The sequence below is a fragment of the Nyctereutes procyonoides genome, unplaced genomic scaffold (genome assembly GCF_905146905.1).
Source record: "Nyctereutes procyonoides isolate TBG_1078 unplaced genomic scaffold, NYPRO_anot_genome, whole genome shotgun sequence".
NCBI lineage: Eukaryota > Metazoa > Chordata > Mammalia > Carnivora > Canidae > Nyctereutes > Nyctereutes procyonoides.
The window spans coordinates 13661306-13733394 of record NW_026575147.1 but is presented as its reverse complement, the minus strand read 5'-3'; the positions used below and the strand labels follow the sequence as shown (position 1 = coordinate 13733394).

The 72089-nt window shown below is 45.1% G+C and overlaps 1 protein-coding gene across 1 annotated transcript; it reads right to left on the bottom strand.

The window, feature by feature from the left end:
• Positions 1-28615: 28615 nt before the first annotated feature.
• MAB21L3 (mab-21 like 3) lies at positions 28616-49768 on the bottom strand. The gene is made up of 6 exons (XM_055312258.1): positions 49632-49768; positions 40730-40870; positions 37603-37894; positions 34894-35078; positions 34234-34428; positions 28616-29587 (listed from the first exon to the last, which is right to left on the bottom strand). Exons 1-6 carry the CDS (start codon positions 49677-49679, stop codon positions 29354-29356), a joined length of 1095 nt encoding a protein of 364 aa, XP_055168233.1. The 5' UTR covers positions 49680-49768; the 3' UTR covers positions 28616-29353.
• Between the last annotated feature and the right edge of the window lie 22321 nt (positions 49769-72089).

Genomic DNA, 72089 nt, shown 5'->3' with positions numbered 1-72089 from the left:
TGGTTTCTAAACCAGACATTCCGGGGGTGGGACCCAGTAATCTGTGTTTTGATAAGCCCTCCATATGATTCTGATGTGCACTAGCATTTGAGGAACACTGCTCTAGCACATTGAAATCATGTGGGGAGTTAAAAAAAAATCAAGATCTGGGTCCCCTCCCAGAGAATCTGAACATTTTCATTCTAGGGTAGACCAGGCATTGGGATATTCTAAAGGCATCCATGGAGATGCTAATGTGCAGTGTTGTGAACACTTGGTTTAGAACAGAAAGCTAATCCTGCTCAATAGGACAGTAAAGCATCTGAGTGAACCAGCACAGCCTGGTTGCAGCGCTGGATGTCTATGGGAAGAGTGTGCGCTCGGGCTGTCCAGGCTGACTGGGTGAGAGCGGGGGACGATGCAACACTCACCCTCATCCCTGGCTACTCTGGCTCCTTCTGCTCATGAAGTGCTCTGGCTGGAGCTATGCTGCTATACTGCCACCAAAAGTTTCAGCCACCCTTAAAGGCCCATATCAATCCAGGTCTTCAGAAATCCCTTCCTAAACCCCCTTGCTGGATGAGATTTCTCCTTTGGTAGATGTTCATGGCACCTTATTTGCAAGTCTTATTTTCTCTACCTTTCTTGACTCTTACCATCTGCTGAATTGTGAACTCCTGGACACCCAGAACTGCATAACCCTCAATTTTGCACCTCTTTTGCCACTGTTAAGTGCTGCACTGTGAAACTAGTAGGCACCCAGTCAGTATCTTCTGGAATCTGGGATCAGAACACCCATGGTTGAGGCTAGCCTTTGCAATCAGGCTTGAGAGTCAGGTGGCTAGATATCTTCTAGCCTTGCTTATCTGTAAAATCAGGAGGTTGAACTAGATTATCTTTAAGGCACCTCCCAATTCTTGGATTTGATGGTTCCTTATAGTCTATTATTATTCCTGGAAAAATAAGTCTGTGGATACTGGTTGTCATCGGACGCTGGGTCAGAGATGGACACAAGTTCTTTGGCCTTCTTCCCACAGAGCAATGAGGTCTATTTCCTCTCCCTGTGTCTCTGGGCCACATCATACCTTCACTGCAGTAGGAATCAAACTGTGACAATTTTGGGCACAGTAAATGAGAGGCAGGATTGGGGTGAGGTAAGGTGAAAGAAGGTGAGGAAGAAATTTAGAACATTGAGGCCCCAAAGAAGGCCTTCACCAGGCCCTGGCCATCTTGACTTTATGCACACTTGGTGTCAGACACCTGAACTATTATGAGAAATCCTGCTATCTTGCTATGTGGAGAGGCCTTCTGCCTCCATGGAGAGAGACATGACCCGACAGCCATCCCTGCCAAGGAGCTAGGGATGAGAGTAAAATGGTTTGGGACCCTCTAGATCAGCCTCACCACTAGCTGATGACCACTGAGTGATCCCAGCTGATGCCACCTGGAGCAAGAGAATCACCCAGCTGAGCCCTGTCTCATTCCTGATCTACAAAATCATGATACATAATAAAATGGTTGCCACTTAGGTCACCAAGTTTAGGGGAGTGTGTTATGTAGCAATAGGTAACCGGAACATCTTGTACATAGCATTACTCTTGTATGTGAAATTCTATGTAGTTTAGCAAGCAAATATTTGATAGATCTTGGAGAAAATATATACACATACATACATACATAGCATGGGCTTGTAAGAGTGTATGACACTTTGAGCTGTTCCCACTGACTTATATTTCTTGAGTCAATTACATGGCCCATGGATACATTTCTAGAGCAAAATGCACAACTCCTAACAAGAACCTCCTTGAGAGCCGTGCTCAAGGTCCATGATGTAGCACCAAGTGCAATGTCAGGACTTGTTAAATGGATATAGGAGGAGCCAGTGAATTGCCCTGAGGGCTCAGAAAGGTGGAGCCCTCACACAAAGAGGACTTTGTCTGCTCCCTGAACACAGTGGGACCATTTCCTTGGGGAAAATTTTCAGTCTGGGGAGAGATCTGCCATTGGAAAAGGGGGGAGGGGGAATATGATTTTCTCCTCTCCTGGACTAATTTAAACCTCCTCCGATCCCAAGGGAGATTTTTAGTGCAGTATAATAAGGACACCTTCAGAATCACAGCCTCTTTTTCTGAACGTGTTTCTTATGTAAATGCTGCATCAGAGAAATTTCCCTCTGCTTGACACTTTGATTCTGCTTTTAAAACCTGCAAAACAGAAACACAGAGAAAGACACCTTGGAAATACTTTGGGTTTCATCTATTTTCCATTTTTACCTCAAGCTCCCACATTTTTTTTTTCAAAATCCTTGTTCTTCAAGTGGAGCATATTTTAAAATCATCCTCTGTTGAACTGGGAAAGCAAAAAAAATAAAAAAAAGGATGATTCCTGTACAGTTAGGCTGCCCAAATCCACCAGAAATACAAGGCCTTCATAGTGATCTAATAATCCTCAGAATGCCGCAGTGAAGTCAGGTGGCCCGGGGTGGGGATGGGTGGGAGGGTGTGGTCAAGGGACATTGATAGAGGTGCCATCTGAGGCCTCTGTGTGCCCCTCCCCCATGCCACAGAGCTTCCAAAGGCAGCACAGGGGAGAGAAGAAAAAGGCCTGGTTCCATAGATCTGTTTTAAGACAATTTCCTTTTTTTCCCTGACTCCTTCCACTTTGCCACCACATGCCCCTCCCCCCACCCCTGTTGGTAGGACTACCTTCTATTTAGTGTCTGTGACCCACCCACAGCGCCCCATTGGGCTACTATCAGACTATCACACAACACCTTACTGTACCAATTCATTCCCATCTATTCGCTTGCTTGGGAACAGAAGCGGTGAGAGAAGAAGGATCGTATCTCTTCTCCATATCCCTGCACACAGCAAAATAATAAAAGTGCACTTAAGGAATGAACGGGTTTGAATTCCCACTCCGCTGACTCGCAGCACTTTCTTAGGCAAGTTATTAACTCTTGGAGACCCGGGTTTCCTTCTCTGTGAGATGGGAAGAGTAGCAACCAACCTCTCAGGTGGTGAGGAAGCGAGAGGGTGACATTTGTGAAGTGTGTGGCTGACCGTGCTAGGCTGCAGCAGGTTCTCAACTAAGGCTCCGTCACTCATCTTTCCCAGACCCACCTCCTAAGGCCAGGGCCACAGATGGAATGAGTCCTGCCTACCTCCTGCAGGGGTACCTGCAGAGCCAGCTGCCCCCCACCATACCGCTCCACATTCCTGGCTGTCACTTGGATCAATTCCTTTAAGAATCTGTCTTTAACCTGAGGCTTGGAGTCTACTTAAAAGGCAAATCTTGGGGAGGGAGGACAAGAAAAACACTCCAGGCTGTTACAGTCCGTGAAACCTCGGTGCGAACTAGTCTCTGATGCTTCTCAGAGAACACCTTATAATGCAGAAGTGAGGTAGAGAGGGCAGTGAGGCAGAGCTGGGGATGGGATAGAGACAGAGGGTGAGGAGGAAACTGCGGATGTTGGAACGCAAAAGGATCAAGGGGGGCTGCCTGGTGCACAGGAAAACGTGGCAAAGTCAGAGAGAGATCCGGGTTCAAATGTGAGCTTTTCCTGCTGCTGGCAGTGTGACTGGAGGCAAGTTACCTAACTTGTTTGAATTGTAGTTTTCTGATCTGTAAAATGGAGCTAATACTAGCTAATTTGGGGGTGCCTCTGGGGATGAAGTGAAGCAACATAACAAGTGTTTAGCAAGTGGCTGGTGTTCCCCCGTCGGGGGTGCCCAGTGGGGGCCTGAGAGACCTGGCCAGCGCCCCCCTGGGTCCACCACTTAGCAGCAGGCCCAGGAAGCGGCCCATCCGGGTTGTGGTTATTATCTCCCTTCCCACGGGCCGGATTTCCTGGGCTCTGCTCTGCCGGGGGCCAGCTGTGACCACGGTGACAGCCACCTACATTAATTAATTATGAGACAATGCATCTTCTCCATCCTCAAATCCCAGACCCGAGGCAGAGGCGAGAGAACACTAGTGTCTGGTTCTAGCGGAGACGCTCGGCCTCCAGCCCCGCAGCAGGAAGGAAAAGGGGACAGCATCCCCCCGCTCCACTGAACGCGGGCGCAAAACTCGAGGCGCTGGGAGGCCCCGGGAGGCCCCGGGGCGGCTCGGCGGGCGAGCCCGCGGCTGGAAGCGGCGGCGCAGGTGGGAGGGGCGCGCGGGCCCGGCCCCGCCCCGGCCCCGCCCCGGCCCCGCCTCTTCCCCACCTCCCGGGGGCCCCGGCGCGGGCTCCCGCCTCGCCGGTTTTCCCCTTCTGCCCCAGCCCCTGCCGCCGCCGCCCCTGCACCTGCTCTCCGGGTGCCCGAGCCGGGGACAGCGCGCGCCACCGGCCCCCGCGTGGTGGGGCCCAAGGAGCGCGGGGGTCGCCAGCTGGGCGCGCCTGTGTCGTTCCTCTCCTTGCCCCACCCCTGGCTCCTCCTCCTCCTCCTCCTCCTCCTTTTTCTCCCCACCCCCCACGCGCAATTCCCCCCACTTCCTCCCCGCCAGCTACCTTCTCCTGTCCCCACCTCTTCCAGCCCCCGGGTGTGGACCCCCCGCGGAAGGCCGGTGCCGTTGACAGCGACCCCAGCACCCGCCGACCCACTGTCGCTTTGCCTTGAGAAGGAGCTTGCGAGCCCAGCGCAGCAGCAGGCCCCGGGCAGGTCCCCGTCAGCCCGCCTACGCCGCTGAGCCCCGCGGCCGGGCCCGCCCTGTGCGCCCAGTCTGGGCTGGGCCCCGGCCTCCGTAAACTGGGCCGGCTCGCAGTCCCCCGACACCATCTCCGACAGCCACATGTTGGGGAAAAAGAAATGTAACTAAGACATCATCCCTGCCCGCCTCTGGGTACAGAAACATTCCAAAAAGCTCAGGTTTTCACTGGGCCCAGCTGGGGCAGTGGGGGGGGGGGGGCGGGGGTAGGAATGTGGGGTACTGTGATGGGTGGGGCTGGAGGGGGCCTCTCACACTGAGACTGCAGATCATTCTGGCAAGCCTGGGCCCCAGAGCAGAGTGGAGCCTTATCCAAATTCAGCCTGGCACTCTGGAAGCCTTTGACATTTCCTCTGCGGGAATAGGCTCCACTATAGGTCACATTGCTCTAGGAATGAAAAAAGAATCGTGATCTGAATTATTGTGGAAAGTGTTTACCTAAAATCTTATGAAGGTTTATTTTTAGAGCCTATGTCCCCTGGCCTTATCACCAGAGACAAATTATAGAGGGGTCTCTCTGTCCTACTGCCCGTTAAGGAAAGACAAAGATAAGAGGCAAGCAGGGAGAGGCAGCTTCTGTCCTTGGAGAACAGGTCTTGCTGTGCGGGCCGCCTTCACTTCACCTGCCTCGACAGGCTGCCTCCACCAAACATCCTGGATGCATTCAGTAATGCTGCGACACTGGGAGTCCTTTCAGGGGTGAAAGGCATTGCCCCTCCCTTCTTCCTCTGAGCCTAGACAAGTCTCCCTACCTACTCCCATCCCATCCCATCCCAGCACCACCCCACCCCTAGCAGACCTTGCAAAAAGACCAGATTGACCTTTGGGATGGTCTCATAATAACAATTAGTAAGTGCTTCTGACATGCCAGTACCCTTCTAAACACTTCACATACCGTAACTCATTTAATTCTTACCATAACCCTATCATTATCCCCATTTTACAGATTAAAAAACAGTCACAAGAGGGGTCAAAGCAATTTCTGTGAAGTCACGGAGCCTTCTGATTGTTCTCTTCACAGCAGAGTCCTCACTCGGAGGCCCACAGCCTAAGCCCTATGGGCCAGGGAACAGTCCCAAAGGTGGCCACAGCCTGGCAGGGCTGGCCACAGATGCTGAGGCAGGCATGGGGCACTGTGAGAGCCCCTGCAGAGGCATGGACTTTGCATCACACCCTGGAGCCCGGCCAAGAGCTGCCCTGCCTGCCAGGCTATAGAACCCATCTCTAGTCACAGGTTTTAATGGCCCCCAGTTCCCAGGTCCCCCCAGCTTTGCAGGGTGGTGTGTGGAGGCTACGAAGGAAATCTCTGGAGACCCAGAGGGGCAGCTGGAGGTGGCTCAGTGATGCCACTCACTCCCCACTGTGAACCAATCAGAATGACTGGGGAGGGCAGGGCACTCACCCAGGAGCTGTGCTCAGCTGGGTGGGAGGAGAGGCTCTGGTCAACAGATGGGGGATGAGACGCTGAAATTCATGCACATGGGCCTGCCATGGCTTAGAGGACTGCTTGGGCACTATCCTTTCTTTGGCTTAAAAGCTGCCCCGAACCACATGTTTGCCAGCTCCCTCTGATGTGGCCCGGGGCGGGGTGGGGGGCAGTCCAGAGCCCTGGCCAGAGCAGAGCAGGGTCAGTGGAAAGTACCATGGAAACAGGAGGGGTTGTTTCCTGGGGAAGCAAAATCAAGCCCACAAAGAACTAAGCTGCCTCCCTGTGCAAGGCAGGGCCTGGATCACCTTGGAACGTCGCTTTAGAGCAGCAAAGGGGGTGTGTCAAGGTGGCTATAGCCACAACTGCACCAAGAGCCACCAGGAGAGTGTGCCCCCCCACACACACACACAGGGATACACAGCTGTATACTTCCAGCCTCCCTTTCACACGCACGAACTTTAACACACTTTATGCTCATATCGGTACATACCCAGATTTAGACATAAGCCCTGACACAGGCATGTACTAGGGCAAAATAAAGACACAAACGTAGCAACCACTGAAGCACCCCCCTCCTCGTGAGATAGACATTTGTCTGCTGACACTGAGACCAGTCCAGACCCAACAGATACAGGCCTAGTAGATCCCAAGATGTATCACCATGGCCCGCTGCTGCCCACATCCACACAGCTGGCCCCGGTCCCCACAGCCAGCTGCTCAGCCCAAGGCTGCTCTGGGAAGAACTGCTCGGCAGGTGCTAGGCTTCCCAGAGGGATTTGAGACACTCAGACTCTGGGGTTACCTGAGAAGCTCCAGGAACATACTTAGAGAGAAAGGGAAGTTTTGTCTACTTTGGCCTAAAGCTTCCATGAAGTCAGTGCTGGTCAACAGCGCACCTCAGATTCACCGCCTCCAGGGGCTCGGATGCCAAGCTTCATGCCTCCCCCACTTTGTTCCATACGTAGATCCACACGGAAATAGCACCAGAGCTGGAGGCTGAATAGTGCGGGTTATTAGCTCAAATTATGGAGCCAGATGGCCGGGTTTGAATCTGGGCTCTGCCAGTTACTGTGTGACCCTGGGCAAGTGACTGAACCTCTCTAGGCTAGGTTTCCTCTACTGTGACATGACAGCAGTGGTAATCCCTACCTCCTAGGGCTGTTGTAAGAATCAAACGGACACATTTCAGTGAAGCTCTTAAACAGCACATAGCTCCCCAGAACCTGGGTAGTCAGGTGAGAGGGCCTGAGGCCCCAGGGGCAGGCACCAGGGTGGCTGAGGAGCAGAGGGGGTGGGCAGGGAGAGGCGAATAGTCTGGAAATGACCACAGGCCCGAGCCTCCGTGCTGTCCACTTTAATATTACGGAGGGAAAATGCATAAGACCATATTTCCTCATGGGGCACGGTGTGCTCAGCCAGAAAGCCGCAGAACACAGGAACATTTTCTCATTACTGTATAATAATATTGAAGATAATGTTCTCCTTTTCAAAGGAGCCGAGAGCACTTAGAGGTTGCATAGTCAGGGTCCAGCTTGCATGGGCCCTGGGCTAGGGTGGCCGAGGCGGCCCGCTGCCAGCACCAGCCTGCTCCTGCAGTGGGGATCCCAGAACCTGGGCCACGGGCATCTAGGGCAGTCCCCGCCCCACTCAGCGGCAGGACTGTGTCCTCATTGCCCCCCCCAGCAGGCTCACTGCCACATGGCGACCCTTAGAGAGAGAAGGCCACCACCAGCTTGGAAGCACAGAAGCCTCAGAGGGGGACACAAGGAAGGGCAGGAAGTGACTGCTCTTCTGTCCAGTGCAAGACCTCCCTGTGGTGTTTAGAGGCCAGGAACCCCACATGGGCACAGCTCATGAGTGACAGCCTTCCCGCCTCTAGGTGTTCAGCTCCAGATTGCAGGGAGAGGTGTTCTTCGTCGGAGGAGACAGAGACCCACTGAAGGATTGCATGAGCCCAAAGAAATTGCAGACACCCGATGACTTGAGAGGTTCGCTGAAGCAAAGAGAAGTCGTCGGGGATCAAGTGTGAGTTGAGTCCGGGGAAGGCTCACTACCTTTCTCCAGCTCTTAAGCCAGATTTGATATTTTCCTTTTAGGAGGAAGAGGGAAGCTCTGAACAATGACTCCCGAACTGAGTTCTTCATGCCCCTGTTCCACGGCGCTCCCGTGCAAACAGCCATGCTCAGAGTGGACGCCTGGGTGCGGTCAGCACAGAGGGGATGGACCACGACCTTTTCCTGAGCGCCAGCAACTGGCACCGGGGAACCCCGTAGTCCGAGCACCTCTTGCCTGGATTTCTGCAAGGTCCACGGTCTCGGACCGTAGCCACGGGACAAGTCAGACTGCTTGTACTCTGGCGCTTAAGGTAGAGATGGGCACACCACGGCAGGTGCTCACAGCTTCTCTCGCCCCGGCCCCCCGCAGCTACAATTACCCGCGTTTGCGGAGAGTGAATTCCCAGCCGCCAGGGTTCTGCGTGCTTTGTAGGTACTGTGTCATTCGGCATTCTCGGCTGAGACCGGTCTTCCCCTCTGCCACAGGTTACAGGTAGGGAAGCTGAGACCCAGGAAGGTTTGCCTAGGGCCACCCAACGACTAAGTGATGGGGCCAGCATTTGAAGCCGGGTAAAGTGCAAGCATCTATCTAGCTGTGAGACACAAGGGCCTTTGAGTGGCCCTGGGATCCTCTCCAGGGTTGGCTCCTAGCACTCTCTACCCTGTGCCCTGCTAACAGCCCCTGTGCCCACATCTCCCTCTCTCTGCCTCTGTCTCCCTGCCTGGGCTGTATTTTCTACCTTCCCCTCTCCACTTCTCCACATCCTTCTCCTGGCTAATACCCACTTCTCTTTCTAGGTTAATTTTACCTGTCACCTGTTCTTGGAAACCTCCCCTTATGTACACTCCCTAAGCCCCCACGGCTGAGCTAAGGGCCCCTCTTTGGTGCTTCCACAGCAGCATGTATGGGGCCCCATCTCTCTGCACACTGCACTTGCCGTGTGGTGCATTTATTTTCTCCCACACATGACTCTTGCCCCTCAGGGCAACAGTGAGGTCTTCTCCAGCATCGTACCACCAGCACCTGGCTGTACTTGGTCACTGCTTGTGAAATTGTGACCTTTACCCATAAAGGTCCAGAGAAGAGATACAGGCTTCCTCTCCTCCTCTTCCTCCCAACCCTTTTTTAAAAATATGAAAATCATTCTTAGCTTGAGAATCATACAAAACCAGGGTGTGCGCCAAAATGTACCTGGGGCTTGCAGTTTGCCAGCCCCACTGTCCCTAGGTAAGATATTTCTAAACAAAAATATTACTAGTCAAACTAATTCAGTGATTTTCATGTGAGAGCTATACTGACATTTCAAAATAGCACGTTAGCAATACTTAGTGCCCAGAAGGTGGGGATGGTAAGCATCTGGCAATGCTCAGGGCAGTCCCACAGAGCTACTCCCTGAGGAGCACAGGCTGGCCATTTGATGCTTCCCTCTCTCACTGCTTGCCGGTAGCAAATGAAACTGCCTCAAGAATCCACCGAAAGAAAAGACAGTAGAGGGATCTCTGGGTGGCTCAGTGGTTGAGAGTCTGCCTTCCGCTCAGGACGTGATCCTGGAGTCCTGGAATCGAGTCCCACATCAGGCTCCCTGCATAGAGCCTGCTTCTCCCTCTGCCTGTGTCTCTGCCTCTCTCTCTGTTTCTTATGAATAAATAAAAAATCTTAAGAAAAAAAAAAGGCCGGTAGAGAACCAAATCCTTCTCAGAGCCAATTATTTAGGTAGTAAGGACAGGAAAAGTGAGAATATAAGCCTTCAGGCAAGGACTCTCTCTGATTCTTCATGGGACTCCTGGCTTTGGGAGTCTTCATGCACAACACACCCGGGCCTCTGTGTCTGTTAACCTTGCCCATCCCTGCTGCTGAGGCTTGATGGAGGGCTGTGGTGCTTCAAGATCTGCTACAGCAGAAAAGATCTTCTGCAGTCTCCGCCCCAGAGCAGGGCTAGCCATGAAGAGCTGGAAGCTCACTCGAGGAGCCTGAATGGAGGCAGGGATCCCTTAAAATGGTTCAGAATCTGTCCTGAGCAGGCCACATCCATCTGCAAGCCTGTCCCCGGCTCTGTTTGTGCACGGGGGCATGAAACCGTGTGCTGTGGCAGCCTTCATTGAAAAGGTATCACCAAGCCACAGTCACCATGCAGGGGGAGGCTTGGTTAGTGGCCAAAGCCAGTTAAGCTCAGAGCAGCCTGTAGAGCTACCCACTTGACTCCCCCCTTTTCTCCTTCACTTCATCCCCATTATACATCTGGAGTTTATGCATACGTTGCTATTGAAATAACTTATGTAAAACCTCACACTCTCTCATCATGATAATGAATCAAATAGCAGTTTAAAACCATTACTCAAATACCTGTAGGTACTTTAGGAAAATGCACCGATTAGTACAAAAGGGTTCAAACTTCCTTTTGAATTGCTTTGACCATAGTATCCTAGGCCAAAGAGACCTTATTTAGAAATGGACACAGAAGGTTGAAACTGCTTCTAGTCCCTATAAGCCATGAATTTCTTCACTCTCTTGGAATGTTTACTGCCCCAGTTATAAGGCCAGAGTGATTGATCCCTGCCCAGCCTTTTTTCTGGGGGTGATTCTGGTAATCTGAAAGAGATGTGGCATGTTAAAGTCTTTTATGAGCTGCAAAGAGCCATGAAAAATAGAAAATCCCTTAGGATGCTTTGTTTTTGCATAAATCAGAATCTGGTTCTTCCTAAAGATTATTCTTCTATCTTAAAATTATTCCTCTTTAGAACAAACTAGTTATTTAAATGAGAAAAGAGGTCATACAGACGTTTCATCGTTTCATTTTGGGGCCAACTGGAAAGGTACCAAAATTAGTTCCAATTTCATAGCAGCGTTTAGAAATTCTGCAGTGGGATTTTGTAATGTCTTTCATTTCTTCATGCAGTCCATCTCCATACCGCGGTGTCTACATCTGCCCAGCTGTGCTAGGTGCTAAAAGTGCTGTCTTATCTTCCCCATATTGTGTGCCCCCCTAGAGAGTTTGTGTAACTTGCCCCCCAAAATTCAATGAGAAATCAACCATTTTCTTAAAAAATGTTTGTCTATAAAATTAAATCTAGTTATTTTCATCTTTGCTAGGAGACTTAAAACATATTTCCTTCTTGTTAAATCACCAACATATGCACAATCAGTCTTCAGTAAAAACCAAAATATGCAAGTGCAAAGTAAATTGACAGGAAAAATGCAAATTCCAAAATCTCAAGAAGCATCGCTTTTTGTCTGTTTTCTTGTGTGCTGAAAGCAGACCCTGGAAATCAGGTTGTGAAGAAAAATGAGAAAGAAGGAAGAATGAAGACGACATGGTTATGGATCCCCTGAATTCTTTCTCTGTGGTTGAGCTGTCCTGTGGCTCAAGAGGATGGGAGCTGTTTTTACCTCACATGTCCCCCTCTGTTCCTTGACACAGTGAGCCCAAACCCTCAGGACAGGGGCAAATATTTCTCTCCTACCACCTGCCATTCCACTCTCCTTTGGCTTCAATAACTCTAACATTCTCCTGGCCTCCATAGGCCTAAGAGGCCCAAATTCCAGAGCTGATTCTGGATACAGCAGCATGCTCCAGGGCCTGTCAGAGTCTGCCTTAACTTCCAAGTTCAGCTCAAGCTCTGACAAGGCAGAAGGACAGGCCACATCTGTGAGGTGGCAGGATATGAAGGAAGCAAAATACTCTTTTGATGTTAGCTTTATTTTTGTCACCCCGTCTTCCCTCTTGTTGGCCCAGAAAACACTACTTATTTCTCTACAGGCTGTAGGAGAAATTTCTCTCAATTTCTGGAAGAGTTCAGTCCAGTCAGATTAGTTCACTCCCCAAACTTATGTGAAATAAGCAGGCCCAGTGCGCCAAGTCGTAGCAGGCTCAGTGGGGTATTGTGGGAAAATCTACTGCCACAGCCAGGGAACATTCCCTCTTACCAACATGGTGCTACCCTAAGATCTTCACTATGGAAATCCTACCTATTCTCAAAGCCCAGTTGACACCCTTGACCTTGATCACCTAGGCCGGAAGAGACTGACCCCCATGGTAGCCCTTCTCTGCACCATGTAGAAGCTTTATCACTGACCACCATGCATCTCATTTGTTTTGCAAGAATGTCTTGGCTTTTCTCCTGAACAATCAGTTCTTCGAAGGAGGCTGGATCGAAATCTCATCGTATACTCCAGACAACACCCAGCCTAGTGCTTTGCACACATGAGGTGCTCAATAAATTATTTCATTTTTCTAAAACAATGGCTTCTTTAGATTTCTGCAGCTTCCCCAGGTCTAATGGTTATAAAAGCATATGTGGGGAAATCTCTAAACACTTGGAGACTAAACAAGACATTTAAAAATAATCCATTAGTCAGAAAGTCTCAAGGAAAATTAGAAAATATTTTCAACTCAATGAAAATAAAGGCATAACATATCAAAATTTATGGGATGTACCTAAAGCAGGGCTTAGAAGAAGACATTAACACTTATATTAGAAAAGAAAGGTGTCAGATTATTTGTCTAAACTTATGCCTTAAGAAACTTGAACAAGAAAAGCAAAATCAAGACAAAGCAAGCCAAAAAAAAAAAAAAAAAGAAAAGAAAAAGAAATCCAAACTGAAAAAAAAAAACAAGGGAAAAGTACAAGATATCAATGAAATGATAAACAGAATAGAGAAAATCAATGAAACCAAAAGATGGTTCTTTGAAAAGAGCAACAAAATTGATAAACATCTAATAAAAAGAGGAGAAAAACCATAAATCACTGATATTAGGAATGAGAGCCATCACCACAGGTGCTGTAGACATTAATGAGGTGTTAAGAGAATTACTGTGAACAAGTCTACACACACAAATCTGACAACATAGATGAAATGGACTAATTTCTCAGGAACCACCAATTACCAATTCAGTCATGATGCCAACGGTTATCTGAATAGTCTTATAATGATTAAAGACATTGAATTCATAGCTAAAAAACCTTTTAAAAGATAAATCTTCAGGCCCACATGGTCACACTAGTGAATGCTCACAAACATTTCAAGAAGTAAGAACAAATAAGGAGGACCACTCCCCAGCTTGTTTTAGCAGCCATCATTATCCTAAGACCAAAGCCACACAGTGACAACAGAAAATGTCAGATCCATACCCCTCATGAACATAGATACAAAAATCCTCAACAAAATATTAGTAAATTGAATCCAGCAATATATGAAAACAGTAATACTTCATGACTAAACGTCCTTCAATGAATGGATGAGGCAATGATGCTCTTCCATATTCTCACTGTGATGGCTACACAAATCTGTACATGTGTTACAATGTACAGAACTGTACACACACAGACACACACACACACACACACACACACACACACCAGGCAATTTTACTGTATGTCAATTTCTAAAATAAAGCTTAAAAATGGGTGTGTTTTGCGTGTGTGTTAGCTCTCTGGTGATTGTCACTAGCATTTGTAGTATACCTTGGCCAAAGTGCTTTCAGATACATTTCACGCAAAGTTCTCACCAACAATCACATGAGATGTGCGTTATTGGTGTCATCGGACAGATGGGGAAACTGAGTCTCAGAGGGGAGAATGTCTTCACACATACTAAGGAGCAAGCCAAGCCACAGGTGGAAAGTCCGTGTCAGCAGGGTTCCAGGGAGCTCTCCTCTGGCTCTCCAGATGGTTTCTTTTTCCTTTTGTGATTATCTTTTCTTCTGTAATCCCCGAAGGGCAAGGCATTCTGCCAAGAGCAGGTGCAGTGGAGGAGCAAGAATGAAGACTGCTAGAATGTTCCATTCCATTTTCTCCAATTTCCTCCAAGTGTAAGACAGATATCTGAGATACCCCTCTACTCCCCATCCCCGTTCAACCCCATGAAGCACATATGTGTTAAGAGAGGAGGAAAGAGCAGGAACTGGGGGAGATGCCCCCTGGGGCCCTAACCCATTGGAGTGGTCAAGAAGAGCGAGGGCTGTGCCAGGAACACACTCATGAGAAATGCGCAAATGACAGGTTGTTATCTACTTGTCTATCTCTCCCCTCCTTTCAATTCAGTTAATATTTACCAAGTGTCTGAAGGAGTGTGTGTCTCCACGTAATTGCTTATATCCTCTCTTCATCAGAGTAGATCTTGATGGTCGAGAGCCCTTTTTGGGGGGGGGCTTAATTTTTATTTATTTATTTTTAAAGATCTTATTTATTCATGAGAGACACACACACAGAGAGAGAGGCAGAGACACAGGTAGAGGGAGAAGCAGGCTCCATGCAGGGAGCCCGACGTGGGACTCAATCCCGGGTCTCCAGGATCAGGCCCTGGGCCAAAGGCAGGTGCTCAACCACTGAGCCACCCAGGCGTCCCCCAAGGGGCTTAATTTTTAAATGGAGGAACAGTTCAAGATGCTGCAGGAACTTTTGCCAAAACTCTGGAACCTACCAGGAAAATTTGGACGAGTAAGAGGAAAGTCTATCTCCCAGTGGTCATCAGTGCAGACCTTACCCGGCTGAATTTACATCTTTTTGGAGTGCAATTCTGCCTCAAAAGCTTGATTCTGGCTACAGCATCCTGAGGCTGAGTCATTCCCTACCATTCCAACCCCACTGGAGTAAGTCTGGCATGGGGGCTGCAGGGATGAGTGAAATTTGGAAGGCACAGAAGATGTAAAACCGAGTCTGAGTCTATGCTGGAAAGGAGCAGTGGGCCAAGGGAGAAGTCTGCAGGGCCTTTGCAATCTATGTTTGGTGAATAGAGACTGTAGGCAAGCCACATGTCACGTGCTGGCACTAGCAAATCATGGCAAAGGGCAAGAAATGACTTCATTTTATTTTGTCTGGGAGCATGAGGCATCAGTGCCTGGTTTTTAGGGAAGGCAATTGTGTGTCTCCTGTGCTTGCCGCAACAAACCTTATTGGTTGGAAGACGGGCAATCCCAGGAGAACATATTTAAGGAAGAGTAAGAAAGACTCAGTTGCTTTTCAGGCAGCCTAAGGTTACCCTGGTTTTCATCCTTAAAGATCCAGAATGGTAGATTTTTAAATAATATTTTAAAATATCCCTCTGTCCAGCAGCTTTCTTCTTTGGGGAGCAGATAGCCTGTCTTAGGGTTCCCCAAACAAAGCCAGGAAAAGGACCTGGGGGTAATCCCAAGTCCATTTTATGGTTACAGGGTGCTTTGTTTCAGTTTAAGTAGCAATTTCGCACATGGTATCTCACCTGGTTTTTGAATTCCATAAGGCAGGTTTTATGATTCCCATTCTACGGATGAGGAAATTAAGGCTCGGAGAGATTAAAGAACATGCTCCAATTCTCTCAATAATTATATGGCAGAGCAGGGACTGACTCCCTGGTCTGTCTGCGCAGTGCCCTTCTGTGTCCTCTGTTGCCTCTTGTATCTGGAGCAAGGTTCTCAAACTGAACCCCATCTCTAGGCATTGCAAGAGGGACACACTCGAGATGAGAACTTCCTTTTACTTCCATTCCGAATTTCACAAGTAAAGACATTAGTAGGTGTTCCACTGCTGGCCAGGAGTGTTTAATGTTTTCCAAATCCAGGTCTTCGTTCCCCTCCTCTCACAAACACATACCAGGTCACTGCCACACACAAGTCATGGTGTTAGGCATCGTGGAAGTTACAAAGATAAATGAGTCGGAATTTTCCTCTAGGAGCTTTACGAGGTTGTATTTAATCACAGATAGGCATGTCATAGTAGACGGTAACAAAGCCAATGGGATCCAAGAGTTCCTCTGTTGTACCCATCAGAATCTATACTATCCTCATGTGTTTGCAGACATCCTGTCGCCATCAACGGCAAGCTCCCTGTGAATAAGAACACATCCATCTCTACTCACCACTGAATTCCCAGTACCCAGAAGAGCACCTGGCACATGGTTGGTGCTCAATACCTGTTGACCAAATGCATAAGTGAGAAATTGATCCTTAATGGGGGTCTCCTAGAAGGTTTCAAGGAGAAACTAGCATTTGCACCAGGCCTTGATGAGGAGGTAGGCATTTTAGTAGGTAGGGTGTATTCCAGACAGAACGTGAAGAGTGTGGGACAAGAACGGCTGGGGCAGTGCCAGGGACGCTGAGTTCAGCTGAAAAGGAAGGTATGTAAGGTCCGTGTGGGAGGGAAGTGAGGTTGGGCCTCATGCAGAGACCGGATGGCAGCTGTTTGTTCGGCTGGCCACAGGAGACCATTCGAGTGCCCGTAGCGGGGAGAGGCTGGCCAGAGCTGTGGATTAGCGTGGCAGACCTGGTAAAGGTCGGAGCGGGAGTGACACGAGGGAGGCTGTTGGGGATATTCGGCAGCAAGAGTCCAGTGAGAGGTGACAAGGATCGGAACTGGGCAGAAGTTGGGGGACTAAGGAAAGAGGGCATTTCACAATCAGAATGTTCCGCTCTCAGAAACCCGATGAGTGTGGAGATTGAAGGACAGAGGGAATCAAAGACGATATTGAGGGGGCGCCTGGGTACCAGGAAGAGGAGTTAGGCTCAGAGGAGGGGACAGTTGTTTGCTTGGGGCATCTTACACTTCGGTGCCAATGGGATACCTGGTAAGAATCTCCAGCCAACTGTTGGAATGTCAGGGAGATGGGTGTGGCCTGACAAACCTCAAACCTCGGGTGAAAAGTAGCCAGTGGAGGGGCACCTGGGTGGCTCAGTCCATCGAGAGTCTGCCTTCGGCTCAGGTCATCCTCCCAGAGTCCTGGGATCGAGTTCCATGTCATCAGGTTACCCCCTCAGCAAGGAGCCTGCTTCTCCCTCTCCCTCTGCCTCTCCATCCTGCTCATGCTCTCCCTCTCTCTCTCTCAAATAAATAAATAAAATCTTAAAAAAAAAAAAAAAGCCAGTGGAGCTGGGCTGTGGGACTACAGGCTGCAGAGCATTGGCCTTGGAAGGGACCTTGGAACTCATTCCTCCTCTGAAGCCCAGAGAGGTTGGGTGACTTGCCCAAGGTCACACAGCCAACTGGCCTTCCCTAATACTTAGAGGAAGGCAGTTAACTTTTAGGCGATTGGAATATTCAGATTGAAAAGTTCCTAACTTGCCTCTCTCTATGTGGAAAACTGATTAGGCTACTATGGTAATGAAATAAAGAGAATGATCTCTGTTGGTGAACTTAGCTGCCACCCAGATGAGAGCACAGTCCTAAAGGAATCAGGTGCAGGATGATGGGGGTGGCTTGGATTCTATGTTTTGTTTTTGGTACGCGTCTGTGTCCTCGGGTCTCCTGCATGCCGCATCTTACGAGGGCCACAGCCACAGATGATCAGCCTGAGTTCTGAATCCAGAACTTCTCAAATCTCCAAACCCCCAGGAGGTGGAGGACGGAAAAGCAAGGCTTGTCCTGCACCCCAAATTCCTTTCTCCCTCACCTACATGACATTGGTCCAGGTGCAAACTCTAGGGCTTTTAAGAAGAGCAAACAAAGCCCCAACTACATGCCAAAGGTCATCCGGCCTGGGGCGAGAATGAATGATTAACTCCCGTGAAAGTGAGTTTTGAGGATTTCTTTTACAGCGTTCCAAGGTGCAACTGGAAAATGTTAGCTTGGGGCGAATTCTAAGACGGCTCCTTCCCCCAGCCCGGGGCTCCACCCACTCCCTTTCCCTCGGGGCCGGCGACCCGGGTCCACGCGAGGAGTGAACCGCGGCCCGGGCAGAGGGGTGGGTGTTCCTTGCCCGCCGCTCTCCCTTGGCCCCCGAGGGCTCCGGGCAGGAAGGCCTGGGGTGCTCTGCCTCCTGCTCTGCCTCCTGCTCTGCCCCCGTGCGACTCTCCTGTCGCCGGCACCGGAGCCGTTCGGGAGGACGAAGGCCCAGACGCGGCTCTGGCCGCACCCAGCGGGTGAACTTGAGGAACTAACCCCTTTTTCTCTCTGAGCCTCCAGATGCTCATCGACACACCGGGTTGACGATGCCTGCCTCCCAAGGGTTGGGGCGCAGACAGCACACAGCACACCTGGCGTCCTTCCCCGCCCTTCCCTGGAGCCCCCTCCCTCCTTCCCCTCCTCCTCCCCACCCGCTCCTCCCTCCCGGGCCTGTGAGGACGAGGGACTTGAGGAGCACGCTGCCTTTCCCTCCCGCAGCGCCCCACTCTTGCGGGGGAGGCGCGGGGGCCGGGCAGTGCGCGGAGGCGCCACGGTCCGTGGGGTGGCCTGGCCCCCTCGGGTGCGGTGAGAAAAGCGGGGCCCCCGGGAGCCCGCGGTCAGCCCGGTGGGTCAGGAGGGCCGCTCCAGGTGCCCGGTGAGCCCCCGGAGCTCCCCGGCGGGTGGAGGGGGTGGGAGAGGCTGGCGGGCGCTGCGGGGCCGCGCGGGTGGCCTCGCGGGTGGCCTCGCGGGTCCCCGGGGTGTGCAGGAGCAGCCGCGGGCGCCCCCTGGCGGTCTAGGCACACGGCGCCGAGCGAGGCTGTGGGCCTCTGCCTCCCAAGAAGCCCCAGGACGTGTCCGTCCTCTGCAGGGTGAGGGGTGGACCCCGTGCCGCTCCCACGGCGCCTCCTCACTCCTTCTAGAGACTGAGTCACCGAGGCCGCGAGTCCCCAGTGGTAGAGAGAGTCAAGGGCAGAGAACTGTCCTGATGCCCTCCGGTCTAGCTCTGCGTTGTGGGCAGAGAAGAACCTCTGGGATGGGAACAGGAGAGGGGAGGGGAAGGCAAGATGACAGCGCGGGGCCCGAGGGCTGTCGTGGTCCCAGCGGCACAGGAGCCCAGGACCCAGATCTCATGGACCCCTGGCCACCAAATGGCCCAAACCGTGGATTTCTTAGGCCGGGGCAGGTGGCTTGCTCACCTGCTCTCTCGGGTCTGAAACTACACTGTTACTAACCCTCTGTGCCCTGAAGAGGGAGGTGACATTCTACATGATATTCACGAGTTCTGGCCTGCGCTGTGAATGTGTTTGTGAATGTGTTTTGTTCATTTACAATGCCATTCTTAGAGGGGCACTGCTCACTGGGTCTTTCGTATTTGGCCTTCAAAGGTTAGGTCTTGCCAGAAGATTCATAGGTTACAGAGCCTGAGAACAGATGATGAAAGCTCACAAAAGAAAGTCACACGGCCAAAATATAATGCTGGTTGAATGAAAGGAAATGAGTGGTCTGGACTAAAAGAGAATGGGACAGAGACTTTCTGCCAAGAGCACTACTGTCTGTCCCCATGCTTGGCAGGAAGGGAGGGTGAAGGCTTGAACCCCTTTCTGATGTGTTTTGTTTAAATGCAAAGAGCGCACGTGTGTGTGTGTGTGTGTGTGTGTGTGTTGCTCACACAGTCCACAAAATGCCTGTGCTGGAACCTGGCTGAGCTGGCTATGACCAGCAAACGCTGGCTATAACAAGTATGCATCAGTGTTCCCCTTGGGAGCGGCCAGGGAGGCGGACATAGGGAGCTGGCTTCCCTGCAGCATGAGCGCGCCTTGCACTCTGCATCACACTGTGCTCTATACTGTGAGGGCAGGCCCTTCCCAGAAGAAAGGCATCCAGAACCCAAAGGCAACTTTTCTTTCTCTAAAGCCAAGGATGTGATTCCTTAACCTCCCAGAATGTCACTTCGTAGGGAGAAGAACGTGGCCCGAGCATCAGAAGGCCTGGGTTCAGGTCCAGGCCCTGCCATGAAGTGAAGCAAATGGTGCAGCAAAATCATTCATTCATCCCTTCATCTAGCCATTTATATAACAAATATTCACAAGCTATGCACCAGGCACAGTTCCAGGTACAAGAGATACAGCAGTGAACAAGACAACTCTGTCCATGAGAACATTCTAATCAGGAACAGGCAACCCACTATGGGGAGAGTCAAGCAGGGTGAGGGCACAGAGCAAAGGGGTGCTACCTGTTAGACTGGTCAGGGAAGAGCTGGTGATGTCAGCATGTGGGCCAAGGGATTTCTGAACAGAGGGGCAACCAGGTGCAAAGGCCTGGGGCAGGAACGAGCTTGTGTTTGAAACAAGGCAAGGAAGGTAGCATCCTGTGGCCCAAATGGAGTGAAGGTGAGAGGTGGCAAGCAAGGGCAGAGAGAAGGGCAGGAGGAAGATCATGTGGGCTGTGTGGGCTGCAATGCGGAGTTTCAATTTTTTTTTTTCCAAGAGGGATCAGAAGCTACTAAAGGGTTGGAACAGGGAAACATAATTTGATTTGTATGTCAAAGAGACGACTGGGTCTTGTGGGAAAGACTTGGGTTGGGTGGGGTAGGGGGCAGAAGTGGGAGCAAGGAACCCAGTGAGGAAGTCCCTGTAAGGAAGACCCTGTAGCACTCTAGAAAGGGGAGGGGGTGCCTTGGCCTGCAGTGGGAGCAGTGTGGAGGGCATGGGGATGCATACTCAGACTATATTTGGAAAGGACAGCCAGGAGGATTCACTGGTGGACCAAAGATGTGGGGTGATGGAAACAGAGGCTCCAGGATAATGCTCCAGGTTGTGGTTGAAGCAAATGGTTGGACAATGCTCTATTTATTGAGTGGGGGCAGGCCGGAGAAGAGAAGTTGAGAGTTCAGTTGGGAACTTTGTAAATTTGAGCAAATCATTTTCTTGCCTCTCTTCTGGTCTCTTATACAAGGAAGGTCTGTATAGGTCACCAGTTGGTCACCAGGATCACCTCTGTGGTGATGACTACTTTCCCTAAGTCTTCCACATTCCCATGCTTTTTAAACCCACTAACATATTCTGAATTCAGAGAAAAGAAGCAACAGTATTCTTGTAATTCTCTTTTCAGAAAAGGGAGAGACCCCACAAAAGCAGGTCCCCATGTCCAACAAGGGTCCTGTCCATGCTGATGCCCTGACAACCATGCCAGTGGACTAGGGTGGAAAGGTGAGGGAGCAGGGGTGACAAGTCAAAGCACAGGCCACAGATGAGGAAGAATTACAAAAAATGTTTGACTCACTACAGTCTGATTTGGATTTCAATCCCTATGTTGCTTAGGTTTGCAGTTTAGAAGTTTCAGGGCCTTCTGGAGATAAAAAAGAAGAAGAGGAAAGGAAAAAAGGGGGGAAAAGCATTTTAGACTTTCATTTATAAGCCAGCTCAAAGTTTATGATCTGAGCCCAACAGTTCAACCTGTCTGAACCCCCAGGTATCTGCACTCTAAATGTGAAGACCTCTACCATCTCTTCAAGTGAGAGAATTCTGATTTTATCATTTTGAAGAAGAGAAAAAAAAGTCACCAAGGATTCCAAGAAGCTTGAGACCTGAATGGATAGTTTCTGAAGGAGTTCTACAAACATTTTTTATTCAATATATTATTTATTGGTCATTTTAGTATGTGTCCAGGGTTGTAAAAATATAAATGAAAATAAAATATAAATGTGTCCCTTTGTCACAGAGATTTCACTCTAGTGGGAAATGGTAGATAGATAGATAGATAGATAGATAGATAGATAGATAGACAGACAAACAGGGAGAAGAAAGGAAGAAAGGAAAGAGTGTCTAGGTGGTGCTGAATGCCATGGAGAGAAATAAAGATGAGCAGGAGGTTGACATATCAAGACTGGGGTAAGGAGGGAGTATGGACCAGCGATATTAGTTCATAGTAGGAGGTTAGGGAAGGTCTTCAGATGGAACAACAAGCAAAACATCCTAAGGTGGAGTCATGCCTGGAATATTCTAGAAGAGCAAGATGTGACTGGAAGTGGGTGTGAGAAAGGAGAGGAGGAGGAGATAGGTTCAGGATGAGTGGGATGGGAAGTGACTGGAGTATTGGGAACAGAGGAGTAACATGATTTGAAAAATGGAGAGGACCCAGATTATGAGTGGTGGACAGAGACCAGGGACTCCCTAGGGTATCAGACACCACATCAGGATACTTGGAGCTCTAAAGCAATCAGGCATATTTGTTCCACCAAATGCTCAAACCATAATCATCATGAGAAGCCAGCTCCATTGCTGCTGGAAGCTCCATTTGTCTGTGCCCTGCAGGGTTACTGGTCATCTGCTGTGTGCCACATACTGGGGATACCATGGGACAAAAGACATTCTGTGTGTGTGTGCATGCATGTGTGTGTGTGTGTGTGTGTGTGTGTGTGTGTGTGTGGTGGGTAGGGGCAAGCAGGCTAGAATCCAAATCCAGGGTCACAGTAGCAGATAACAAGGGACAGGGAGTGATAGGAGCCAAACCCCTGCAGTCCTTGTTGTGAGAAAAAAAGGTATTGGTTAACTTTTGACTTTAGCCTATAGAATTAGTCTATATGTACAAACAGCCTTGGTAACCATTAAAAGGACAGAAAGTGTATGGACCTTACGAACTAGTAAGGGGGGGAAAGAAATTGAAAAAGGAAAAAAAACACCTTAATTTTGTACTTAAAAGGACAAGATGGTGGGGCAAGAAAAAGAAGGTTTAGAAAATGGGTCACAGAGAATGTACAAGAGTAGCAATAAATCCAAATGTGTTAGTCATCAGAATAGATATAAATGGATTAAACATTAGAAGTCAAAAGACTTCAATTGTCAGATGGGATTTTTTTTAAAAGAAATCAGCCATTTATAAGACACAAAGTGATCAACAATGTAAAGGTACAAATAGGTTGAAAGCTGATGGAAAATTATAAAGTTGGGCAAATCAAGTGGTGGTGTCCTGATATTAACATCAGACAAAAATCAATGTTTACAATAGTTAAGAAGAGTCACCTTATAAGGATAAAGTCTTCAGTTTACTGGGAAGATATAAACATTCTAGCCCTGTATGCCCCTAATAATATAATCTGAAAAGTATATTAAGCACAAGTTGTCAGCATTATAAGGAGAAATAAAAAAATCCACACTCATAACGGGAAATTTTAAAACGACTCTCTTAATAAATGTTGGAAAATGCAGCCAAGAAGAAACCTGAAATATATACAAACTTTGAGCAATGCATGCTCTAACTGACATTCCTTGCACCTTGTATCTAAACTCACACACTGCATCCTGTGCATTGACCAATGCAGAAGCGCTAGGTGAAAAGCTAACCTCCACCAGCATCAAAGGATTGGGACCGGGATCCCTGGGTGGCACAGTGGTTTGGCGCCTGCCTTTGGCCCAGGGCGCGATCCTGGAGACTCGGGATTGAATCCCACGTCGGGCTCCCGGTGCATGGAGCCTGCTTCTCCCTCTGCCTGTGTCTCTGCCTCTCTCTCTCTCACTGTGTGCCTATCATAAATAAATACATTAAAAAAAAAAAAGGATTGGGACCTTCAGACCATTGTCTCTCTTTTTTTTAAGACTTTCAAAAAGATTTTTTTGAGGGATGCCTGGGTAGCTCAGTGGTTGACCATCTGCCTTTGGCTCAGGTCATGATCCCGGGGTCCTGGGATCAAGTCTCACATTGGGCTCCCTGCATGGAGCCTGCTCCTTCCTCTGCCTATGTCTCTGCCTCTCTCTGTGTCTCTCATGAATAAATAAATAAAATCTTTTAAAAAATAAAGATTCTATTGTTTTATTATTTGAGAGAGAGAGAGTATATGCATGCGCATATATAGGAGAGCATGCAAGAATTGGGGGGAGGAGTGGCTGGAGAGGGGCAAGCAGACTCCTAGCTGAGTGTGGAGCCTGATTCCCACTGGACTTTATCTTATGACCCTGAGATCATGACCTGAGCCTAAATCAAGAGGCTGATGTTTACCCAACTAAGCCAACCAGGCACCCCAAGACCACTGTCTTTGACTATAGTGCAATCTATTTAGAAATTAGTAATGAAAACATAACTAGGAAACCCAATTTGTTTGAAAGTAATACTTTTTAAAAACTTCTAAGTACCCCATGGGTCAACAAGGAAATCATGGTAGAAATCAGAAAATAAACAGAACTAAATGAGATGAAAATTCAATTTACAAAACCTGTGGGATTCCACTAAAATGGTATTAAAAAGGGATTCATATATGTAGAAAAGAAGAAGCACTGAGGAATGCTGAGCTAAGCATTTAAGAAGTTATAAAAAAACAACATCAGAATAAACCTAAAGAAGTAGAGGGAAAGAAAGATATGAGCAGAAATTAATGAAAAACATATGAAGATGAACTAAGCAAACAATGATTACTTGATAAGTCTCATCAAGAAATAGGAGGATCATCTGCCTTTGGCTCAGGGCGTGATCCCAAGGTCCTGGGATCCCTTCTTTTCCCTGTGTCTCTGTCTCTCTGTGTCTCTCATGAATAAATAAATCTTTTTTTTAAAAAAAAAAAAAAGAGGGGTACAAACATGTCTGAATTTAAATAAAGTATTATGAGCATTTTTTCCCAGTAAATTTGAACACTTAGATGAAACAGATGAATTCTGAGTAAAATACAAATTAACAAGAAGCTCAAGAAGTAGAAAATCTGAACACCGTTTATCCCTAAAAGTAAATAAATTAATAGCTTAAAATCTTGCAACAAAGAAAACACACACACACAAAAAAAAAAAAACAACCAAAGAAAACACGAGGCCCACTCAACTTTTTAGGCGAGCCTTGCCAAACTTCCAAGCAAAGAGAGTATTCTAATTTTATTAGAATTGAAGAGAAAAACAGAGTATTTCCTAACTCTGGTGAAAGGCAGAGCAATACAATTTTAGAGGAAAACATAGGCACACACTTCCATGACCTTAAAAAATGGGAAAATTAGCTCCAGTATAATGGGGAAGGTTACTGAAAATCCACTGAAGGTAAAAGGGAGAATTTCAATTGGTGCTACCACTTCAGAAATATGTTGACACTGCCTCACAAATGCAAACATATATATGTATATATGTTTGTATACATATATGTGTTCTTTGAACATATATTTCCTTGAACTTTGAGCTTGACATTTCTTTGAACTTGAGATTTCACTGATATATATACCCTTAAAAGACCCGAGTGCATCAGAAGATACATTTAAGAATGTGCATAAAAACAGTTCAGGGATCCCTGGGTGGCGCAGCGGTTTGGCGCCTGCCTTTGGCCCAGGGCGCGATCCTGGAGACCTGGGATCGAATCCCACGTCGGGCTCCCTGCATGGAGCCTGCTTCTCCCTCTGCCTGTGTCTCTGCCTCTCTCTCTCTCTCTCTCTCTGTGACTATCATAAATAAAAAAAAAAAAAACAGTTCAAATCACTAAAACTAGAAACAACCGAGATGCCCAGTTGCAGTAATGCAAATATGTGTGGTGGCATAAGCTCACTGTGGAATGTTCCACAGCAGTGTAATGGAACACACCACCGCCACCTGCACCCACATGGGAGAGTCTCAGAAGCACACCGTGGACAAAAGCTAATCAGAAGACTTTGTAGAGTATGATTCCATGTATAGACAGCTCAAAAACGAGCAAGACTAAAAAGATATTCAGATGCATGCAGGTCACATTTTGTTGATTCTAAAATACACTTCTCACAGTCTACTCTTTCAGAAAATAGGGGAATGCATCTTATAAGCGGTGGTGCAATTACACTTAGCAGCACTTTTTCTTTCTTAGACATGAAATAAGGATTTGTCTCCTAGTTGTTGGGGGCTAAGGTTCAATGAAATATGATAGGTAATCAAACTCTAAAGAAAAGCAGCATAAGGGCAGCCTGGGTGGCTCAGTGGTACAGCGCCGCCTGCAGCCCAGGGTGTGATCCTGGAAACCCAGGATCAAGTCCCATGTCAGGCTCCCTGCATGCAGCCTGCTTTCTCCCTCTGCCTGTATCTGCGCCTCTCTCCCTCTGTGTCTCTCATGAATAAATAAATAAAATCTTTAAAAAAGAAAAGAAAAGAAAAGAAAAGAAAGAAAAGAAAGAAAGAAAGAAAGAAAGAAAGAAAGAAAGAAAGAAAGAAAGAAAGAAAAGCAGCATAAAATTTGGGAGGGAGGGGGCTGGTGAACAAAACGGCACCCAGAATTCTAAAGTACTGGCCAAATGCTATTTTTCACCTGGATAGTGAATATATTGGTGTCTGTCTTATTATTCTTTAAGTACTTTCAACTCTCACACGTATGATATCTTTCACCAAAAAAAAATGAAGAGGCAAGGAAGTGGGGCCACATGTAGACTAGCTCAGGAAGCTGGACCATGAAAGGGGAAAAGAGGGGGCGACACTTACAAGAGGAAGTGGGGGATAAGACGGGCATGGAAAGCCATTGCTGAGATGCTGGGTGGCACTGTTCCAACACACGAGAAGTCTGGAGATAACTGCCTCTAGTCAGCAAGGGGAACAAAGGTCAAGATGGGTCTGTGGAATTGGTGGTGGAATTCTGTGCATGTTTTCCTGGTGATGGTTTCTAATCTACTTATGAGGAATTTATATGTGGGGTGGGGGTGGTTACCAGGATTGGCATAAGTGGGGGAATGGCCATGACCTGTAGGTGTCTAAATACTAAGCATTTATTCAACGGTTACTTCGTGCCAGATTACTAAACGTGGAGTTTTTGACATCCATCATTCTGCTTATTCCCCTCCTCAGAGTGGTGAGGTGGTCCTTCTCTCATCAGGCCTGGATTCGTTTCAATTAGTTTCCGAGGGTCACCATCACAAAATACCACAAAACCGTGTGGCTTACGCAACGGAACATTGTTTCCTCACGGTTCTGGAGAAAGAGAACCTGAGACCAAGGTGCTGGCAGTACTGGCTTCTCCTGAGGCCTCACTCCTTGGCTCACAGAGGGTCCTTCCTCCCTGCGCCCCTGCTCCAGGTGCCTCCACCCCTTCTCCATAGGAACATCAGTCCTGGGTGGATCGGGGCCAACCCTAACGGCCTCATTTTAACCTAGTCACCTCTTCAAAGGGCCCATCTCCAAATACAGTCACATTGTCAGGTGCTGGCAATAAGGGTTTCCACATGAGAATTTTGGCCTGGGGAGGGGGCGGGTGTGGGGATGTGGAGTGGTGGGGAGCAGGGAATATGATTCCTCCCCTAACCCCGGAGACCTGGAGAGGAGTGAACACCTTGCCAGGGCATCAGTTGTGTCGGAGCTGAGACGCCAAGGCAAGCAGGTCAGTGACAGTGGCTGACTACCAACCATTCCACTGCACAACAGTCCTGTGCCCAGAGTGGACATGAAAGCAAAAGTCTTTTGGAGAATTAAAATTAAAAAACAAAAAAACAAAAACCAAAATAATAACTGACCAGAATCAGCTTTTCAGAGCCAGGCATTCTGTCCCTGCAAACAGAGCGAATCCACTACTCTCTCATGGGCTCCCTTTTGAAGTCCAAGCACAAGAAGACTTTAATTGTCGCCTAAAATGGCAGGAAAGCTCAGAGATTGAGCATCAGCTGGAATCCGCGGTCCCAGGTTCCCTTCCCCCAGAAGCCAGTTTTAAATTATGGGCTGAGGAGGGTGACACCTACCGGGCTCTGAGGGGTATGGGTGGGAAAGAGGCTCTTTCTACATGCGGTCCCCCACTGCCCTCTGCTGTGCAGCAGAGGGACACCCAGACACAGACAGGGAAAGACCTGCTGGAATCTGGGGAAGATGTCAGTCCTGCTGCTCTCCATTCACACGTGCACATTTCCAATCAATGGTCCAGTCAATTTTCACTTCTTGGCATTTGTACTTGCTTCAGCTATTTTCGTCATTAAAAAAAGATTATCTGCCACCTTCTCAAAAATGTTTCCAAAGGCCCAAGAATATGAATATTTGAAGGCAACTTAAGAAAATATTGGTTTGCTCATTTCATGTTTTCAAAAATTATGAACTTATCGTTATGTTTGAACGGTTTTGTTTTTTTTTTGACATTTTAAAACCATGATTTTCTATGTAATAGCCCAGGCAGGGCCCCCCACCATTTGGTTACAGTATTATTGTAAAAATATTTCATTTTCAAATGTGTTCTTTTAAAAAGTCAGTGTTCATGCTTTTAGAAATTTCAATGTTACATATTTGGGGAAAATGTTCTAAGGAATAAAGGATTCCTTTAAGTTGAGAAACATAAATAAATGCCAGCAGAAACGGATGACCACCCTAAGCACTGAGTTACTGGTCACTGTGCTGCATGGGATGTGTGGCCCTGTGGACTTTGGTGAAATGCAAAATGGGGCCTTACTGACTTTCGGTGCCTTGACTCTTGCATAGGTGCTTGGGGACCCCTTTATGCTGCCCCTAGAATGGGCATTTAAAATGCAAATCATAAATAAATAAACAAACAAAATGCAAATCAGATTACAATACCCTACTGCTCTGGGAGAGGCCATATGTCACACCTTTGACTTTAGAATAAAATAAATTCCTTGCCAGCTTTTCAAGGCTACAGGATCTGACTTACAGGCAGCCCCTCCAAGCCTGCCTTTACCCCGCTTCCCTTCCCCCTCTGCTGTTTGCAATTTCATCCTTCCAGGGGCTCTCTCGGGCTCTCTTGCAATATTCCGTTTATTTTCCTTTAGGGCGCTTGCTACCATCTGTAAGAACCGCGTCTGTTTATCTGTTGTCCACTGCCTGTCTCCGCCTTTAGGCGCCACCCCCCAAACGGTGCATCCTTTGTCCATTTGGCTCTGGGCTCTATTCCCTGGTGCCCAACTAGCACATATTTATAAGGGAGTGAGTGAGGGGGTGAAGTGAGCAAAGGCAGGTATTGAGAGGTGAGTGACACCAGATCATTCCATGTAGGTCATTGTTCGGAGTCCATTCCAAGAATACCTGGCCCCGGAGCACAAGGAAAGGGGAGCCACTGGCAAACGGAGATGCCCTTTCATCTTTGACCCACACTGGTCATCGAAACCACCCTCTCCCTACTTCAAGAACACCAGGGAAGCAGACAGAAGCAGAAGCCTGGAGCCACAGTCCGGGAGGGCTGGAGGGCAGCAGGGTCAACCCAGGCATACCGACGCAACCCATCAGATGCCATCATTTAATTAATTATGTGGTGTTGGCTGCTCCAGGAGGCAAACACCAGCTACCAACCAAGAATAACAGATCCCAGCCCTGCTCCGGGAAAAGCATGCTCATGGTTGCATTTTACAAATGGAACACTAGTAAGCCTGTTCTAGAACCGCTCCGGGCCGTCTCCACCCTCTGCAGCAGACGATCAGGGCCTGAGCTGGGGTGGGGGTGGGGGGTAATACATTCAGTGCTGTCATCAACTCAGAATTGGTGGCTTGGGGAAGCCTGATGACAGCTGTCCCCGAGGGAGGTAGCTCGTGAGGGCTGAGATACCTGCTTGGCTCCAGAGAGGCCTGGCCCAGAAATCTTGAGGGACAGTGTTCCTCTCTTAAGTGCTGCTGCTCAGGGCACCCTGGGCCATATGCTGCTTCTCTCCTGGGCAGGATCCTACAGGGAAGGATGAGGTCGAGCCGGGAGCAAGGGTCCAAGAGCCTCCCAGGCTGCAGGCAGCTTCAGGGCAGGCTGATCTGGGGGTTCTTCAGGAAGAGGGCCAGCTGCTGGGCCACGGCATCCAGTTCGCCCCAGTTGGCAGACCGGAAAAGATTGCTCTTTCGCACGAAGTAGTGCTTCAGGAAGTGCTGGCTCACGCACTTGTGCAGCTTCCTCACCAGGCGCAGGAAGGCTTTGCCGAAGACCTGCCAGTCCTTCAAGTGGGGATATTTCTCGCAAGTCCAAAAAAGCACCGTCTGTGGAAGGAAGAGGTGGCATCAGACATTGCACCGGGCACCAGAGGAGAGGATCTTCAGACACATCACCAAGTTCACAGGGCCTTGGAAGGAGGGAGGGAGTCACCCAGGGCAGGGAGGTTCCGCTGTGATTCTAGGATCCCCACCCGTGGAGGGCTCTCGGCCCTGTCCCACTGGTCTCCTGCGCTCCTTTGCTCATTGTCTTCTGGCCACTGACATCTCTGGGGACCACCACTCTCCTTGAATCTGTGACCCCCCCACCCTGGGCAGATCCCTCGCCTCCTTTACAGGGAAAATGGAAACCCTCATGACAGCAAACCAGATAGTTCTAGACAGTTTTGCCTACACGGGCATCTTCTCTTCTCTGCTTGACCACATCACCTGGGTGGGGGAAGCCCATGCGGTGGGGGTGGGGGTGGGAGCCCCTCCTTCCAAGAGCTGTCTGTGACTGACTCCCTTCTTTCTTGCAGGCTCTTGAACTTGTTCTAAGCTCTCCTGCCCTACTCCCTGACACAGGACCCATCTCCCTCCTAACTTCTCACCACTCTGCAAGTGCAGGCTTCTCAAATTATCTGTCGTCATTTCCTTGCCCCTGATTCTCACCTCAGTCCACTGCAACGTGGATTCTTTTGCCTTCAGGCCTCAGAAGCCACTGTCTGTAAGGTCCAACCATCTCCACATGGTTAAATCCAACAGGCCTCACCCGGCCCTGGGCTCACCTGACCTTCCAGCAGCATCGAATTCTCCCACTCACAGCCTCCCTCTTGAGCACTTCTTCACTGGCTTCCAAGCCACTGTGCTCTCTGGATTTCTCCAGGCACTGCAGCCACTCCTTGGTATGGTATCCCCTTGACCTGCCTCAATCCTAGGGTTTTGGAGGCTCAGTTCCACTCGCTCTTTTTCTTTTGTGCTCACTTATTTCCTTCCTCAGTGGCTTGAATCCCCACCACACACACAGAAGTCACTTGCAATTTTCTTTCTCCAAGACAGACTTCTCCTCTGACCTCCTCACCTGCTATCTCTTGGAAATCTGAAAGTTATCTCCACCAACGTGTCCCAACTGAACTCACGGCCTGCCCCTCACCCCACAAACCTGTAATGTCTCCAGCTGCTTGGTCAGTCAGTCATGCAAGTCACGAGCTGGGAGTCACCCCTCCCTCATCAGCGTCATCAAGCCCTGCCAGTCCCCCAAAGTGGTTCTCAAATTGACACACGTATGTTCATCTCCACTATCTTTTTCCTCTTCCACCTCACCTGGACTTCAGCCCCCATTCTTGTCACCATCCTGTCACCACCCACGCCTCAGCCAATGTGATCTTTTTGAAATATAAATCTTTCTTCTTGTCTGTAATACCTTAAAGCCTTCTTCTGGCTGGTTAACCAAAACCCACAATCCTTTGCACAGTGTGGTTTATAAGGTTTGGTCCCTGTGTTCCTCTCCAGCCTTGACTTGTCCTCATTCCTCCCTGGCTCTCTCCTTCCAGCCCCGCTGGCCCCGGATCATGCTCTCTTCTACCACAGGGTGACTTCTTTCACATCTGACTTCTGGTGCATGGAACATACTTCCTTCCCCAATTTGTCCAGGACACACTCATCCATCAGATCAAATTTCCCTATGATACCATTACACACTTTCTTCACAATATACTTCTCAGAACACCAGTGATCACAGGAGTTGTCACCTCTGTATTTATTTGTGCAATCCCCTGCTGGGCTGTAAACTCCATGAAAGAAGAGGCCGATACCTATTTTAATAACTATCATGTCACTAGCACCCAGCTGAGGAGCTGGTCCACAAGAGGTAGTCAAAAATGTTTATTGACTAAGTAAAAGAAATAATGTTATGATTTAGATGTTGAGCATTTTTAGAATATAGTCTTTACTAAAGAAGAAAATAACAGGGCAGCCCGGGTGGCTCAGTGGTTTAGCACTGCCTTTAGCCCAGGGCCTGATCCTGGAGACCCAGGATCGAGTCCCACGTCGGGCTCCCTGCATGGAGCCTGCTTCTCCCTCTGCCTGCGTCTCTGCCTCTCTTTCTCTCTCTTTGTGTGTCTCTCATGAATAAATAAATAAAATCTTAAAAGAAGAAGAAGAAAGAAGAAGAAGAAAATAACAGTTTTAGGTTCACAGCAAGATCCGGAGTATGTTTTTAGATCACATCGTGCCAAGTAAATGAGTTGGAGATAATATCATGCTATCAGGAGAACCTAGACACAAAAAAGTGTTTTAATTTCTCCTGTTTTATCTCCCTAAGCATACCAAAGCAGTTAAGCCTCTTACAATCAAGCCCCTGTGCCTTTGAGTGAGTCTTAGGAATAAATAAACCAATGAAGGATGAGCTCTTGTTCGCATGAAGTTGCTTTGGGGGAGAGCACTTGGGGGAGGAGGTGAGAACCTCATCAGACTGTGTCAGACTGAAGGTAGGGTGATGATGACTGGTACCTCCTTCCTGATGCCGTTTTGCAACCCAATCTCTTCCACTTTCCCCTGACTGAAGGCTTGGCAAGGATCCCTTACACTCCAGACATCATCCGGGATGGTATCTAAAGCCACATTGTCACCAACCATGTCCATCCCAGTGTCTAAATGTGAGGGCATCCTGCCCTTGGACCAAGGACGGAAGGCTAAAACAGGCAGCTAGTACCACTTCTCTCTGTCCTGTCCTAACACATAACCCCCCTTTTACAATACCCACTCTTGAGAATGCACAATTCTATGCCTTGTTGGTGAGTTAGGGAGAACAGAAACAGAGTACATTTAAGGAGTTGCACTAGAGCCCTCCAGTGATTGAGAAGTTACCGGAATAAAAGTAAACTCTTGGGTGTAACGCAGTTTTGACAGTAGTCAAGGGCTGGGAGGCCTGTGGTGGCCCTATACAATCTTGTCTAAAATATTCACATCACTTAATATGTTTCCATCCATCTTAATTGCAAGACAATGAAGTCAATGGTTAAGATCATTAAGTTCAATACAAGGTAGAATGTAACTTGCTTCTCAACTCTGACTTTTCCTAGTGTAGCCTGTAGAAAGGTACGCAAGCAAAAAGCCAAACCCTCAGAATGAATTAGAGTCTCAGAAAGTACATGTCCTCAGTCCAGAACAGGTGGGTGTTTTTAGGGGAACATGCGTGAGCACATGTCGGGAATATTGAAACTCTAGAGAAAGGCCTCAGTACAGGCAGAGAGACATTCACAGATTCTCAGGCAGGTCAAGGAGGGCAGGCTACGAGGAAAGAGAAGAAAGCAAAGCAAAGCCTCCTGCCTCCGGGGGGAACAAAGTTGAATATGACGTGAAAGCGTTCGCTCAACAAATATTTACTGAGTAACTACCACATACACGGCACTGGGAGAGATACTAAGGGTTCAGTAGTGGTTGCCCCTAAATAGCTTACATTGGAACTGGAGTAATACGGGGCCAGCAGATGATGGTCCCCTGAACGAGAGGGGTACAAGCAGGAGCCTGCAAAGGAGGCATCGCACAGACAGGTGCCCTGTGCTCACCTGTGTAGAAGGTCAGGGAGAAGGAGCGAAGCTCTTGAGCAGACACTAGTTAGGCTTGGCCTGTGCTGTCTCTATGTCTGCCACCTCGCAACCTCGGTTTGTGTGTGTCACATGGCATGTTTCAGGAATGTCCAGGTCACTATGTGCAGAAGAGGAGTTGAGGGTGTGATGGAAGGCCACCTTCCCAGGGGGACTCCCCAGATGTCCTAGCCCAGGTCAGATTCTGCTGCTCTGGGTCCTCACAGAACGACGCTCCCGTCCTCCGTGGGGCTCCCCACGCCGTGTGATTCCATATGCACCAGGGGGACCATCTGACTGTTTCCTCTGTGAAACCATAAGCTCCACGGGATCAGGAACCACTCCTGCGATCGCCTACCTGTACCTCCAGGGGCAGGACATACAGTGCGAGCGGGGGGCCAGGGTCAGGCCCCAGCTGAGTGGTAAAGGCAGGCATGAATGTACACTCTTGGGTTTCGGGTAAGAGGAGCAGGTGCTGCCAAGGGAGGGGAAATCTTTGCCTGAGGATTTGGGACCCGGAAGTTCAGGTCTGCAGCCATGCTCATGGGACGATCACCACTTCTGGGTAGGCCTCCCTGCCCCCGCACTGAGCAGCAGTGGCCGCACCCAGCTAGAGTGGGGACCCAGGGAGCCTTAACACCGGGGGGAACATGAATTCACCTGAGGCTTAAGCCATTTGCAAGATTTCCCCAGGCCCCAGGCTTCTCAAGCGATGGGGGTGCAGACGCGTTATAACCAGGGCTGAACCTCAGCAGGGTTTCTGGCACATAGCGGGCATTTGGGCATTCGTGTTGGTTTGTTGAGGGAAAGAAGAGGAGGGGAGGGACGGAGAGAGAAGAAAAAGAGGAAACGACAAAAGGAAAGAGGGCGAGCAGGACAGGGAAGAGGCGGGTGCCATTCAGCCTGGGCAGGGCTGTCGTGGGCACACCTATGGCCTGGGGTTCTAGATCTCAGCAGTTAGTGGGGACTCATGGGAGAGCCAATATGGACACTAGGGCCCCCTCTAGAATCTGTCGCATGGACACACACACACACACACACACACACACCCTGTTTGTGAGTGGCCCTGACCAGGCCCTGTAGGGCACGCAGAGACCACTTACCCATACCCAGGGCGCATCCGCTCACCTGCAGATGGTGGGACGTGATGACAGGCCTCTTTCCCGGACACCAGACATCCTCCTTCACCTGCCTCAGGGCCTGAAGACACTTCCTGCGGCAACCCCCGTCCTCATCCAGCTGCTCCAGCAGCACCTGCTCGGCCTGCAGGAAGCTCAGCTGCCAGTGATAATTGGAACAGGCCAACAGGGCAAACCCAAACGACTGGGGGAAGAGAAGAACATGGGGAACATTGAGAAGGATGACGCTTGCCAGAGTAGAGAGCCGTCTCAGAAGCCATGCGCTGCTCTGAGGGGGGAGGGGGGGGGGGGGGGCGGCTGCTACCAGGCAGGCAGTATCTCCCGCTTGGGGATGTGGAAGGAGGCTCAGGGCAAACCCCTTTCCTGGCACACAGTGAACTGGAAAGACTGTGCCCACTTTCTCTCGGGCACTGGTTCTCCAAGTTGAGCCTGGAGAGCTTGTTAAAACAGATTGCTGGGCTCTGCCCACCAGCTCTCCCTCGGGGGGTCCAGAGCAGGGCCTGGGACTCTGCATCTCTGACAGGCTCTCAGGGGTCACTGCAGATTCAGAGGACCACACCTGGGGAACCACTGATCTGGTGACACCTCATTTTTCCTTCCAAAGCTGGTTGACAGTGACACTGTGAGCTGGGCCCCGGCCCACTGATACCTTGATGCACTCCACTCTCTGTCGGGAAGGCCAGCGCTTCAGACAGGGAGGCCACCGAGCTTTCTCAGACCAGGCCGTGGGGATCTCCACTGCGGGGACCAACTCTAGTTCCACCTGACATGTGGGCGTTTCCACGGCAACCCAAACTGCAGCTGCAGCGTGGTGTGGGAGCATGCTGACCTTACCTGGGGGAAGCGACAAAGAGGCGATAAGAAGAGGAAGCCTGGCTCAGCGCCCACGTCCTAAGGAGGAATCCGGGAGCCACAGCTGTGAGCAGCTCCTTGCAGGTGATGGGGCAACCTTCACAGGCCGGAAACACCCCAAAGGTGGGGTGTTTATGGCAAAACTAGACAATTAGCTGAGTAAATATTGGTAGAAATGTTGCTAGAAAACCTCATTGTTGGTGCGTGTTGCTTTTCCCTTTCTCCCCCACTCCCGAGGCTTTTATGGCACCTTTTCCTTTGAAGTAATAGATTCTTTTCAGAAGGCTCAATGGAAGAGGCAGAGAAGACAAAGAAAAGATGGAGTATTTGCTAGTAAAAATGAAATCCAGCCATTCTTCTGTGCCCCCTCCATTCTGCTCAGATGTCCTGACCTTGTCAGCCTCCATCCCCTGACTTCATTCACCGGCCTCTAGTGGAGCTCGGCTTAACCCGTCCCTCCCCTGCCGCCCAGGCTCTCTGATGGCATTGTTTCCACTATCCATTAAGCTAGCCTAGCCTCAGGTGTATTTGTCATCCCAAGCCCTTGCAATTATAGAATACTTCAAAGTGTGTCATAGCCACTGGCTGAAAGGCTCGAATGAGTGGAAAGAAGCCCTGCTGCCTCTTCCAACCTGGCAAAGAGAGGGAGAGAAGATAAATGCATCTGGGAGCATCTTCCAGTTCCTGTACTAGAATTCGTTGCTAATCTGTTTCCCCTTCTTCCAAAAGATACGCAGTAATTTTGTTTGTTTGCCTTCATTACAGATAAAAAGGATGAGCTGTCTTGAATCAGGATCTGTTCTTTTTCTCTTGTTTGCTCAGAGAAGAAAATGGAAGCTTGCTCATTAATCACGTTAAGCTATTCAAAAGGAAAACATTCCTCTCCTTGGCTGGGGTGCGATAAAGAGCTTACTGTCTGCAGCTCATCAGAGCTGCCCAGACAGGAACATGACGACGTCTGGCACCCTGGCATTATTTACTGAAAGCATCTCATCAACCTGGCCCGTTTGCAAGCCCTCATTTGCACTTTCACTATTACCAGTGTTTCGAAGTGAAGAGGTCAGCACATGCTGGAACCAGCTTGCCCCACCACACCCTGCTTCTGCCCTGGCTCAGCTCACTCAATGCATGACCTCAACCTCGGTCATGCATGATAGCTCCTCTCTCTCAACCTCAGTGTTCTCATCCGTAAAACAGGTAGAAAAATAACTCTGACTCTCCAGGGTTGCTATGCGCATGACATTTTCCACGAAAGCATCCTTTATGTGGTAAAAACACATTAAACATGGGCTAATTCCATTATGGGACCTTTCAGAACAGTTCAGACGGTCCAGACAAGTAAAAGTACATTTTCAAATCCTTTTCTTTCTACACACGTGGGATTGCCTCTTGGTCCCTTCATTATCCAGTGCAGAATTTTTTTACAACTCTGTGTAGAGGTAGAGGTAGTACAATTTATTTTGTCAACTTCCCTTTGTTTTTGATATTATGTCTACTTACTTTCTTTCACACAGTCCCTATGGCAGTGGACACCGTTATGCATATTTCTTTCTAATCTGTAGGAATATATTTCTAGACCTGGAATTGGTGAATTGTCAAATGAAGCACTTTATAAAAATAAAAACAGACTAATTGCCCTTTAAAAAGTAGGCATCAATTTACACTTCCAAAAACAATGCATGAAAAGGCCTTTTGTACCACACTCACCCCTACACTGAGCATGATCACATTTTTTCATCTCTGTCAATCTATTAGGTGTTTTAATGCACATTGCTTGAAATATATGTTAGATGGAATTTTTCCCCCCACTTTTTTACTACTACATGTTTATATTCTTTTTCTGTGAGCCATTTTTCTGGTCATTATTTCTATTGGCTGGCTCCTACTCTTACTGGTTTACAACTACTCTTTTATAATTAAGAAAATTAGCAACTTTTTACCCAGCATGAAATACACATTTTTATTCTGTGTTAACAAAATGCATGTGTGCCCGCGTGTGCACATATGCCACATGTTGGTATACGGTTTAAGATTTTGGGATTGTCAAACTTATCGGTTCTTTATGGCTTCTCAATTTTGTGTTTTGGCACAAATCAGTGGTTTAAATGCGGCATCTCAATACACCAGGGTACTGCAGTCAGTTGGAGGGTGTTGTAGGAATGTGCTAATACCAAAGATCTGTAGTTTGTGAATAATTTGCTTTTTAAAACGTGTAGCCAAGTTTTTAAATTAACATCCGGGAACTGGTGCATAACTGAAAGCCCATCATTTCTCTGCTGGGGCAATAATCCATGGAAATCCAAGTGGATGTTATATGGATTCCATTCTTCAGCGTCAAAGCAGAAAAAAGAGCTAACTCATATTGTGAGGAGTGAACAGATGTAAGGAGCACATGGGGATTATCTTAATTTAGGGGCATGAGCTTCCGGTGACACCTAAGCAGAGGTTTTTTAAAGCAAATGGGAAATGCCAGAAATTGTCCTTGTACTTTTCTTGATCAGCTCACCTGAGAGATGACAGGTTCCAATTGCATTTTCTACCAGCTTCCGGAACACCTGGAGCACCTTGGCAGGCACGATATCTCCCTCTATGTTCACATCTGCCTTGTGCCACTGCCACAGGCTCTTCATAAACTGCTCCACCTCCAGCCACTGCTGCAGGCCCTCCGGGTCCTGCAAGGGGCAGGAAAGCCTGGTGCCCTGCAGGGTGTAGTACCGCCAGCGCTGCTCCCTGGCCTCCCTGTACCCAGCCAGGCCCTTCACTGGGACAGTGACGAGGAACTGGCTGGGGGCCAACACCTGGCATCAAGAAAGTAGAGAGGAGTGTGAGTTCATGGACTTGGGAGGTAACAGAAATCCTCAGGGAGCCAACCAGCTGAACCAGGGAGCTCAGTGAACTACTCAACTCTCAGCAATGCGCCGAGATGGACAGAGGGCTGCACCTGCCTGCCTGTTGCAGGAGGATTCCATCTTTGTTCTGCCACTAACCACTGTCATGCTTCAGACAGATGAGTAAATTCACTGAGTCCTTTGTGTAAGGAATCTGCAAGGGAAAGAGTGAACCTGACCTGAGACTCTAGAGGGCACCTAACGTCTAGGGGGAGAAGAGAAAGCAGGGAAAGGAAATAGTATACAGGGAGCTCAACACATACAAAGCACTGCAATTCTCATGCATTAGACTAGGTGGTCTTCCCAGCTACATGGTGAGGCGGGCTTTGTTAACATTTCCCAGATGAGGAACCTAAGGCTCAGAGGGGCTCTGAGATCTCCTGGGGACACACAGCCAGTAAGTGGTAGAGCACGAATGTGGGCTTAAGCCCTCTGATGGCTTCTTCAGTGGCTGTTTCCTATGCTGGGCTGGCTCTTAGTCAAGGAGGAGTGATCTGGATTGGGTAAGGGAAGGGATGGGAGGAGATGAAAGGATTCTGCAAAATATCTCCCTTTCTTTTTGCCTGATCTGATGACTCATGGCCAGTATTGATGATCGATCCTTATAAAATCACAGGTGAAACGAAAAGCAGTTGCTGAGACCACATAAACCTTTGAGATGATTCTGAATTTAATGGGATAAAGCACACAATCAGCATCTCCCTACTCCATTTCTACAGGTACCAGTTAAGTAGAGGCCAGGCTGAAAGTGGTCAGGCCAACAGTCCAAAGGATAGAACAAATTGGCCAGCAATGTGCCAGCCCCAGGGGGAGCTTGACCTTTGGCCACATCACGCGGCAGCCCACACCATACTGCACTTTTTCCCATCAGTGAGCTATACCCTGGAAGAGCCACCTCCTTTTCATGGAAAGTTCTGACCGTGGTATTTGGTTAACTTTTGCTCAGGGCCTGTCATTGGCCAATTCACGGGTCAACACCAAACTCTGCCTCATTGTCAGAGAACAGCAGTGTGATGCTTTAGACAATGGATCCACATGACTTCTGGTGCCAACAGAAAGGTGGTGGGATTAAAAAAAGGGAACAAATTTAAACATTAGCACTCAAAATCAATACATTATTTGAACTCACTTAATTGTAAATTCGAGTGTATGACTGTTATGTTAATAGTCACATAAATGATGTTTAATTGGTACTTGGTGAATTTGGTCCAAGATAAAAGCAATTTTTATATGCCCCACTCCAATTATTTTCAAAATTTAATATGCAGGACGTGATGTATATAAATGTGAGATATATTTTAACCTATGAATTCTAAGTGAGGTCACAGAAGGAAATTTCCTCAGATATAATTCTAGGAAAAGTGGTGTTGTGGGGCCACTGGGTGGCTCAGTCGTTTAAGCATCTGCCTTCGGGTCATGATCAAGTCACGATCCCAGAGTCCAGGGATGGAGCCCAATGTCCTCCGGCTCCCTGCTCAGTGGGGAGTCTGCTTCTCCCTCTGCCTCTGTCCCTATCCCTGCTCATGCTCTTTCTCTCTCACTCTGCTCTCTCTTTCAAATAAATAAAAATCCTTTTTTAAAAAAAGTGATGTTATGTTTCTGCTCCTAGTCACTGGTCTCTATTGGTCTAATGCAGTTTAGAAGAGTGATAGAAGTGGGCAAACGATATTGTCATATGTCAGGATTCAATCTAAGTTTTAGAATTTTCACCCTGGGTGAATTTCCCAAAATCTGTGCTCTGTCCCCAAATCCACAGGTCCCAGAATCTTGTGGGTGGTCCTTATGCCCAACGACCTTGGTATGTTCTAGACCAGCAAGGGTCTTCAGTTCAGGGACTATTTCTTTTACTCATTCATTCATTCATTCATTCACTGAAGTTGAATGTCTACATGGGCCACACACCATGCACTGGGTGCTAGCAATGGAGCACTCAATAAGCATGATCTTTGCAGTCAAGGGGCTTGTAATCATGTGTGAGAGATAGGGCATGAATACATATTTAATACAAGTGAAAGGGGTTCTCGTGTGCCAGAAGAAAAAGTGAGATAAAGGAGCATGGGAACTTAGAATGACCCAGAGTCCTACTTCCCTCAGCTCTGAGAGGCAACGAGCCAAGTCTGCTCCACAAGGTTGTTTGCAGGCATGAGGTAGGCCATTTCTGCAAGAACAGCATGGCCCACACAGCAGAGCTGCAGGAAAGCTGGCTGTCATGCTTGGCCTGGTGACTTAGAGTTCTGTCTGCAGCAAGGACAGGGGTTGCGAAGCTGCCCCTGCAGTTTCTAAGGCCTCTTCCACTTCTTCCTTCCCCCACCTGCAACCCATAGACTCTCGCTTTCAGCAATCTTCTCACCAATGCCTCCGGTTCCCTCTCCCCAGCCCCCAGTCTACTAAGCAGGTGCTGCCTAAATGAATGTGTGCTTGACTAAACTTTAGTTAATACGGCACAACGCGCTTAGAATCAGAAGCCCCGGGCTGAGTTCTGGCTGTAGTGCCAAATGGGACATGCTCGGGTTATCTGACTTCTCGAAGCCTCCATTCTATCATCCGTAAAGTAGGAACGTGGAGGCTCACATGACACAGCACCTAGCGAGCAAGTGTGTAGGTGGTAAATACTCAGAGGACCTATGGAACATGAAGGATTATTGGTACTCTGGGTGGTGTGTCGCCTGTGGCACACCGAGACCTGCCCTCCCACACTCCCTGGCTCCCTGGGTGGCGCTTACAGAACAAGTGAGACCTGCTTACCTTAATGTTCCCATTGTATGTGTCAGAATAAGGCACGGCCTGGAATCGAATGTCTTGGTGGCTGATTTCTGTGGTCAGATGGTGGACAACCCTCTGCACTTCCTCCACAATCTGGGAGATCCGCTGGCGCCTCAAGCCCACCTGGGTGTGAGGGGATCAGCATAGGTGGTCACTCCCAGGTGCAGGGCCCAGGACCTGGCACAAGGACATCACCAGACAGGCCAGGTGGTGGGCAACCACAGGAGTCCGTTCAGATGAGCCTGCCCTCCCAAGAAGCCCAGGGGACATGCACCAAGGTGTGATGGCACTTGCTGGTGGCTTGGTGTCCTCCTCAGATATAAAAACATTCATCTAGCATTTATCTAGTACTGAAATGTGGTGAGTGCTAGAGCACATGGTGAACATGAAAAAAGCAAACAAGATAGACTTGTCCTCATATAGACAGGAAACGTGTGTGTGTACACGAACGTGCATAAACACATACATATACGTATGTATGCACACACGCGTATGTGTTTGTATAACCTAACATCAGGTATGACAAATCCCATGAAGATTAAGCAGTTTGACATGTGGAATATTGCCACAGGTGGTTTTCATGCTTTTTTGTTCATAAAGGATGGCTCCCTTCACCCTTTCTTTGCTACTAGACCCACAAGAAAAGGCGCGCATTTATGTTCCTTCAGGTTCCACATTGCAAGTTCCCAAGAAACGGAATTACTGCCAGAAAGTGAGAACCAACATTATATACCTTTACAGCTACTCAAGGTTTAGGGAAAAGAGGTGTTCGTGGGGGACACGTAGGAACTTTTAGTAAGCTCAGGAGAGTTAGAAAGATCCAAGTGAAGAAGAAATGGGAAGAGTCTGTAAGTGTTTTCTGAAATGGAGGGCCTCCGTTCTGTTGCTGAGGTGGCACCTGCAGACTGGTGCCAAGACAAGTGCTCCCCCCTTGGAAAGGCTGCTAAGCCTGGCCAGGAACTGATGGGAAGCAATATCTGATATATCTAAATGCAGTGGCCACTGTGAACCTTTATATCCTGAGTTTTGTATAATGGCTGTTTCTATGTATTCTCAAGTGGTTTAAGGCACCCATACATTAGTCAAGAAAAAAAGTCCAAGTCAAAGAGAATTCCAGCTGTTTTTCTAAACTAACTCATCAGCTATTCTAGTCACCTGAGACTTCATACCTTCTACCATGGTTGGAAAGGTTGGAAAGGTTATCCACCAACAACCATAGATGGACGTAGGACACAAATGTGCATATGCACACATGCTGTTTGTCACAGGAGTAAGGTGTGTCATATATCAAGTTAATTCATTAATACACATTTATGTAGCACCTCTGTGTGCCAGGTACTCTGTGACATGCTGGGACACGGCAATGAATAACACAGACATAGCCACGGCTTACTAGAGTAGGGAAGACAAGTGTAAGTACTGAATATAAGCATGAGGGCCATAATAGGGAAGTGCAGGGTGCCTCTGGGTATACAACAGGGCAGGTGGCCTAGTCTGAAGCCTGAGACATATTTTAAAGGTACCTATCCCCACACAAGGGATATTTTTGAAAAACAAATATCTTCCAGATGCCTAGGAGTAACAAGAAACACAAGACAAGGTCCCTGATCTTAAGGGATTACAATCTCATGGGAAATACATGATATACATGAAATAGTCTTTCAAAATCCATGCATCTTATGTGACCTTAGATATGATGATCATGTCTATATAGGCTTTTAACACCATCTTCTTGCCTCCAGCAACCACCCACTACTCTCCATACGTCCGCCCACTATATTCATCATGGGAGAAGGGATCCAGGACATCATTCTTGAGCATTTGTAAACTATCAAGATTCTGCATCTTCCAGAGTGTCCACATGGAAGAGAAAAGGTGGTCACAGATGGAGAAAACTATTTGCTCTGTCAGAAATAAAGGAGAATACATTTAGCAGCCCATGATAAAGGGTCTCCTGCAGTGTAGGACTTCGTTGTGTTCTGGTTCAACTCCATTCGATCAATTTTGTTGAACAATTTATGCCAGGTTCTGTGTGTACATGTTGTCAAGAGGTTTACAGCTGACAGGACAGAGCAAGACAAATAAACTGGAAATTAAAGTCACGGCAATCTAGTGCTGGGTATAGGTATGTACAGGATGCTATGGGTACACAGAAAAGGGAAATTTCATCTAGTCTGGAGGCAGGGGGGCCCTTCCTAGAAGCATAGTGTAGGGGAGTTATAGCTTGAAAGATTAGTAGGAGTTAGCTAGAAAGGGAAGGATGTGAAGGTCATTCTAGAAAGAGCAAATGGCTGATATCTAGTATGAGGAGCACAAGAGGGAGGATTGTAATGGTTTCCTTTATTACTGGGGAAGGGATTGCCTTGTAGGAGAACAGCAGAATGGGAGAAGCAGGAAGAGGTCTTAAAAATGATGGAAGAAAAATTTCAAGAACAGAATCAACAGTAAGTGGCTGAGTGAGACAGGGCTCCCAAAATGTCCACAGCATTTGGCAAGTAGAACAGGATCAATGTGTTCAGGGAAGGGACAGGCATAAAGCCAGATTGCAGTGGGTTAAGAGTAAGTGGGAGGTGAGCAAGAGTAAGCACCTCCTCCAGGAAGTCTGGCCAGAGAAGGGGAGAAACAAAACAGGAACACCAACACGTTTTTTTTTCAAAATGACACACAGGTCTGAACATGTTTAAATGCTGAGAGAAAAGAACCAGTGGGGAAGGAAGAGGCAGCAGAGAGCAAAACCACTGAGTAAGGGTTTCCTCGCCAGGGAGTTGTGCAAATCCAGGAACCTGGTGAGCAATTCACCTTGGTGCATCAGAAGGAAAAAAGGACAGGAGCAAACACAGATAAAAGAGTCAGAGTGCAGGAATCAGAGAGATTTCTTGTCTGAGGACTGTTTTCTTTGCAGAGTAGGAGACAAGACATTGTACTATGAGTGAGGAGGAGAGAAAAACATGGGGGACTCCCGGGCGACAGACTTTGGAAATCACATCTCTAAGGAAGAGAGGCTGTTCAGGCACGTGTGGGATGACTGCCAGGCAGTCCCAAGACTCAGATGTGGGGGGGGGTCCATGGAGCTGGGGCATATTTATGGGCTCAGTTGTAAGGTGTCCTTCATACCTCAACGTCCAAGGGGAACAACGGAGGTGCCAAGGTTAGTCCTTGCTGCACAAGACCTGGAGAAGGATAAAGGAATCGGGGAAGGTTTCTGGGGCGGGCCATGGTTCCCAGCTGGGGGAAGAGAATGGATAAAGTCACTTAGTAGATTAGGGAACACCAGACAAGTTCCAGGACCAGAGGTCTAACCAGGAACAGTGGGAGAAAGTAATGTAAGGCTAACTGGAGAGACCCCTGCAGTCAGAAAATAATATTCTCAAATAGCTAATTTCTTAGCCTGTGTTGAGGGCTAAGGCTCAGCCACGATTCCTCCACTGATTTGAGTTCATAGAACTCGAATATCAGTAACACGGTGGTAACTCCACATGCATATACATTTTGCTGAGTCGATAAACTAATCGACTCAGCAAAGGGGAAGAGAGAGAGGGAGAGAGAATCTGAAGCAGGCTCTACACCCAGCAAGGAGTTGGACAAGGGGCTTGGTCTCAGGACCTGAGCCAAAACCAAGAGTTTATGCTTAACTGCCCAAACCACCCAGGGACCCTGACACTGTCAAATAAATTTTAACTGATAAAAAGCTCAAGAGAAAATGTGTGCGCACGTGCATGGACACAAACATGATGAGTAGCTGATCAAAAAAATTCTCCACTCTGAATCTTTTCTACAAATGGCCCTCACTTGATGGTGACATTTTCTTACTGGGCAGAACGAGGCAGTTCACACACTCCCTAGAAGGCACCTGTAATCCCTCACTCACCATGTATCTTTATGACCTGTTTTGATTTCTGAAAGTGAAAAATCAGAATAAGGGAATACTTTTCTGGGCTGAGAGCCATAAATTCTGGTTTAGATCTCCTTTATCCATTACTACCACTGCAATTGTGACTCGGGGGCTTAGAGCTTGAAGAGACCTCAGAAGCCATCTTGTCTGGTGTCACCTTACCAGAGGCCAGAGCGATGGGTGGTTGTCCTAATGTGACACTGGTAGTCAGCAGTAGAACTAGTCCTAAAGTCCAGGTTCCCTCACTGCTCTTTCTGTCCCTCCAAGTGGGACCGTTAAGTAGATGCTCCAGAAGCAATACCTACTTTTTATCCTCTTCCTGAACCTACCCATGCCCTCTATTTGAATTGAAGTCCAGGCTCATGAAATAACAGATCCAAAGTCTCATTTATTTGGGCATCACTGACTTTTCTGTTCAGGCCAACATAGTAGGGGATGGGCTGTGGGGAAGAGCCCTGCTTTGGACACCCCCCTGCCCATGCCAGGGCTTGGGAGGGAGTCGACTGGGAGTCTCTTCCCTGCAGGTGATGAGCTGCTCCTTCCTCACATATCTCTGGCTATACTTCCTGCAGCCAATTCTTTTCTTTTCTTTCTTTTTTTAAGATTTTATTTGTTTGACAGAGAGCGGGGAAGAGAGAGAGAGGGCGTGCACAAGCAGGGGGAGCTGCAGGCAGAGGGAGAGGGAGAGGCAGGCCCCCACAGAGCAGGGAGCCTGATGCAGGGCTTCATCCCAGGACCCAGGGATCATGACCTGAGCCCCCCCAAGCGCCACCTGGAGTCAGTTCTTACCTCTACACACTTCTGTGAATATGTGCTCTTCAGCAGCCCCAGAAGGGACTCGCTCAAGGTTTCCCAGGCTCTGACCCACAGACCACTTGTCACGCCCTTGGTGTCAATCACAACCCAGAAACCCCAGGTGGCTTCCCTCCACTCCTCCTGACCACAGCCTAGCAGAGGTAGGGCAAAAAGATTCCATTTCAGGGTGTGGAAAAGCAGGGAATGGGGCCTGAGGCAGCTTTATGGGGAGTGGTGTTGGGGAAAGAAGGAGGTGCCACGACACGCAGAGACTCGTGGCAGGCAGGAGCCCAGAAGAATTTCATGCCAGTCCAACCTCAGGAAGAACCCAGCGGCAGCCTTGAGGCAACCCCAACACCAGACCCATTTTGTAGTGTAGCTTTGAAACACATGTAAGGGGGAAATAGGGTCCTTTCAGAAGAAGGAATCAAGGCACATTCAGTCCAAACATGACCTCAGTGCCTGCCTGAGTTTCACATGCCCCCTCTGCTGCAGATTAGGTCAGTGAACACAGGAGTGCATTTCTTTTTAAAAGGCTTCATTAAAAAAAAAAAAAAGGCTTCATTTGTGGGGACATCTGGGTGGCTCAATGGTTGAGCGTCTGCCTTTGGCTCAGGTCATGATCTTGGGATCAAGTCCTGCATCGGGCTCCCCGCAGGGAACCTGCTTCTCCCTCTGCCTGCGTCTCTGCCTCTCTTTGTGTGTCTCTCATGAATAAATAAATAAAATCTTTAAAAAAAAAAAAAAAGGTTGCATTTGTGGATGGGACAAAGCATGAGCAGAAATGCATCAGATGAAGTTAGTCGGACACATGATGCTGGATGTGTAGGACCGTCCTCTCATTCTCCCTTGGGTCGCACTGACCCCGGAAAGTTATGCTACACTTCCTGGCGTGCAGATTCAGGTACTCTAATGCAGCAGGGTTTCTGCAAACAGAGTCATCAGAGGCCCCCATGAAGGGTGCCATGCATTTTCTGCGGGCCTCCTTCTCTCTGGGGCAAGTGCACCTGCCCATACACACGTACACAGCCCCGCCCCAGGCCACTTTCCTCCTCCCCAGCCACAGCAGCCAGCAGCTGTTGCCCCACCCTCCTTGCTACTATTAATAGCTCAAGTTCAGAACAATTTACTGTTTCAAATGTAAATGAGTGAGAATTCAAGGTTATTGCCTATAATAACACCATTCTGATTCACTCGCATTCCGACCTGCTTTCTCCAGACAGGTAGAGGGGCGGTGCTAAGGAACATGTCAGGAATGTCACACAGGTCTGGCCACATCATAAGCATGTGCCCTGTGAGACTGTCACCCACCATGAGTGTCCCTGGGGATGGAAAGCCGAGAACTTCCTGCCAGACATCAGGAAGTCAGATATTTAATTCTGGAATTGCATGAAATTCAATCAAGTTTAAAAAAAAAAACAAAACAAAACAGGACCAGCACCATCTCTGTCTTCCAGGGTTAATGATCTTAAAAGGATGGAGATGTAGGTGCTACATACAGGTGAGATAGGAAGCCTTCCACCATCAATCTCCATCTTCTCAGACCCATTCTTCCCTGAGCCAGATGCTAGGGCCCTGCAGATTGTGCATGACTCCACAGAAACCACAGCGACAGTTGCACTATGGAGCTGAGACAGGAGGGACACTTCCTGAGAGCTAGCTCCCTTGAGCAGTCCAGCAATCCTGCAGGGTGGGTGCTATGATTATCCCCATTTTTCACAGGAGGAAACACAAGTTCACAATGTGTAAGTACTTCGCTCTGGGTCTCTCCAGAGTCAGTAAGTCCCGCAATGGGGATCTGTGTTGGGCACTGCCCATGCCTGGCAGCCCATGTTCATAACCACTGCATGGCTCTGCCTCCCCAGGGACAAGGCTGCAGGGCATGAACCCACACTGACTGCTTGAATGGGGTTCCCTCAGCCTGGAAGGCCTCTTCCGCACTCATCCACCTGTTCAAACCCCCTGTGCCCTCTCGAGCTTGGTCTCCACTCCTCTAGCTGTGCAACGCCTCCTGCATGAGAGCTAACACTCCTCTGCTCTCCCCTAGCACCATGTGGGAATCTCTGTTGTAGCCCTTGTGGTTGGCCATGGGTTATAGTAAGCATTTTCCTGTCTGCACAAGGAACATCCTCCTTTTGCCCTCAGAGTTATGTGCAAAATCTGCAGGTAGGATAGGGCCATCCTTAAAGATACCCTAAACTACATTTTTCCTCTCAGTTAGCAGGCCACATCCCAGATTTGTGTGTTGGGCACAGTGTTTTGCACAAAGCATGTGCTCAGTGTGTTTGTGGAGATACAGAGGGTTTAGTAGAGCAAATATGGCTTTGGAGTAAAACAGAACTTTCTTACTGACACCTCAGCACTTTCACTATCCAGCTGTGTGACTCTGGACAAGTTATTTAATCTACAAGAGCCCATTTCCTCCTCTGTAAAAATGGAGAGACTGTGCACATGGTGCATGGTTGCTGACAGATTAAATGAGATATTGCCCGGGCCTCAACGTGCCAGCACCTTTTTCACTATTCTTATATTATCTTCAATGAATCCTAAAGATATTCTGACCATACATGTACAAAGATACTGTGTGAATATCAAGGGCAATGATGACATCCAAGACATTATTGTCCCCTCCAAAAACTTAGAAAGAATAAAACAATATTTAAATTGTCACTTGAGATAATAATAGGAAAGGTGTCAAGAGTCAATATACAAGTGATTGCCAAATAAATATTGTTAGTAATAATCATGATGGGAGTTCATAGGGAAGCCAAAACATCCTGTGCTAGGGTGTCAGGAAAATCTTTCTTGATAAAGTAAGCTCTGAGCTGAGTTTGAAGGATGAATATGAGCCAGGGAAATGGAGAAAAGAGAGGCGGTCTCTCCTGGTAGAGGAGAGAAGGGGAGCTTGGGACTTAGACCTCCTCAGGGCCTAGAACTTGTGAGTCAGGATTGGCAGCCTCACCACATACAGGGACAGAGCGGGGACACACATGAGAAGGAAGGTGGAAGGGGGTGGATGTCAGACCCAGGAGTGCGTGGCTCCCAGAGAACCCATGAGCACATTCTCTGTTGAACAAACAGCCCCAGCCCACAGTTGCCAGGCAAGAAACTGGGACCTGTGGCTGTCAGGTATTCTGATGTTTCCCTTTTTCCAGAGAAGATGAAACTCTGGATTTCTGTGCAAGATCCCACTATTTTGAAATGTTTGTAACAAATTTGAAGCAATTTAAAAATATTCTGCAGGCCAAAGAAAACCTGTGCACAGGCTGGTTCAATGTGTAGAGCACTGTTAAGAATCTCTGCTATTGGAGATGCAGGGAAACATCATGGAAAGACTGGATGCCAGACTGAAAAACGTGGACTTTTTTCTTTCAGAAAACACAGGTCCATGGGGAAAATGCCTGGCAGCCTCCCTTCCATTTAGAATAGCCCCCAAAAGGGAAAATACGGGACGTCACTTTGTTGGCTATACTTTTTATTATTCTAAGTGTCCCCTATTTATCTAAGTGGTTTGCTTAAGAAATCAACTTTACTTATCACTATGATAATGAACTCTACTTTGTTTACTTGGGAAGGCATGTCCCTAAAACTTAGACAAATCCCTAACCTTAGTTTTAGTTTTACAGGTGGCTCTGGGCCTTAATAGCTTCATCAGTAAATGGGAAGTCTTAATTAAGTGAGATCATATTTAAGGGGCCTTCAAGTTGTAACGTTCCAAGAGTCTCTGCCTCTCTACAGAAGAAATTCAGTTAACTGTTAATTGATGTGATAAATATGATATCTATTTTTAAATCGAGCAGTTTTAGAGTTTCTGAAAGGCATTCTTAATCCCATTTACTCTTTTTCTAAGGCCCTATTATCACCCCCATTTTACAGAGAAGAAAGCTGAAGCTCTGGCAGGTTAAGTGCCTTGTTCGTGACAATACCCAGTATCAGGGGCAGAGCCAGAGTTCCAACCCACGTTCTAACTTTCTGTTCCCGTTTAACTTTCTATACCCAACGTGCCTCTGGCACTTAGAACCTTAGAGAGAAGACGATAATAAGGTAAGTCCCTAAACACTCTTATGAGTGATGGTCTTGGGTTCCTGAGGAGCATTTTATGTATCTTTGGAAGCAGCCTGAAATCCCTTCTGAATCCAGGCTGGTGGAGTGGGAGGGAGCCAGGTGGGAACGTGGGAGAGCAGTACTTGTCCTTACCTTATTCAGGAGGCATTCTTCCAAGTCTCCTGCAGTTGGGGATTTCATGACTTCTTGGTCAGTCCCCAGTGGAGCAGCAACGTCTTGGTTTGTCCGTCAGTGGAGGACAGTACTTGCAGGTTGGTTTCCCAAGAACGTTAGTCTCGGTGCTAAATTTCTTTCAGGATGTATACATGGACCAGAGACTGGTCTTTCCAATTCTTCCCTCCAGCTCTCATTTCCAAATCGGGAGCATCCAACTGTCATCTTTCAGGAAATTTTTTTTTTTAAAAAAGGAATTTAAAAAGGAGAGTTGATGGAATTGAAACTGAATTGGAGTCCAACCTAATAGGACTCAATTAAGCTCTATTGTCAGGTGCTTTGACCGAAGGGCAATATTCCAAGTTGTATTTCCCATTCAAATATTTAAAAGCTCCATTCAAGATAGAAAGGCTCTGTAGTTGGCTTCTTCTCCACCTTTTTAAGCTCTTGTCTTAATGCTAGATGCATCCTGGAGCCCGGTATCTTATATCTCCTTGTTCTTATCCTGTTGACAGTAAATATTCCTTGCCCTCCAATCCAGAAAATCCCGCAGATTGATTTACCTTCTTTACCATAAACAAATAGGGAACTGCCAAACAACCAGTCAGGCACCCGTCATTCTGCCTGAAAACAAGCAGGTCTCATCAACCAAATCAGGGCACAATAATTTACATGTGGAAAAGCACGCACGCACGCACACACACACACACACACACATGCACACACACACAGGCATATCCAGAAAGGGCAGGACCAGGGACCCTTCTGCTCACCTCCTGAACTTTAAACATAATTTACCTCTTCCTGCTTGAAAGCTGGCAGTAAAAATAAAGTCAGTGTAAACAGGCCCCTTGAGAGTCAAGGAAACACTCTTGTCTGGTTTTGCCAGCAAAACCATGTTGGAAAACAGCTCAGGCAGTAAATTCCCAGTCTGGCTGGCTGGGGCTGGTTTTATTACAGAAAAAAAAAAAAAAATTTCACAATGGCCTGATCTCCCTGAAGCTGGTAAACATCAGAGACTGCTATCAGATGATCTAAAGAAATTACAGCGCTTCTGGGAGCCCAGCTCACTTCTGGGCAATGCTCTGAGTAAATGCCTTTCCAAACCCACCTCTGAGAGCTCAGCAACGGTGTTGGTTCCCCGGGCCACTCAGCTCTCAGTAACCACAGTATTTGCATATTTCCCCGCTCTGCCCCGACTAAAAGCCTCATCTGAGCCACACCAGAGCTCCCTGCTCCACCCACCTCATTAATCCCAGCGTTCACGCCAGCTTCTATAGGTCCCTTTTGTGCAATATTGTCGTATATTGAAATATTCTATGTAAATATTGTAAAGCTACCCTTCCACAAAACTGCCTTGACTTTCCATTTTCTTCTATTTGTAATTCAGAGTTTCCTTCATTTGATATCAGATGCTCCCAAACATTTCAGAATCTTCTCTTGACCTAACCACTCGTCAGTTTTTCACAAACAGAACATGAGGCTGCCTCTCTGAATTTCCGACAACTCAGGATTTCCTCTCCACCTTCTTTTCGGCTTCATCAAAGTCCTCCTGGTTTCTCCCATGAGCTCTTGTTTTTGTCTTTACTTCTGCTTCATTACAATCATTAACTTGGGATCCTCTGTCCTCTGGTGGGCTTCTCTTACAGTTCTAATTTTTCCCCAGATGCCTATCAACCAGATGCACAAATTTGCATCATTCTCTACCTGTGGCTGCCCTACTTGCTCCAGCGTGGCCACAATCAGAATGTTGAAACTGCATTTCTCTCACTAGGGCTCAGTGATGCTTCCCAGATGTGAACCAGGAGAACAACCAGCAGGCCAACTGTAGAGCCTGGGAGAAGGAAGAAGTCTGTGTTCCAGCCTCATTTTACCTGGATGTCATACCTGGCAAACAAGGGGTTATATAAGCACAACCTGTTCCTTACTCTCTGATAGAGTTCTCCATGGCAAAGCTTCCAATATATAGGGCAGTTCAACAAGGCAGACCCTCTGACAGATTGGCAAAGAGGACCCTTCTTTGTAGAAAGAGATCTCTGGCTAAGTGGCTTTTGGATTAGCAAATATTTATTGAGCAACAGGCTGCCTAAGGCACTATGCTGGGCCACAGAGAAGGATTCAAAGTTAACTCAGATTCTCCTCCTTTCTTGGGAAATAAATATCCTCATTTCTCATGACTCATGCCAAATGCAAGTATGAACATGCAAACCAGCTTTGGCTCAATTTCTATTGTGAGGACCAAGGAGTTATTTTTTAAAGTCAGTTTAGCAAGGTATTCAAAACCTTAAACCAACAATAGGAAAGTCCTAGGAAGACAATGTCACCCCTGATTTACCAACAGAAGTGTTTGCTATTGATTTACCTAATGGCTGCAATTTTCATTCCAAGAAGGGTTGGCTTGATCCAAATCAATCTTAAATACACAAATTTGTTACAGTTCAACAAGATTACAAACTCTGATGTATTTTTCAAAAACTTCCTTTAATCCTACGGTGACTCAAAGCTGACAGCTCCGAGGACCAGATAGAGACAATTGTCCATGCTCTGAGGAAGTCCCCAGCAGTGAAGAAGGCGGTGACTCTATCTGTTCTGTATCCCCACTATGGTCCAGTACCTAACACATAATTGACGTTCAATAGTGGTGAAAATTTGATTGCATTATAGATGAAATTATATTCTCAAATATAAGATATTTGGAGATACACAAGATCACTTTATAGGGCACCTGGGTAGTTCAGCCTGTTAAGTCCCTGCTTTCGGCTCAGGTCATGATTCCAGAATCCTGGGACAGAGCTCTGAATTGGGGCTCCTTCTCTCTCTCTCCCTCTGCCATTCCCCTTCTTATGCTTTCTGGCTCTATCTTTCTGGCAAATAAATAAATAAATAAAATATTTTTTAAAAGATCACTTTATAAAGTGTAAGTTTAATTTCATATATGAACGTATGACCTTTTAAATTACTATCATCTTTTATAAAAGGCCTGAAATAAAAGAACTTAGCATAGTACATGTCACATGATAGGATTTCAATAAATCTTTGTTTTCACACTTCATTTTCTTCCCTGGGGGGGGGGGACCCTTCTTTTAATGTATCTGACTAACTGTCCTGGTCTTATCTCATGGGTAGGATCTTTCATTGGGTTGGTCCTTGGAGTCCCATCAGAAAGCTAGTCTCCTTTCCTGTTATACCAGAAATGGCAACTGAGATCATCTGAATTTGATCTTTGTGTAGGTCCAGAGGTAGAAAAGCCCCTATTCAAACACCTACATAGGTTGGGCAGGTAATAAAATAAATCAGTATAGAGCAGAACAATGGAAAGGGGTGGGGCCTATGGTGGACTCAAGAATATATTCCCTATCTAGGGAGGATACTCTAGGGAGTGTGTGTGTATTAAACAACACTGTACTATCAAATACTGGACAATACAAAACCCACCCTTGTACTCTATATTCCTCTAATACTAATATCATTGAAGTCCTCTGAAAGGTCATTGACATCTTCTCCAGACCTTAGATAGGCAATGCTCTCTGCTTGGGTACTCCCTTCTACCACCTTCCTTCTTCACTAGGCCAACTCATATACAGACCTTCTCTAATTCTTAAGGCTGAGTAGGGGACTCTATGTAATGCTCCTAGACCACTTGCTGGTTTACTTGTATCTATCACATGTTGTATTGTATGCTCCTCAAAGGGAAAGTACTTACACCTACATAGAGTGGGTGCTCAATAAATATCTGCAGAATGAATGAATGAGCAAACACCTGAATAAATGAGGGTGGCCCCTTTTCTCATTCTTCAGTCTAATCTCATCCTACCCATAGGCCTAAGATAAAGTGAGAAAAGTAGAAAGTAAATAATGAATAAATGTTCATTGGTTCACTTGGGAGCACCATTAACAAAAACAGGGAATCAGATAATGTCCCTTTTAAAAGCTGATTTCAGGGACGCCTGGGTGGCTCAGTGGTTGAGTGTCTTGCCTTTGGCTCAGGGCGTGATCCTGACGTCCTGGGATCGAGTCCTGCATTGGGCTCCCCAAAGGGAGCCTGCCTCTACGTCTGCCTATGTCTCTGCCTCTCTCTCTGTGTCTCTCATGAATAAATAAATAAACTCTTAAAAAAAAAAAAAAAAGCTGACTTCAACTCAGAAAGAGCCGAGCAACAGGATAAGATGTTTGCAACTGAAAGAAGCTACTATTTATAGCCTAAAAGTCTCAGGACTGCTGAAAAACTGCCCAATAATTAGAAGATGCCATGTGGATCTTGGAATCCAAACACCCATGTGTCTTTGTAAAAGTAACGGCTCCATCTGGCCATGTCAATAAAAAGTACATTACTTCTTAGCTGCAATTATTATCATAATACATCCAGAAAGAGGAGAAGTCTTCCAATATCAGCCTGAAGGGAGAAAACATATGTTTACTTAACATCAATGACTCTATCACTTGTATCACCCATGATCAAAGGAAATAGTGAGGAATAATTAGTGCTGTCAACTCCAGCTTTTTATACAGCAAAGACAACCTATTTTAGTTACAAAATAGTATACACTAAATGATTCCAGTTTGGGCTCTAGGAAAGGAAAGGAGACTATCTAGAAATGTTTTCCTCTCTCCATGTGTCCACCCATCTATATTTCTGTACACTGGAATGTCATTCTGGATTTTCTTCATTCAAAGGGCCCATGCTGAAAGGCAACCCAGAAACTTATTTTCAACAGAGACCAGTTGTTGATGTAATAAAACTCCTGTTATGGCTTAGATGATGATCTATTTTCAAATTAAATAGTAAAGGGTGTTTCCATTTTCATATCTCCCTGCCTGGTAAGCGGAGCTCTGTATTTTCATCAGAAATTTTTCCTTAAGTCAGTGTACAGTTTCATTCTCTCTGGGCTGAGTCACGTGAGGCTGGCATATTTTTCAGTTGACACAACAGAGAACACACTGAGAGTGAGGGAAGTGTTGAAGGAAGAAGACATTTGGTTTTATTAACTGGTTACACCATGAAGTTAACTGGTAACTTTATCAGGTGTGTATCTCAGTTTCTGTCATGCCTGAGTTAGGAGGTAGCAGGACATAGGGGATAGGAGGGATCAGTTGCTGCTAGTTCTTGGTCACACAGTGGACTGCTTTCTCCCCCACCCACCCTCTATTGCTCATGACATTACCAATATTTTTGGTTTTGTTTTTGGTTTTTATTTTTTAGTTAAAAGATATCCAGATAGAAGATGCAGACACAGAGATCAATGGAAAAAATAGAAATTCCAGAAATAGACTTACACCAGTAGAGCCATTTGATCTTTGACAAAGTGTAAACACAGTTCAGTGGAGGAAAGATATTCTTTTCAACAAATGGATATTGGAACAATAAGTCATCCATAAGGAGAAAGAAACCTTAATATAAAGTTCATACCTTACATAAAGATTAACTCAAAATAAATCACAGGTCTAAATGAAAAACATAAAGCAATAAAAGTTTAAGAAGGAAACACAGGATAAATCCTAGTGACTGGGTCAGGTAAAAAGGTCTTAGAAATAACACCATACTGATGATCCATAAAAAAACCCCAACTGATAAACTGGACTTCATCAAATTAAAAACTTTCATTCTTCCAAAGATACTGTTATGAGAATGAAGAGACAAGCTAAGGACTAGGAGAATATATCTGAAAATTATCTACTCTATAATGGACCTGTATCCAGAATATACAAAGAACTCTCAAACTTAACAGCAAGAAATAAATAACACAATTAAAAATTGGGGAAAGAACTGAAATAGACAATTCACCAAAGAGGATATGAGGATGGGAAATAAGCACATGAAAAGATGGGCAAAATCACTAACCATCAGAAGAATGCAAATTAAAAACACGGTAAGATACCATTGCTTACATACTTACTTGAATGGCTAAAACACTGACAATACCAAGTGCTGACAAGTATATGGGGCAACTAGAACACAATACATTTCTACTGGGAATGTGAAATGGTACAGCAACTATGGAAAATGACATGGTGATTCATCATAAAGTTAAATATAAGTCTGACCCCCAAATAATCCCACTGTGAGGTTTATAGCCTAGAGAAATGAAAACTTGGTTTATATAAAAAACTTGTCACGAATATTTGCAGCAGCTTTATTTGTAATAGTCAAAAGCTGGATACCACCCCAAAGCTCTTCAACAGATGAATGGATAAATAAACTGTGGAACTAGCATGCAAGACTACTATGCAACAATAAAAAGCAACAAACTACTGATAAACACAACATGGGTGAATCTTAAATACACAATGCTGAGTGAAAAAACCCAATGTCAAAAGGTTACATATTGTATGATTCCATTTACTTGGCATCTTAAAAAATTCTCAAAAAAGACTAAGCTATAATGGTGGAGAATAGCTCAGTGGTTGTCTGGGTGTTTGGGGGTGAAGGAAGATGTGACTACAAGCAGATAACTGAGGGAGCTTTTGGGTTGGTGGAACTGTTCTGTATCCCAATTTTGGTGGGGTTTTCATAAATCTATACATGTGTTAAAATTCATAGATCTTTTCACAAAAAGTGCTACCATAGATAATTTTTAAAATTTTTTAGTTGTCGACCTAGGGTTTGCAATATATACTTAAAACTAATTCAAGTCTACTTTCAAATAACACTATACCACTTTATGGGTGGTATGAATACCTTATAATTACAAAATAATCCTAACTCCTTCCTCCCATCCCATCTATCCCTGGTCTCATTGCTATCATTCATTTTACTTGCATATAAAAATATATAAGTAGTACATACACATAGAATACACATAAGCATACATAATTGAATACATCATTGCTATCACTTTGAACAAATCACTTTCTGTTAGCTCAATTAAGAATAAAAAAATAAAAGTTTTAACAAATGTTGTTAAAATGTCTATACTACCCAAAGCAAATCTACATGTTTAATGCAATCCCTATTGAAATACCAACAGCATCTTTCACAGAACTAGAAAAAAACAATTTAAGAATGTGTGGGGAATCACAAAAGACCCTGAATTATCAAAGCAATCTTAAAAAGAAAGCAAAGCTGGAGACATCACAATTCCATACTTCAAGTCACATTACAAAGCTATAGTGATCAAAACAGTATGGTGATGGCACAAAAAAGACACATAGATCAACAGAACAGAATAGGAAACCCAGACATGAACCCACAATTATATGGTCAACTAATCTTCGACAAAGCAGAAAAGAACATCTAATGGTTAAAAGACAGTCTCCTCAGCAAATGGTGTTGGCAAAACTGGACAGCATCATGCAAAAGAATGAAACTGGACCATTCCCTTTCACCATATATAAAAATAAACTCAAAATGAACTAAAGACCTAAATGTGAGACCTGAAACCATAAAAGTCCTTGAAGAAAGTAAGGCAGTAATTTCTCTGACATCAATTGTAGCAACTTTTTTCTATGTAGGTGTCCTGAGGCAAGGGAAACAAAAGTTAAACTATTGGGACTACATCAAAATAAAAAGCTTCTGCACAACAAAGGAAATGGTCAACAAAACTAACAGGCAACCTTTGGAATGGGAGAAGATATCTGCAAATGACATACCTGGAAAGGATTAATATCCAAAATATACGTGAACTTATAAAACTGAACACCCCAAAACAAATAATCCAATTAAAATATGGGGAGAAGACATAAAGATAAATGTCTCCAAAGAAGATGTACAGATGGCCAACAGGCACATAAGAAGATGTTCATTATCACTTACCATAAAGGAAATGTAAATCAAAACCACAATGATATATTACTTCACACCTGTCAGAATAGCTAAAATCAACAACACAAGAAAAAATAGGTGTTGGTGAGGATGTGGAGGAAGGGGAACCTTCTTGGTAGGAATGCAAACTGGTGCAGCCACTGTGAAAAATAGTATGGAGGAGCCTCAAAAAGCTAAATATAGAACTATCCTACAACCCAACAAATACACTACTAGTTATTCACCTGAAGAATACAAAACTATGAATTCAAAGGGATACATACACCCCCCATGTTTATAGCAGCATTATTAACAATAGCCAAATCATGGAAACAGCCCAAATATCCATTGATTAATATATAGATAAATATGATGTATTATATATATATGTATATACAGATTCATATATACAGATATATATATATACACACACACAATGGAATATTATTCAGCCATTAAAAAAGAATAAAATATTGCTATTTGCAACTAACACAGATGGAGCTAGAGAATATTATGTTAAGTGAAGTAAGTCAGTCTGAGAAAGACATATGATTTCACTCAAATGTAGAATTTCACTCATATGAAGAAGCAAAGCAACTAATCATGGGGGGAGAAAAAGACAAACCAAGAAACAGACTCTTAATTACAGAGAAGACAATGATGGTCACCAGAGGGGAGATGGGTGGGGGATGAATGTAATAGGTAATGGGGACTAAGTAGTGCACTTGTCATAATGAGTACTGGGTGATGTGTAGAAGTGCTGAATCGCTAAATTGTACACCAAAAACTACAATATATGTTAGCTAACTGGACTTTAAATAAAAATTTAGAAAAAAAGGAAAAAAATTACCTCTTTCAATGCTCTTCCTTTTCTTTATATAGATCCAACGTTCTGACCTATGTTATTTTCATTTTCTAAAGAACTTCTTTTAACATTTCTTTCTACTTAGCAACAAGTAGACTCTCAATTTTTGTTGGTCTTTATCAAGTCTTCCTTTCTCCTTCACCTTTGAAGGATAATTTCACAGGGTACAGAATACTATATTGGTAATTTTTATTCTGTCAATGCTTTCAATATTTTACTCCACCCTCTTTCTATTTGCATCATTTAGGAAAAGTTGGAGATTATTTTTACCTTTGTTCTCTAAAGGTGTTTTTTCCCTTCTTTCAGGATTTTTTTCATTGTCTTTGATTTTCTGTAATTTAAATATGATATATCTAGATATAGTTTTTGTTTTGTTTTTGTTGTTTTGTTTTGTTTTGTTTGGCATTTGGCACTGAGCTGACTTGGTGTTCTCTGAGCTTCTTGAATCTGTAGTGTTGTATCTGCCATTTCATTTGGGAAATCTTGGTCATTACTGTTTCAAATAACTCTTCTGCTTATTTCTGTGTTTCTTCTGGCATTCTCATCACATGTATGTTACACTCTTTGTGGTTGTCCCACAGTCCTTAGATGTTTCGTTCTGTTTGTTTACAATCTTTGTTCTCTTTGCTTTTCAGTTTTGGAGATTTCTATTGAGTTAGCCTGCAGCTCAGATTCTTTCTTCAGGGTGTCCAGTCTTTCATGAGCACACCAAAGGCATTTCCCTTTCAGTGGTCTTTATCTCCAGCACTTCTTTTTGGTTCCTTCTTAGGATTTCCATCTTTCTGCCTACAATGCTTATCTGTTCTTGTATGTGGTGTGCTTTATCCATGAGAGCCCTTCACATATTAACCATAGTTGTTTGAATTTTCCTATCTGATACTTCCAATATCCCTATAATGTCTGATTCTGACTGTGATTTTTGTCTTTTCATATGCATTGTAATTTTTTTCTTGACAGCTGGACGTTCTGGGTAAAAGGAACTGCTGTAAAAAGGCCTCTAGTAAGGTGGCACTGAGGTCCAGGGGGAAGGGAAGCTTTCTCTAGTCCTATGATTAGGTTGCAGACTTTTAGTGAGCCTGTGCCTCTGGACTGTGGACTTCATTAGTGTTTCTCAGTTTTTCCTTCCCTCTTGAAGTGGGACAGTATGGCTAAAATAGGCTAGAGTTGGGTATCTTATTTCTTTCCCATGGAGAGCTAAAGCTTAATTGAGTTGGGTATTTCTTTGCTTCCAGGTCAGTTCTTGATAATACCTCAGCAGGTTAGGCTTTGGTTAATGTGTTTTTGCTAAAGACAGCCTTATTAAAAAGAACAGATTGCTCTGGTATATTTAAAAATGGCTCCTCCCTCTACCCTGAAGGAAGCATGAGGACATTTTTTTCTAGTGATTACTGTAAGGATCTGGTCAAGAACCTAGAGGTAAATCTCACAAAACTGTGGAGGCCCCTCATGACTGAGTCCCTGGAGTTTTTATCTCAAAGTTGTCTACACTGAGCCTCCAGCAATGTGTCAACCATAGTTCAGGTTTCCCTGCTCTGCTGCTCGTTCCCAGGAAGGTTTCTTTCCCCACATTTCTGCTTTGGTAAGCTGGGACTCTGTATATTCACCTGTCTGTCTCAGTTCAGAGGGCAGTGGCCTGCCCTGTGGCATCTCCCTCTTACTAATCCAAGAAGAGTTGTTGATTTTGTTGGTCTGTTCAATGTTTTACTTGTTAGGATGAAGTGGTGACTTCCAAGTTCCTTACATGTGGAATCAGAGATCAGATATGCAGTATTGTCTGTTTTGAACTCTTGTTATTAGAGCTCATATACTGCTAATTATTAAAATGCTAGTCATGGTTATGTATGTATTTATTTATTTATTTAGTCATGCTTTTAAACATCAAAATCAGACAGCTAACAAGTCAGATTTAAATAATTAAGTCCAATATTATGAGAGAAAGGTCAAGATGGTCATTCTGGACATGTAAATGTATGTAAATATCCTATTACTGCCTTGCACATTAATCTTTCTGAATGATGCATTTTAATAGCTAGATATACTAGAGATTTTTAAGAGTATGTAGGAAGAAGGAGGAAAGGGAAGAAAAATACAAAATGAAGGTAACAGTTTTTATTTTGGAATAATGGAATAATTATGTGCTTTTATGTATGCATTTTTATATATTTTCTATAATGAGCATATGCTATTTATAATCAGCAAAAGGTGCATATGCTATGAATTCTATTTAAAATAAAACAAAGTAAAAACATCATTTCTTGATGCTTCCCTTATATTTGCTTTCTAGTTTTGCCAATATTATTCTGCATAATTCGAAAACAGATTGAATTTTACAAATGTTTGAAAGTAGGAAAATATTATTAGCACAACTGTAAAGCATATATATCTGTGCTGGTTTTCTTTATTAAGATGTATCATGCTGAGGCAGGAAAGATATAAACAGAAGAAAACAAAAATATATGTAGGTCAGAGGCAGTAAGATAACATTCATAAATCATTTTGCAGTACATGTCTATCTTTTCAAGGTAGCTATACAATTTCAGGGGCAAGTATTTGACAGAAATATTTGCAAGTATTTGGGGGAATTTCAAAAGAATCTTCAGAATGCATAACCAAACTCATTGCCCTCCTGCTTAGTATGAGTTCTGTGCTCGGTGCCAACAATGCAAAGATCCTACTGATTCCATAGATTCCTTCATTAGATAAAGTTAAAGAGTCAAAACCAAAGTATAAAGAATGGTATCATCAGTCCTGTACTGATAGGTCATGCCCCAGCTGGCACAGATAAATTGCTGTAGGGAATCATGGAGAGGAAGGCTGAGAGCACACTGAGTGCATACTAAGGAAGTAAATGCTATGAGAGGTAGGTGGGAGACAGTATCTTAAGCCAGGATACCATTCAGACACAGGCACAGAGACACTGTCAGGGACCGAACAGTCCACCTGGAGGATGCCTGACTAGTTTGGAGACATTACCCAGGACACTGCATTGAAAGCTAAGATATTTTGATGTTTCCTTATAGGCAGTAGAGAGTCTTTGAAGGATTTTGAACAATATGCTGATATGATAGAGATTGTTCTTTAAAGTAACTTACTTTGCAGCTAGTTGTCTATGGGATTATCCATCTCAACTAGCCTGTCAACCTTAGAGGCAGAGATTGTATCTGGTTCACTGTTGTCATGGGACTCAGAACTGATACTAGACATTTCAACACCCAGTGTGCAAATCAGAGAAGGGTGGCCCCTTTCTCAATCCTATAAGGCTAATGTGTGATGAGCTGACCATCCCTGTGTGAGCAAGACATTCCACAGAGAAGCAGTCCACACAAAGTTTTATGGGTTGGTAAGTAAAGCACATTAGATTTCAGCCCCACTCATCCCTCACTCAGGTATCTTTATACAGTACACAACCTAAAATTAGGTGCAGACCCTGAGAAGCCACACACGGGGTACTAGTTCAGAAGTGATCCCACTAGGCAGTGAACCAGGGTAAGAGCAGTAGGGTTAGGAAGAAGAGGAGAGATCTGAGTGATACTTAAACTCTCTAGCACTTTGGCTGAATGGCTGCTCTAAGAGGTCTTAGGTATTGTCTACCACAAACATAGGCCTTTCTTACAAATTTGCTTGATTCCGCTCCTCAATGACACCTCTAGTAGAAAATTCTGTTTTCAAAGCCTTGTCTGAGGCATTGGCTTCTCCATAGATTGGCCTCAGTTTCCTCCAATCCCATTTGATGGTGTTCAAGCACGAGAACTTACTCAAGGAAGTTTGTTTTTTTTTGAGTCAATAGTACTTATAAATCCTGTCCTTATGCTATCCTAGAAAGAAGCTTCAAAGGATGTTCAACAATTGGTTGTCAATAATATTGTGGTGGTGAAAAGGAAATGGTGGGGGTGGGGAGAGAGATTATTTCTCTTATGGGTTTCTGTGATATCCATGAAGACCACTTCTACCAGAGTGAGGTCCATCTGAACCCCACACCATTCAACATCTTTTATCCCAGAAACACTCGTTTGCCTTGTGTCATTTCTGGTTGCTCCATCTTGGTCTCTTTCATTGGTGCTTCCTCTTTCACTGGACATCTCTTTGCCAGAATTCCTTCTAGTGGTCTTGTGTTTTATTTTTCACTCACTTTACATACCTATTTAGCTGTCCTACCCATTCCAATGACTTCAAATATCCCACTGCCATGACTCCCACTGATGACCTCCAGTTCATGCCTCTCTTCCAAACACCAGGCCTTAGAGTAACTTGACCATTTGGCATTTTCTTCTAGATATCTTGAGGATTTCTTAAAATCAACATATCTAAAACCTAACTGATTAGTTTTCATCTTCTATCATGAAACCATTTGAAATATAAAAGAAAAAATAAGAACTCTACCTTGCCTCTATATTTGTATACATATATCACTTGGGTTTTGTTTTGCTGTTTCTTTTTACAAAAATAGGATAATATTATATATACTCCTCTGCATCTTGCCCCTAACAATGTAGTGTATAAATCACCCCTCACTCTTGCCCTACTATGTTTGCTGCTATAGATAGAATTCACTCTTTAAATAGCTATATAGTAGTCCATTGTATAAATGCGCCACAATTTACTCCACTTCTGATGGGCATTCTTTGCCTGAAAGGCTTGAGGTTTCTGCCTGGAAACAATGCTGCAATTCACCTATCTTTTTCAGTAGTCTAGAATGGCTTAAATAATATAATAAATGTCTTTCCTTCAAAGCTCAGATACAACTTAGCTGCCAAAGCATTCTGGCCTGGTCTGGCCCTTTTAAAAGTGAAAAATCTCCATTTTTAAACATTTCTCAAAGCTACTATGTTTAATTTTTCTACCCTTCCTAGAGTCAGTGTTGGAAGTTTACATGTGACTCAAAAATCATCCATTTCCTCTAAATTTTCAAATTTACTGCCACAGAGTTTACATAATAATGTTACTTTATTATTGTTTTCATCTCTTTCATACTAAATTTTTGATATTCCTCTTGATATTCCTTGAAATCTTTTCTTCGTCCAGTTTTATGGATATCAGAAAAAAAGAACCACCATCATCCCCAAGTTGAAGTCATCTTTGACTCTCCCATACTTCATCTTCCACATTCAATCTTCCCTTCAACTCTGCTTGCCTCCAAGAAAGCTCCTGGGTCTACCACCAGTGCCACTGCTTCTCTATATCATCACTGCATCTTCCCTGGACTATTCAGTATAAATCATCCTTCTACTTCCTTGCTTGTACCTCGCCACCATTTCCACACTGGGGTGAGCAGTCTTGTTTTTGTTTTTGTTTTGTTTTTTATACAGAAGTGGTGGAAACCAATTTTTATTTTATATATATAAGCCCCAAAGAGATGTGAGACTCCTGGTAATCTTAAAAAGTAATCTTAAAAATCTTAAAAAGTAATCTTAAAATTCCCATTAGTTCATATCACTCTCCTGCTCAAACTCTTAAATGGAATTACATTTTTTTCAATATATTTTTTAAAGATTATATTTATTTATTTGAGAGACAGAGAGAGAGAGAGAGAGAGAGGCAGAGAGCACAGATGAGTGGAGGGGGAAGAAGAGGGAAAGGGACAAGCAGACTCTGTGCCAAATGCAGAGCCTGGCATGGGGCTCAATCCCATGACCCCGAAATCATGATCCAAGCTGAAATCAACAGTCAGATGCTCAACTGACTGAGCCACCCAGGCACCCCTGGAATTGCATTTTTGTGGTAAGTTCCAAAGTCCTTTTTTATGCCTACCATCTTGTGTCCTGATTCCTGACTACTTCTCAACTCTCATTTCTCAATAATCCTCTCCCTCGTTCCCAAAGACTTTTAGCCCCAATTATCTTATTTCTCTAAAAGCACTAAGCTAGAAAGGATGCCTCGTTTAATAAATGCTGGTATAAAAACTGGTTCTCTACCCTGAATAAAATTAAGTTTTCTTCATCCTACCTCACACCATATTTTTAAGGTAAAATAAACTCAAATTTCTTAAATCTTGAAATGAATTTTAAGATAATACATGTAAAATCTAGGAAATTAGGTTTCAATCAAGAAACCCAGAAGCTATATAAGAAAATACAGGGACACCTGGGTGGCTCAGCAGTTAAGCATCCTCCTCTGGCTCAGCACATGATTCTGGGGTCTCGGGATCGAGTACCACATCAGGCTCCCTGCATGAAGCCTGCTTCTCCCTCTGCCTATGTCTCTGCCTCTCTCTCTCTTTCTGTGAGCGTCTCTCATGGATAAATAAAGAAAATCTTTTTTAAAAAAAGAAAAGTGAAATACAGATATATTTGATGATACAAACATTAAAACGGATTATGTGAACAAAGGCACCACAAAAACCTAAAAAGGTAGATAATAGTTTGGGATAAAATATTCACAAAGTAAATGAAGAAAAAAGGTCACTATATGTGTCAACAAAGAGCTCTTACAAATGATAAGAAACAGACAAATAGGGATCCCTGGGTGGCGCAGTGGTTTAGCGCCTGCCTTTGGCCCAAGGCGCGATCCTGGAGACCCGGGATCAGATCCCATGTCGGGCTCCCGGTGCATGGAGCCTGCTTCTCCCTCTGCCTGTCTCTGCATCTCTCTCTCTCTCTCTCTCTGTGTGTGTGTGTGTGTGTGTGTGTGTGTGACTATCATAAATAAATTAAAAAAAAACTAAAAAAAAAAAAAAGAAACAGACAAATATTCCAATAGAAAACATAGGGGAAAAAAATAAGAGAATCTCTCTTGTGCTCTCTCTCTCTCGCATACACACACACACACCGCATCACCACCACCACCACCAAATCAAAATGTCCAATAAAATAGGAAAGATGTTAAGCTCATCTTATAGAGCAGGAAATGTAAAATAAAGTAAGGAATTAAAGAAGAAATATCACTTTTTACCTATCTGACTAGCAAATGCTAAAAAGAGTAGAAAATTCTGTTGCTGACAAGGATTTGGGGGAACAATGCTTCTGACATTGTCAGTGGGACACCTGGGTGGCTCAGTGGTTGAAGGTCTGGCTTTGGCTCAGGTTGTGATCCCAGGGTCCTGGGATCAAGTCCCACATCAGGCTCCCTGAAGTGAACCTACTTCTCCCTCTGCTTATGTCTGACTCTCTCTCTTTGTCTCTCATGAATAAATAAATAAAATCTTTAAAAAAATGTTTTTGAAACACTGTCAGTATAAGTATGAATCATTATTATATTTTGGAAAGTTTTCTGACAATATATATCAAAATTTTAAAAGTCCCAGAAATCTCACTCTTCAGAATTCAACCCCCCAAAATAATCATATATAAAAAATATCAGATACAAGTAACAATGATGATGCCATCAATATTAGTAGTTGACATATATTAAACACATTTCATGTCAGGTACTATTTTAAATATTTTACAAATATTAAGCCACTTTATCTACATGACAACCCAGCAAAGGTAAGTGCTATCATTATTTCCATTTTACAAGTGAGCTAGTATATATAAGTACAAGAATGTATATTATAGCATTATTTATAATGGAGACAAAAGGACTGCCTATCAATGGTAGTTGAATAAAATATGACCATCCACATCATATGACAATGTGCAACTCTTTGAAAATGATTAGGATTTAGTGGTTCTCAGCATTAGCTAAATCATCTGTGGAGCTTCTGAAAAACACAGATGCTTGGAACCTACCCCAAACCAATGTATATATATACATTAACCTCAGATGCTGATATATATGTGTGTGTGTGTGTATACACACTACCATCATATGTATGTATGTATGTGCCCTTATACACACACACACACACATATACATATTTTTCCAGGTTACTATATAATATATAATGTATTATAGTATGTATAATAACCTGAAAAAGTATGGAAACACGCAGATACAGTTATTAGTTAAGAGATGGGATAAAATGGCCTACAAGTGGGGGAAAGAGGGGGGAAAGTCAGAGACAGGTTGGGAAGAAACAAAACAAGTAAGAAGCTTCCAGCTGCAGTTTACCAGATAAAACAACGTATATTCTCATAGTAGTTATCTCAAGGAAGTGAGATTTCAGGTAATTTTTTAATACTTTCCCATATAAAATATATTTTCTATAAGCACACATCATTTATATAATCAGAAAAAATATTCACATTATGATTTTTTAAAAATGATGTGTTACTTGTAGCTCAGATAATACCCTCTGCTGGAACCAGTTCCCCTTGATTCATTGCCTAGCTAACCCTTTTCCTTGAGGCCTCAACTAAAATGGCAAATTCTCAGAATTACCTTGAGATGGGTATGTTCTCTTTCACACTCAATCCTGTCCCACCATCCTTTGCACTTAGTAGAAGCCTCCCAATTCATTCTCTCCCATTACCATGACAACCCCCATCAGTCACAAGCAACCAGAACAACCAGCAAGTAAAGACTAAGCCTTTATCCTCAGATCATGTGGTTTTATTTCAAATAGTCATCTTGTTTCTCTGTAAATTCTTGCCTTATTACAATATCAAGTGGCCAGTCATTAGCACTGGAGACATCCAAGGACTCTTGGGCTCTCGGTACCATGAGCTGCTTAGATTCTGGTTTCCTCTTCAATATCCAATTAACAGAAAGATTATATAAATCCTCAGCTTTCCAGCTCAATCTAATTATACCTAAATCATTAAATGAGACTACAGTGATCTAAGATAAAGGGAAATGTTGAATGACATCAGACAACAAATAAATCATACAAAAGCCCTATCAACAAGGACATGAAGGAAACAGCATATAGGATCCCTGGGTGGCACAGTGGTTTGGCGCCTGCCTTTGGCCCAGGGCGCGATCCTGGAGACCCGGGATCGAATCCCACATCGGGCTCCCGGTGCATGGAGCCTGCTTCTCCCTCTGCCTTTGTCTCTGCCTCTCTCTCTCACTCTGACTATCATAAATAAATAAAAATTAAAAAAAAAAAGAAACAGCATATAGATCAACCACATCTGCAATTTTTTGTACCCCAGCTTGAGTGCCTAGTATAGTTCACCATAACTTCTTTTGATTAACAATCTCTGGAAGTTTCCTAAACGAAAATATCTATTATAAATATTTCAGGTTAATTGAGATGAGTTAAAGATATAACAAATTATGGCTGTAATTACTGGGGAATTATAACATTTTTCTTCACAAGCTGGGGACACAGCAATTATTCTTCATAGTTTATAACTCTGAATTGCATAAAATCCAACTACTTCTTGAAAGACTGATAAGTAGACAGAAAAATACATAAGTGACAAATTTGTGATTTGAGGATCTATCAATAACTTCATTTTAATCTCTTGATAAGTGAATTCTGCATTTCCTACCTCAGAGTCTTAAGTAAAGTCTTTACAATAGCTGCGTTCATTTAGGTTAAGCTGTAGAACACTGACAACATTCTTCTTTATGTTAAAAATGGCACCACACTGAAAAGTAGCAAACTCATGGAAGAGAAATGAAAAGGACTTATTTTAATGATGAGAGAAACACAAACACTGAATTGTAACACAGGATGATAATGAGTACAACAGTGATAAATGGATACAAGACCATTAATGTTGCTAAAGTAAATAAAAGCAATGTTGCCCGGCAGGTTAGGGAAAAACTTCATTGAAGAAGGAACATTTAGACTGACCTTAAAGGTGAAAATGATTCATGAAGGTTTAGGAAGAGAAAAATACTTAGGGAAAGAAAATGCCGCTTCAAAAGCATGGAAGCAAGTGATGTCAGTGAAAACGGCAGAGTAAAGACCTTCAAAAATTCTCTCCTCAGGGATCCCTGGGTGGCACAGCGGTTTAGCACCTGCCTTTGGCCCAGGGCACGATCCTGGAGACCCAGGATCGAATCCCACGTCGGGCTCCCGGTGAATGGGGCCTGCTTCTCCCTCTTCCTGTGTCTCTGCCTCTCTCTCTGTGTGTGTGTGACTATCATAAATAAATAAAAATTAAAAAAAAATTCTCTCCTCCATAAAAATAATGAGAAAATTGGCATCCATGGACAGAATCAACTTTCTCGGAAAACAGTAAATTAATCAAAGCCTTGCAGCAATCTGGGCAGAATTTATGGAAGAAAAACTGCTTAATTTGGTAAGAAGAAAGAATTCTGTGCTGTTTTAACTTTTCCTCTATTTCACCCACCAACTCAATAGTAGCCTTGAAAATCAATACCCAGACTCATGGTGAAGACTAGCAGCCTGGTAGCCACCAGAGGAAACAGAACACGGGTGGAGTTCCTCCAAAGCCTCATTCCCAGAGAATTATTATTTCATCAGGCTACTAGTTCCTGTCCTTGCTGTCTATAACTGACCTCATTTGCTGTCTATATTTGACCTGACTCTGGATTTTTCCAGTACAAACAGACTTGTTCCTAAGTACATTTGTCAAAACAATTATAATCAATTGTTTAACTTTGTGGCTACCTGAAGAGATGAATAATATTTGCGGCAAACAATGGACTAACCAAGAACTTAAAAAGAAGAGCTGGGGAATGAGATGTTCGTTCATAAAGGCTTTGGAAAGCTTCTATGTATTTCTGGAAATCTGAAAGGCTATGCCTACACACAAGATTGTGCACATTCCCATGGACTCTGAAAATGTTCAGAACAGACTTGCAAAGGCTCTATGCTCTCAACTCTGGGTGACTTGAGGCTTTCCACAGCAGGAAGTTAAAGCTAAGGCAAAGTTGTAAGCTGCCGGGCTGTTTGTTGAAGGCATACCTCCAACACACAACAGAGTCCCCTAACAAAGACTGGGAATCATATTGGTTCCAGGTGGTTAAGGAAATCTCTGTCTAATCACTGGCTAACCACTGAGCTAAATGAGCAGAGACTTCAAGGGCCACATATAACATAGAACACAGACTAAAGAATTAGGCCAGAAAAATCAGTAAATAAACAAAATAACCATAAGTAGAAACAACAACAAACCAAGGAAGGGAGGAAGCTGATTTACACATTTGTCATGTTATATATTTAAGATGTCTAGTTTTCAACAACAAAAAATTATGAAACATTCAAAGAAAAAAGAAATGATGCAACATACACACACACCAAAAAGCAATTAATAGAAACTGTCCATGAGGGAGCCTAGACATTGGATTTACTGGACAAATACTTTAAGACCATGATCTTAAATATGTTGAGAGAACTAAGGGAACCATTTCTAAAGAACTAAAGGAAAGTATACAAACAATTTTTCATCAAATAGAGAATATCAATAAAGAGAATTTATGTAAAGGAACCAAGTGGAGGACAGCCCCAGTGGCGCAGCAGTTTAGCGCTGCCTGCAGCCCAGGGCATGATCCTGGAGACCCGGGATAGAGTCCCACATCAGGCTCTCTGTGTGGTGCTTGCTTCTCCCTCTGCCTGTGTCTTTGCCTCTCTCTCTCTCTCTCTCTCTCTCTCTCTCTGAATAAATAAAATAAAATCTTTAAAAAAAAAAGAAACCAAGTGGAAATTCGGGAGTTTAAATATATAATAACAAATGAAAAAATTCACTAAATGAGATCAATATCAGATTTAAACAGAAAGAAGAAAGAATCAGCAAACTTTAAGATAGGTCAGTTGCAATTTTCCAGCCTGATGAATGGAAGTAAAAAAAGAATAAAAATCAACAGAACCTCAGGGACTTGTGGGAAATAATCAAGTATACCAACAAACTCATTATAGGAATCCCAGAAGAAGAGGAGAGAAGAGAGGGCAGGAAGAATATTTGAGGAATTCCTAAATGTGATGAAATATTATTCTACATATCCAAGAAGCCTAATAAATTCCAAGTAGCAAAAACTCAGAGGTTCACACCTACACACATCATAAACTGTTGAAAGACAAAGAATCTTGAAAAACTCAAGAGAAGTGTGTGATGAATCATATACAAAAGATTCTCAATAAGATTAACTACTGATTTCTCATCAGAAACCATGGAGGCCAGGAAGTAGTGGAATGACATATATGATGTGCTAAAAGGAAAAGGAAAACACAGGGGTGGGGCAAGATGGTGGAGGAGTAGGGTCCCCAAGTCAACTGTCCCCACCAACTTACCTAGATAACTTTCAAATCATCCTGAAAAACCTGTGAATTCAACCTGAGATTTAAAGAGAGAACAGCTGGAATGCTACAGAGAGAAGAGTTTGTGCTTCTAACAAGTACAACTCCTTTTTAGCCACTCTGCACTGATCAAAATGACTAGAAAGAAGAACTCACCACAAAAGAAAGAATCAGAAACAGTACTCTCTGCCACAGAGTTACAGAATTTGAATTACAATTCAATGTCAGAAATCCAATTCAGAAGCACAATTATAAAGCTACTGGTGGCTCTGGAAAAAAGCATAAAGGATTCAAGAGACTTCATGACTGCAGAATTTAGATCTAATCAGGCTGAAATTAAAAATCAATTAAATGAGATGCAATCCAAACTGGAGGTCCTAATGACGAGGGTTAATGAGGTAGAAAGAGTGAGTGACATAGAAGACAAGTTGATAGAAAGGAAGGAAGCAGAGGGAAAAAAGAGAAAAACAATTAAAAGACCATGAGGAAAGGTTAAGGGAAATAAATGACAGCCTCAGAAGGAAAAATCTACATTTAATTGGGGTTCCAGAGGATGCCGAGAGGGACAGAGGACCAGAAAGCATACTTGAACAAATCATAGCTGAGAACTTCCCTAATATGGGGAGGGAAACAGGCATTCAGATCCAGGACATAGAGAGGTCCCCCCTAAAATCAATAAAAAACCATTCAACACCTCGACATTTAATAGTGAAACTTGCAAATTCCAAAGATAAAGAGAAAATCCTTAAGGCAGCGAAAGACAAGAGATCCCTAACTTATCTGGGGAGAAATATCAGATTAACAGCAGACCTCTCCACAGAGACCTGGCAGGCCAGAAAGGGCTGGCAGGATATATTCAGGGCACTAAATGAGAAGAACCTGCAGCCAAGAATACTAAATCCAGCAAGGTTCTCATTCAGAATAGAAGGAGAGATAAAGAGCTTCCAAGATAGGCAGGAACTGAAAGAATATGTGACTACCAAAGCTCTGCAAGAATATTAAGGATTCTGGAAAAGAAAGAGGAATTCCAAGTAAACAATCCACAAAAAAGGGACTGGATAGGTATTATGATGACACTAAATTCATATCTTTCAATAGTAACTCTGAATGTGAATGGGCTTAGATCCCATCAAAAGACACAGGGTTTCATACTGGATACAAAAGCAAGATCCATCGATTTACTGTCTACAAGAGACTCATTTTAGACCTAAGGACACCTACAGCCTGAAAAAGAAAGGTTGGAGAACCATTTACCATTCAAATGGTCATCAAAAGAATGCTGGGGGGGGGGTAGCAATGCTCATATCAGATAAACTAAAGCTTATCCCAAAGACTGTAGTAAGAGATAAAGAGGGACACTATATAATACTTAAAGGATCTATCCAACAAGAGGACCTAACAATCATGAATATTTATGCCCCTAATGTGGGAGCTGCCAAGTGTATCAATTAATTAATAACCAAAGTAAAAACATACTTAGATAATAATACACTAATACTGGGAGACCTCAACACGGCACTTTCTGCAAATGACAACATCTCCAAAGAAACATGAGCTTTAAATGATAGACTGGACCTGATGAATTTCACAGATATTTACAGAACTTTACATCCAAACGCAAGTGAATGCACATTCTTCTCAAGTGCACATGGAACTTTCTTCAGAATAGACCACATACTGGGTCACAAATCAGGTCTCAACCAATACCAAAAGACTGGGATTGCTCCCTGCATATTTTCAGACCATAATGCTTTGAAACTTGAACTCAATCACAAGAAGAAATTTGGAAGAAACTCAAAT

Coding starts and splice junctions, on each gene's coding strand:
- MAB21L3 (XM_055312258.1), bottom strand. CDS start 49,679: ATGAAATCCCCAACTGCAGGAGACTTGGAAGAATGCCTCCTGAATAAG. Junction 40,871..49,631: donor AAGAATGCCTCCTGAATAAG/GTAAGGACAAGT, acceptor CCTCACACCCAG/GTGGGCTTGAGGCGCCAGCG. Junction 29,588..34,233: donor TCACGTCCCACCATCTGCAG/GTGAGCGGATGC, acceptor TTCCTTCCACAG/ACGGTGCTTTTTTGGACTTG.